The 70613-nt window shown below is 46.6% G+C and overlaps 4 protein-coding genes across 4 annotated transcripts; 2 read left to right on the forward strand and 2 right to left on the reverse strand.

Moving 5' to 3' along the window:
* Positions 1 to 25034: 25034 nt before the first annotated feature.
* GCC1 (GRIP and coiled-coil domain containing 1) lies at positions 25035 to 30172 on the reverse strand. The gene is made up of 2 exons (XM_046669842.1): positions 28755 to 30172; positions 25035 to 27886 (listed from the first exon to the last, which is right to left on the reverse strand). Exons 1-2 carry the CDS (start codon positions 29784 to 29786, stop codon positions 26591 to 26593), a joined length of 2328 nt encoding a protein of 775 aa, XP_046525798.1. The 5' UTR covers positions 29787 to 30172; the 3' UTR covers positions 25035 to 26590.
* Positions 30173 to 33009: 2837 nt separating this feature from the next.
* On the forward strand, positions 33010 to 36075 carry ARF5 (ADP ribosylation factor 5). The gene is made up of 6 exons (XM_046669737.1): positions 33010 to 33200; positions 33727 to 33807; positions 34135 to 34244; positions 34717 to 34788; positions 35364 to 35489; positions 35594 to 36075. Exons 1-6 carry the CDS (start codon positions 33134 to 33136, stop codon positions 35678 to 35680), a joined length of 543 nt encoding a protein of 180 aa, XP_046525693.1. The 5' UTR covers positions 33010 to 33133; the 3' UTR covers positions 35681 to 36075.
* A 1811-nt stretch (positions 36076 to 37886) lies between these two features.
* FSCN3 (fascin actin-bundling protein 3) lies at positions 37887 to 43186 on the forward strand. Its single transcript, XM_046669736.1, has 6 exons — positions 37887 to 38030; positions 39075 to 39771; positions 40107 to 40225; positions 41857 to 42016; positions 42500 to 42670; positions 42981 to 43186. Exons 1-6 carry the CDS (start codon positions 37887 to 37889, stop codon positions 43184 to 43186), a joined length of 1497 nt encoding a protein of 498 aa, XP_046525692.1.
* A 5362-nt stretch (positions 43187 to 48548) lies between these two features.
* PAX4 (paired box 4) lies at positions 48549 to 52757 on the reverse strand. The gene is given in 11 exon segments (XM_046668944.1): positions 48549 to 48617; positions 48619 to 48675; positions 48993 to 49151; positions 49425 to 49480; positions 49887 to 49956; positions 50302 to 50384; positions 50612 to 50737; positions 51304 to 51379; positions 51698 to 51913; positions 52212 to 52342; positions 52745 to 52757. Coding segments are annotated over 11 exon segments (1056 nt in total).
* Between the last annotated feature and the right edge of the window lie 17856 nt (positions 52758 to 70613).

Below are 70613 nucleotides of genomic sequence, written 5' to 3' on the forward strand. Positions count from 1 at the left end.
GCTCTGTGGAGTTTGCAGGCGGAAAGAGGTGGCTGTGGTCATCTTTTCTTTTGTGTAGCAGGGGGACTTACACCTGCGAGGAAATGATTTATGTTTTGCAAATTCTAGATACCTGATCGTACTGCTTTATGCAATTTTCTCCAGATGCTGGTATCACCTATGCATCCTTTCCTGCAGAGGCAATAGCTGACACCTGCCAGAAGTTCACGGAGAACAGCTCCCAACCCAGGGCAAACACCAAAGGAAGAGCTAAAACCTCAATTTCCTCCATCCCAAGTGCCCCTCTTTACCCTCAACCTAACCTGCCCATAGCTCCACAGACACAGAAGCGCCAGGACGGGCAATCGCAGCCAGAAACTGTGTTGAAACAATTACGCTTTGCCCTTGATGAAAGTGCTTAAACTGTTTTCTGCTTTACAACATCATACACAGAAAACATTTTTCGTGCCTGGGCCGTGGTGGAGCCAGTTTTTGCATTCTGCATCAGGAGGAAATTGATTAATGTGAATGTTTTAGCTGTGGTTGTTGTTTGTGTATAAACTTTTGTTAAAACAAGTACGGCAGAATAAATGACCTTTATGTAGACACCTATTAAGGCACTAAAAGGCTTGGCTACATTCATCTGAGACGCATACACATAACGAGTGGAACAATGAGGGGATCAGCAGCTGCAAGGGGTTGAATTGAATTCTTCAACAATAGAAAAGGTTTTCAGACCCAAATACCAGCAATCAAAGAGAATTTTTGCAGATAATCCGAGAGAAAGAAAATAATAAAATTTAAAAAAAAAAAATGCTAGCCAACTTTGCACCAGTTAGCATAAGGTTGCCGTCTGAAACATGTCAGCTTAAGAGCAGACCGCACCACCATTCTTTGGCCCGACTGCAGTATTCACAACTGTTTCCCAAATAATCCCAGATGGCATGCCACAAAATTTCAATTCATTTTAAAAGCTTTCTTTGCTGTTATTATGTGATTGAAAGTGCAAAAGCAAGTTGCCATTCTCATGGCACTATTTGCATTGGCTATTATCTCTAAAATCCCCTTTAAACAGCTACATTGTCAGCCCATGGGCCTCATTTAGAACTACAAAAAAGCCCAGATTAATTCGATCAAAGAAAGAGGCAAGTACAAAATGCACTTTTCAAACTGTATCAGAGTGGGTTCCCTTTACAGATCGCTTCGGGGCAAGAACCGCTGGGGAAAGAAAGCCCTGAAATAAAGCTTGGTTACGAAGCGAAATAACTAGGTTTAGCTCCTTCTCTGATTGATTTGAGCCCCTCAAGGCGAAATCTCCAATTAAAAATCCTTCGAGGGAAATATATTTAAATATAAATGCTGAAACAGACCCCCACAAATTGCAGCATCAATTCGTACCCTTGGCTTTCGGCCACCATTCTTAGGAGGCAGTCCGAAGCCTTGCCCCGGGAACCTGGTTAGTAATAGGCAATTCTGAAGTCTCCAGCACGGAATTCAGGAAAGGATTTTGCACTTGTAAACATTACTATCTGACTTTTTTCACCCCATCCCCAGAGGAAACGTTTTAAGTTACCACAAGAAGGTAAATTGCTGGAAAAGAAAGGAAAACGGTGGTGACAGCGTTTCTTTTCACCAAACAAAACATGCTAAGATTCAGGTCGAATTCCGGGATTACAAGCATGCTGCAAGCCCACCTTCCACAGGCAGGCTGACTGGGCTGTCGTCGCGGGGTTTGTTGGTTTGCTTTAGTCTCACCTGGGGGTCTGGAGGTGGGGGAGAAAGCTGGGGTGAGCCAGGCTGGAGTTTGGGTTTCTTAGGGACGCTCCATTAGTTTCCTACGCAGGGTGAGCAGCGTCCGTTTCCACTGGAGATGGTGCAGCCGCGCTGCAGATGGCAAGCTCCCTCCCACTCTGCCCGGAGCTGTTCCCTTCAGCGGCTGCTTTTGTGCGCTGAGAACATTTTACTGAGGAGGGAAGACTGCACAAAGGTAGGGCTACAGGACGTGTGCGGCAAGATGTGCAATGGCCTCTTCAGGGACCGCACGGAGCCAGGAGAGCGCTGAGAACACAGGCAGCTGCGACAAATCTGAAAGTCATTTGCAGGAGGGAGGAACCAGGGACGATTTCAGCCGGTTGTTTCAGTTCAGTCGATGAACTCAACGTCCTGGGCTGTCTGCGGTGCCTCAAACCCACCCTCGACACAAAAGAACATCATGCTGCTCTAATCACATCACATATAACGTTTAGAAAGGGCACACTTACCAAGGGGCTCCAGTCATGAAACACTGGTCCTGAACTTCTTGGTCACATGCTTCGCTAGACGTTCGTAGGGCTAATAGTTATTCAAATTGCACATAGGTGTTCACCACTCCTCAACAACCAAATCCTCGTAATCATCCTGAGAGTTGGATGAAGATGGAAGAAAACCCTGCAAATTGGAAATGTCACCCCATCTCCCACCCCTGAAGTCAGGAAGACAGAGAGAGAAGTAAAATGGTAAACACATACACAGGAAAGCGAACAGAGAATCAAATTGCTTTCAGGAAAGGAAACATTCAGTTTTCCTCCAAATCTTCCAAACTATTTTGAGTCTTTCCCTGATGGTCCTAACTTTTAACTACAGCAACACAGTACAAAGGAAAATGGTTCTGGTTTTTTGAGACCTGGATAAACTTTCTGAAATTCTGCAAACCTAAACCTGTAAAGGAAAGGAGAAAGACAACCATGTCCACTGACTTATTCTGAGACAAACTATGTCACTGTGAGAAACATACCCACAGTAATTTATTTCTAGGGCATTTCGGTAGACTCTTAACTAGTTGGAATGGGAATGCTTCCTGTGACTTTCTATGTAGGTTTCCCTGGAACCCTACATGAAAACACAATTACTTCCCTTGATGGTAAATGTTTGTTTGATGATGAGTCAAGAATATTCCAAGTCAAATAAGAAGGGAAGCTCAGCACCTTCATTGTTACCAACACTGCCAGGAGGCAGAGACCCCTGGTGATCCCACCAAGACTCACAAGGACATTGTGTAAGGCAAACCTTTGAATTTTTTAGGAGGGCAGGGGAATAAGGGGAAAGGTACCATGGTATATTGTAAAAGTCTCGACTCTCTGTTGGGAGATCTGTATTCTGGTCCTGGCTCTGCCTCTAATGAACAGAATGACGTTGGGCTAACCACTTTCCCTCTCCAGACCTTCCTTTCCTCCTCTATTAAATGAGAAGGCTGGACTAGGTGATTTCCAGGGGCCATCCCTGAAATACCTTCACAGTGGTGAGAGCATTCCTCAGGATAATAACAGACAATGTAATTTGATGGTTCTAATACAAGTTTCTTACTTGCTTTCTATGTAGTAGAATAACTATGCTGGCACAGGCTGGGCCTTGGAAGGTTTTCTTTTAGCCTCCCGGAAGCTCTGGTCATCTCTACCTACACATGTAACTTAACTTCAGTGTGGTCAATTTGAAATGTTCAGCCATGTTAGCCATGAAGTTTCTGGCAGTTAGCTGCACCAATTGATCCCAATCTGAACCCTCCCTAGGAAAGCCTACTTTGTGTATCTGGGCCCTTGGGTCCAAGGTGTCGGTCCTCTAGAAACAGCCTCTATGGGGGCTGACCCAGTGGCATGCAGTGGTTAAGTTCGTATGCTCCCCTTCCGTGGCCCGGGGTTCACCTATTCTGATCCCGGGCACTGACCTACGCACCATTCCCCAAGCCATGCTGTGGCAGGCGTTCCGCATATAAAGTGGAGGAAGATGGGCACAGATGTTAGCTCAGGGCCAGTCTCCCTCAGCAAAAAGAGGAGGATTGGCAGCTAATGTTAGCTCGGGGCTAATCTTCCAAAAAAAAGAAAAGAAAAGAAAAAGAAATGGCCTCTGTGTTTTCTTCAGTCAAAGGGGAAAACATTTTTAAAAATTATTTGACAAATATATCTCTTAGGAATTTTGTATTTATAAAGAGGAAGTCTTTTTTAGTCATATTTCTATTACAATTATCAGTATCCATGCATTCATCCAAGAAATATTTCTCGAGTGCCTACTTTGCACCAAGCACTATTCTAGGTGTGAATACAAGTGTGAAAAAGAATGACAAGTTCTCTGCTCTCAAGCAGCTCACACTTGAATGGGGGCCAGGGAGAGACAATAAACAAGCAAAACTAAAACTAGAAAGAGCACCCTCTTTGTAATGGGCAGATGCTAGGGGACTGCGCTGGCTTGAGTCGACTCTTTAGAAGAAGTGGCCATGCACAGCTCAGGGAGAAGAGCACTCTGGGCAGAGGGGACAGCTGGGGTGAAGTCCTCAAAGCTTGTGACAGAAAGAAAGCCACCGTGGCTGGAATGCAGTGGTGGAGGAAGTGAGTGGTGTGACATCAAGTCAGAGAGGTGAGTGGGAACCAGACCGTGTACTTCATTGGCTTTTATGCTAAGTACGGGAGTTTTAAGCAGAGTAGTGACATGATCTACTTTCCGTTTTTAAAAAATGACTCCTCCTGCTGTGTGAACAAAGGATTCTAGGTGGAGCAGGTATAGAAGGGAGAACTATTAGGAGGTTGTTATGATAGTACAAGTAAAGGTACAGGTGGCTTCAACTGGGGCGTCATAGTGAAGACGGAGAAAAGTGAGCAGATTCAAGACACATCTTGTCAGATGTGTTACTGGGGCAACTGGGGACAAGTCAAGGGGGAGGCTACTGGGGGAAAGAGGGGAACAAGTGTAGCTTCTAGATGTTGGAACTGAGCGACTGGGGGAGAAGCAAGTCTAGGGGAGTGGGAGGAATTAAGAGTTCTGTTTCAGTAACGTTCAGTTTGAAATGCCCTATTAAATGTGCATGTGGCACATCTGAAGGTCTGTAGGCAGTTGGACACACGAGTTTGGAGCTGCAGGGAAAGGTCAGGGCTGCGGATGAGATTTGTGAGTCATTGGGACAGGGTAAATGACAGTCATAGTTAAAATTCTGATTAAGACACTTCATCTCAGAGATAAATGGAGCAGAAGCCTGCCGATCCAATTCATCTGGGACCTTCAGTTGCTTGATAAATCAAAGACTTCTTATGTCTTGGGCCTCTTGGTCTTAATTGAATCCGGGGGTTTTGGTCACTTGTTCTGGACCCAGCTGTCACAATCCAACAGCGCCTACCTTTGTGCCCACACCCCACATCTCTCCCATCCGACCTCCAGGTTTTTCCTGAGGACATCCCTATTGAAGCAGACCTGCTCAGCTCCCACACAGGTGCAATTGGGAAGTGTAAGGAAATGAATGCCCTGTGGAATGAGCCTTTGACTGAGGCAAGATGGCAGCTGACAGATAAAATCTTCTCCCTTCTGCCTCCTTATGGACTGCTCTGAAAAAAAGATACCCGTCAGAAAATGATCTCACAAGATTGAGAAATCAGTCATTCTTAAATCCAAGTGGAGAGGCCAGCCTCGTGGCCAAGTGGTTAAGTTCATGCACTTTACTTTGGTGGCCTGGTGTTCGCGGGTTCGGATCCTGGGCACAGATCTAGCACCACTCATCAAGCCATGCTGAGGCAGCAGCCCACATAGAGCAACTAGAAGAACCTATGAGTGGGATATACCACTATGTACTGGGGGCTTTCGGGAGAAAAAAAAGAGGAAGATTGGCAACAGCTGTTAGCTCAAGGCCACTCTTCAAAAAAAAAAAAAATCCAAGGGGAGGCTGGTTGACTAATACAGGCTTATATTTCCTCATTCTCTTTTCCTGCCTCCCTCCCTTTTCCCCTTCCCTCACTCTTCTCCTGAGATTGCATTCAGAAGGCAGGAGTCCAAGCAGAGGTACAAGCTGCTCTGCCACATTTACACTCAGCAGATCTGTGGTGGATAAGAATATTGTGTGGTTGGGGCCAGCCTGGTGGCATGGTGGTTGAGTTCAGCATGCTCTGCTTTGGTGGTCTGGGTTCACAGGTTTGGTTCCTGGGCATGGACCTACACTACTCATCATGCCATGCTATGGCAGTGACCCATACACAAAATAGGGGAAAGATTAGCACAGATGTTAGCTCAGGGAAAATCTTCCTCAGCAAAAAAAAAAAAAAAAAAGAATACTCTGTGGAGTCTCTGGAAAGCCTCAATAGGAGAGTTAGTGTAAAATGCTAGGATTAAGACCACACCATCTTTGGCTAAGAACTATTTTCCACTTTACGAACAGCTCCTGGTGTACCACCACTGAGACTTAGTAGAGGTTGATTGACCTCGGGACACCAAACGACTATACAAATGACTATGAGAATTGCCCATCAAGTTGGGTATGATTAGATTCACTGAATCATGAGTTCAGGTAAGCACAGCAGCAATCCACCATATGATGGAAAATTGTGTATTCAGGATTGGAGCCAAGCAGGTCCAGAATGTATGAGTAAATTACATGAACGGGTAGTCCAGATTCCCATTCACCTAACTCTATTGCATTAACACCTCTCCCTCAACTCACTTCCATAACCTCATAGAGGATTTCTTAACACCAATCAACAGAGGAAGAAAGAACTCAGTCCTGGTTCATAGATTAGTCAATACAATATATTGGTGCAAAGACAAAATAAAATAAAACAAAACAAAATAAAATAAATATAATTAAAGGCTGCAGCTGCATTACCCAGGGGTAGAACTAAAGGACAGTGATGAAGGGAAGTTCTCTCGGCAGGCAGAGCTCTGAGGAGTGTACTTGATCATCCACTCCATATGGAGTGGCCTGAAGTACAGCTATACATAGATTCCTGAGCAGTTCCAAAAAATAGAGTAACTGTTTGGTCAAGTCCTAAAAGGAACAAGATTGGAATATTGGGAATAAGGAGGTCTGGAGAAGAGGTATGTGGATGGGTCTATGGAAGTAGACACTAAGTGTTTAGATCTTTGTGTCTCATGTTAATACCCACAGAGGGTGTCCCTCCCAGTTAAGGCTCTCACCAAACAGATGAACAGGGGGACTTGTCTTATGGACATAAGCCAGCCTTTCTTTTTTTGCAACCACTGTGCTTGTGCAATAGAGCCATGCTATATCCATAGCCTTTCTCCGTGCTACCATGCTGTGGATGGGTGAAATAGCATGAGTTACTCCTCACTAGGGTTGATGTAGCAACTACCACTGCTGAATGCCCAACCTGCGAACAGAAGAGACCGACACTGAGATGTTGACACGGCACTATTCCTCAAGGAATTATGCTTGCATTACCTTCCACCCTGGATGGAAAGCAGCTGTTCTTTCCAGATTTGACACTTGCTTTAGATAAGGTTTGCCTTTCCTCTCCACAACGCCCCCAAGAGCACCACCATCTAAGATTTACAAATGCCTATTCTATTGACATTATATCACACACAAAATATTGCCTTGGTTCAAGGTATCCATTTTACAGCAGAAAAGTGTGACAATGGACACATGACCAGACTCCACTGTCTTATCACATGCTTCATCACTTGGAAACATTCAGGCTAATAAACAGTGTAATGGCCTGTTAGGATTCATTTAAGGTGCTGGAATTATTATGCTCTATTCCAATATATGATATAGGCACTAAATCAACAAGCAGTCCATGGTTCGGTGTCTCCAACAGCTAGATTACCGGAGACCAAGAACCGATGGGTGGAAGTAGACTAACCCTTCTCACTATCACTCCCAGTGACTCGCTCACAGAATTTGTGCTTCCCATTTTTAGGCTTAGGCTCTGCTGCATTAGGAGTCCTGATCCTGGGTGAAGATACTTCCACCGGGGAACACAATAAGAATGCTACTTACCTTGAAGCTCAACTCTTGCTTGGTCACTTTCATCTCCTCATTCCAGCAGACCAACAGGCAAATACATAAGCTTCTTTCTAATTACCATGAGAAGCTAGGATTGATGCTACACAATGGGGTCAAGAAGGAGTATTTCTGAAATCCAGGGGGCTTACTGGAGTATCTCTTGGTGCTTCTATGCCCAGTGATAACAATGGATAGACAATTGAGCAACCAGTGCCTGACCAAGCTAAGGCGATCAGGGATTCAGATCCCTCGAGGATGAAGGTCTAAGTCACTCTACCAGAAAAGAAAACCAGACCAGCCAAAGTGTTGGCCAAGGGAGAGAGAAATCTAGAATAAGTAGTGGAGGAGAGAGATGTTGAATGTGTATTAAGGCCTGTAGCCTCAGCGACTACAGTCCATTTTGCTAACTCTCTTACCTTAACTCTTTTCAGAAACTATGGCTGGCCATCATCTTGTGAATTATTGAACTTGTACTTCCTTTCTCAGGGAAGACACAAAGACAGGTTCACATCACAAAAACAAAGGCCACATATTATAGTGTGAGAGCCAGATATAGAGGGAGGATGGAGCTGATTCCAGAGGTGCAAGGGGAGAAAGGCATCAGCGCCTCTTATTTCCAGTTCAGATCTTGGCCCTCCCTGCCCCTGGGGTCTTTGGACCCTTGTTCCAGATGTAGCTGCAACTGCAGTGGCCTCCTCCATGTGGACTCTGACTCACTTCAGGCAGAGAAACCCTGGTAATTCCTTGCCCCATGCCCATGCTGCTCACTCCTATCCCCTGACCCAGGGTGTCCCTACTGACACCAAATCATGATACACCCAGATCCATTTAGTGCTCATCAGGGCCAGCTGCATAATTTGCAGGGCCCAGTACAAAATGAAAGTGTGAAGTTGCTTGTTCAAAAAGCAGGGAAAAAAACTTCAAAATGAAAATGTGAGGTTACTTGTTCAAAAAGCAGGAAAAAAAGTTCAAAACGAAAATGTGAGGTTACTTGTTCAAAAAACAAGAGAAAAAGTACAAAATGAAAATGTGAGGTCACTTATTCTAAAAGCAGGAAAAAAGCCTTTCCTTTCTTCTGCAGTCTCTCTCTCTTGCTCTGTCCTGGTATATCTTACCTGCTATTTAATGTTGTGCTCCCTCGGGCACAAAGATGCTCACTGGGTGAGTGCAGACCCTTCCAAGGGTCCAAGGCTGGCCCCATGACCCAGTGCACACAGCACATGTTTCTGACCCAGCTCTCCCCATGCCCTGACTCTGGGGTCCCCAGAGGTAGGGTGGGAAGCAGGCTGCTGAGAACCCAGCCTGAGGAGGCAGGGAAAAGAAGAGAACACTTGTGAGCAGGAGCTCCAAGCCCCCCAGCACATGCTTTGTTGTCCCTCAGACTTCACTTACAAAACACACATTCAGAGAGAAAATTCCTAAGAATTTCAAGACAGCGACTGCAGAGCATCAAACCTGGAGTGGGCCCCTTTCTGAGCTTGGGGCCCTGTGTGACTGCATTGGTCACATGCCCAAGAAGCGGTCCGTGGTACTCCTACATGCCCAAATGGGAGGGTAGGGGAATTGACACTCCATGGAACAAACTTTTAACCAGTGGGAGATGGGAGCCAGTAAATTCCTCCCCCTCTTTACCCTAGACATACTGTCCTGAAAAGCAGATTGATACAGCCTCTTGGAAGATGGTCTCGTAAGATCAAAAAATCAGTCACATGTTGATTCCAAGTGCAGAGCTCCGTTTGGCATTTTCATCTTAGTTCCTCCTTCCCCGCCTCACTGCTTTTTCTTCATCCTGATTGGACGGCATTCCAGATGAAAGTAAATAGCACGTAAGCCGTTTCCATAGCCTCTGTCTTGGGCAACCCCGGCTGAGAATCAGTTAACTGAAAAAGCGAGGAAGCAGGAAACATACTTGAAATATTTTATTTTGACTTAAATATTTTTTTTAATTTAGAATGTTATGTTAATTTAAAATGTTTAAGCATGAGTTCATTTGCCAATTTTCCAAAGGCTTTTTTTTTTTTTAAGACTGGATCCACAGATTGAAGTTCTGTTTTGTCTTCATTGACTAAATCACAGCCATAACACATCATTTACAATGTATAGACTTGATTAAAGTAAAACAATAAAGATCCTTTTAAAGCAACTTGAATGCATAATTCCTCTAAATTTTTATAGATTTTTTTTTCTGATCTTTAACAGTTGCCCCACCAAACCCAACTCGGTGGCAGTATTTTAGTGAGTACCTATGTGAAGCCGTTCCAAAGCACTCAGCTTAGTTTCATAGCAACGATTCTTTTTTCAAAGGTTTATGTAATATTTAAATTACAATCACAAGTACATCACTTGTAAACAGGTTTCCATATAAACAGGTTTACATCATTACAATTACAAAGATAATCATAAGTACAATACATATGAACAGGTTTGAGGACAAACAATTGATTCCTGGGAACATTCTACTCTGCTGATAGGGACAGAACTGTGGTGTCCTTAGATCAGTGCTTCTCAACGTGTGTCCCCAGACCAGCAGCATCAGTGTCCCCTGGGAACTAGTTAGAAATGCAAAATTCTCAAGCCCCGCTCCGGACCTACTGAATCAGAAACTCTGGGAGTGGAGTCCAGTAACCTCTGTCTTAACAAGTCCTCCAGCTGATTCTGATGCACATGCAAGTTTGAGAACCACTGTCTTAGAGAATAGATTGGTAGCCAGGAGTTTTCCTGTGATGGACAACGAGTAGTACACTGTACTGAGGAAATGGAGAGTGTTCTTAATTTAACAACTAAGTTAACTGGAGGTCAGTTGAAAGAGCTGCTACTGTGTTTCAGTTAGGATCGGGTTTGACTTCATATAAGTAAAAAACTTAAAACAACAGTAGTTTATGCAAATATAGTTAAACACTACTGAATTGTATACTTAACAATGGTTAAGATGGTAAAGTTTACGTTATTTGTTTACCATGATTAAAAAATAATTAACTGATGGATTAAATTAAAATTTAAAAACCAGTGGCTTAAACAAATTGGAAATTCATTTTTTCTTTCGTCTAGAAGAAATCGAGAAATAGACGGTCCATGACTGGCATGGCACTCCACCAAGTGATCAAGGACCCAAGTGCTCATTCTCCACCATCCCCAGTGTGGGGCCCGCGTCTTCATGGTCCAAGAGGGCTGCTAGAGCTCCAGCCACTGCATCTACATCCCAGGCAGCAGAATAGAGCAGAGGAAAGTACAGGGGTTCTCCCTCCCTTAAAAAGAGCCCTCACAGAAATCACACACAACACTTCCTTTTAGCATCTCATTATCTAGTAGTTGCATGGTTTTGCGTAGCTGCAAGGGAGCTTGGCAAATGTCTTTTAACTCAAGGTACACTGAGCTCACTCAAATATTGAGATGCTATTCCTAAGGGAGAAGAGGAGAATAAATACTGGGAGACAACTAGCAGACTCTATCTCATTGCAACTGTAAAATCATACCTGCCATTACCCAGCCCTCAAATGAAGAAATCTCTTGTGTAAACATTTCCAGACTTTGCTGTAGTAAAAATACTCACGGAGCCAGCTTTCTTTTGAGAAGCTGGAATTCACATTTTTCATGAGATATTAAAAGGGAAAAGGGGGAAGAAAAATACCCTCCACTGAGGTTCATTCCGTGCCAACCATGATGCCTTCGCATCTGTCATCTCATTGATTGTCCACCACCAGGTGCGGTAGGGAGTCTAACTTTCTGTAATAGTCGGGATGGGCTTGATTTGATGTAGTTAAAAAGAAAACTCACTGGTCACTTATTGGGAGGGTGATGGGAAGTGGAGGAATCACACAAGTTTTCCTATAAGTCAAAGCAAGGGACCAAGGTGACCAAGTGCCCAGGAGAACTGGACAGCAGTGACCAAAGATCCAGGGTGAGAAAGAAGCTCCTTGAGGTCAGAAGCAGTGTCTCCCCACCTTTGCATCTAGCATCTGGCCCACATCTTCACACATCCAAGAATCCCAATAAATATTTAAGTTAAATTGTTTTCCCCATGAAAGTTTTAAAATCCCCCCAAATCTCTCACGTGAACCTCATTCACCTTTCTGGAACCACACCTCTCCTGAAAGAATTGTCTTCTGCAGCCTTTATTCCTAGAATTCATCCAGGTAGTGATAAAATAAGAACTTGCTGAAAGTTCGGTTCCACCCAACTCGGTCCACACTGCCTGCTGCCCAGGGAAAGGACTCCCAGAGACGGCGTGGGCGCCAGCCCTCTGGTGGAGGAAAGACTTATTATGGCTTTCATGCTGCAGTACAATTTGATATGTCAAAATTCTGTCTTTAATCTGCCCTTTTACAAGGCAGTAATAACAAATATTGTTATGGGAATTACATTTTTCTGATGATTAGGTTATATAGCAAACTAATCACTTTTGCTTTTATGAACAATCAAGTGCATCACACCACTGGTGTTGTTATTAGGGATTGTCAACTAAGTAATTTAAGCTGTGCTGTTTACGTAAGTCCCTAATCACTGCTGGGATTTGCACAGTAAGATAGAGTTAATGGTCTCTTCTGTCACATCTCTTCTGTAATGTGATGACTTTTGTGAGCTTCCTCCTTCTAATTGCATAAAACAACTGAAGTACTCTGTTAAAAAAAATGGATAACTAAATAATGGGGAGTCAAACCCACCTAATTAAGACGAATGCCAGAGCTGAGCCCAAAGCTGCTTAGGGGCACACTTCTAATCATTATTGCATGTCTCAAAAACAAACCGTGCGTTAATATACCAGGGAAATCGCCAGTATTACCCATCCAAGCATCTTCATCAGTACATGCCTGAGCCTCCAGTGTCAGAACTTTAACATTGTAAGCAATGAAATGCTGGAATTAGATAAATTTACACCACCTTTGGAAATAAATCTTATTCTGTGGGTTCTCATCCCACCTCTCAACTCCCCAGCCCACTTCTGGATCCATAAACATTTTAAGTTTAAAAAAACATGGCCTTGGACCTTTGCAGACTTTTATCTCTCCTATGTTTTCATGGAGATGTTTGCTGGCCTGGGCTCTGACCCAAGGCAGTTAATGCGAGCAGCAAGGGGTGGAGGTGGAACTGTGATGGCCTCAAGTCACAGGACTCAGGACTGTGGGTCACACAGGAGGTTCTAGGCTCATCAGGTTGCTGGAGGTACCAAGAGCAAGGCCAGGAGGGTGTCATTACAGAGAGGAGGGTCAGAACCTACCTGCACAGTGCAGGATGGAGACAGAAAAAGTCTACTTTTCCATCCACTTAGGAGACTTTCAAAGCGTTCAGCCTGGCCAGAGGGCAAAACAAGGTGACCAAGAAGAGTGGCCCCTATGTCAGGGCTGAGAACTGGAAAGGGGAGAGACTCAAAGAGCTGGAAGGAACTGTTAAATGCGTTATACTTTTGCCTATAAGTTCCTTAAATATATATTTTGTGTCCTAAAATCCCCTTGTATCATACTAAAAGTTGGCATGGACAAGCTTTGATAGTCTGTTGATTGGGTAATTCCTACATTGTCACCAACTGTAATTCTGCGTGTGTTGTGTATGTGAACTTCCTCCAAAGCTGCTCAATATCTATCTCCAAATCTTAATTTAAAAGTCTGCATGAATTACTTATTTTGAAAGAAGGGAGTCTATAATTCTAGCAGAGGGAAGAGATAAATCAATACAAGGCTTGAAACGGATGGAGTCTCAAGTGCCTGGTACCTCCACTAGAAGCCCTGTATTGGCTCTACGAAGCTGGAGCTTGAGGACGAGCTCTCAAATGGAACACATATTTGGGAGTTACGTGGTGGTGGCCATTAAAGCAAGAAAATTGATGGTCATCCAGAGAGTTTTAGAGAGGTAAGAGAAAATCAAACACAGGAACCAAGTGAGCAGCAACATTTTCTAGCAGGTAGAGAGAGAAGAGACAAGTCACAGAGGTAGAATAGAGAGGAAGTCGCAGGAGAAAGAAGAAAGAGGTGTTGCTCCCTAGGAGAGAAGTTTCAAGAAGGGATGGTTCATAGTGTCAGATGCCACAATGATCAAGTAGACCGAGGATCTGAAAAGAGAGGCTCTTCTGATTGGAAGTGCAGGAAAGGTCACCTCGAGAGAAGAAGAAAGAGCAGGCACATCCCAGGGAACCATGGGGCAAACTTTGGAGGAGGATTCTATACTTCAGATAATTGGACAAGGATTTCACAAAGAAATCTCAGTTAGGGGATCTTTCGCTGCGGAGAGTAAAAGGTAGGGGGTAGCCCATTTTATCACCTATACTAATTGCTAATTAATTTTTGCACCATGTCAGGGCTTACAAGTATGAGGGTCCAGCTCCAGGCCTCCAACCTTGCAGGGACCGGGAATCCCCATTGCCCCAAGCTGTCCAAGGTGCATGTGTAGCTGGGTACTGCACATCCTCCCAGCATCATCCTCACCAAAGGCACTAGTTTTCCCAGGCTGCCAAAACAAAGTACCACCAACTAGGTTGCTTAGAACAATGGAAATTTATTCTCTCACAGTTTTGGAGGCTGGAAGTCCAAAATTAAGGTGTTGGCAGGATCGTGCTCCCTCTAAAGGGTCTAGGGAAGAATCCTTCTTGCCTCTTCCTACCTTTTGGTGGCTCCCAGCAATCCTTGGTGTTCCTTGGCTTGTAGCTGCATCACTTCAACCTCTGCCTCCAACTTCGCATGGGCTTCTTTCCTCTCTGTCTGTGGGTTTCTCCTCTTCTTATAAGGACAACAGTCACTGGATTAAGGCCCACTTGAATCCAGTACAACCTCATCTTAACTAATTACATCTGCAAAGACCCTATTTCCAAATAAGTTCTTTTCTGAGGTTCCAGGTAGACATGAATTTTGCAGGACATTATTCAGCCCGTTACCTTGAATATGTAAGCACCTCTCTAGGAAAACCAGCCACAGCTTGAAGAGTAGAACAGGCTGCCAAGTCATTTCTCTTCCTTCCTCTTCAATCCATTTTTTTCTTCAACAGTGCCCCCATGGAGGGGTGGGCAGTAGTTCCAGAGGCATCTTGTTTGGTCAGGCTGTCTACCTTTAACAGTCTGTCACGAGAAGTGTGCTGCCCCATTGTGCACACAATCAGAGGCCCAGGAACCCAGGGCCCCTGAATCCACCCCTGACTGACCCAGCCGCATGGATTATATACCCTCAGCCCCTGCTCATTCTCAGACTAAACTCTCGAGTTTGGCACAACGGCTGGCTACACCTTCAGATCCTGACCTTTGGCTCCGCCCTGGATGCAAAACTTACCTCAACTCCCTTTACAGACTGACCCTTCCCTAATGGCCATTTGGACATGGCCCAGGGTTACCACAGGCTCACTCATTGTCACTCATTGTCCTTGAAGCCCTCACTCGCCCCAGGACCCAAAGGTGCGCTTGTGCTCCTGTGCTTTCACCTTCCTATCCACTCACCCAGGACTTCAAAGCTCTATCTTTTACAGGCAGGTAAATGGAACTTTTCCAGGCTGTCCTGATGGTACAGGTGGTATCCAACAACTACCATTCAAGGGAGGCATATTGGATGACACTCTTCTTTTAAAATAGTCTGGCCAGGCCAGAGCTGAATGCTCTGATGGGGGTAGGGACACCATATTTTGGGGGGAATTTAATAATGTTTTAACTTTAGAATAATTTTAGATTTACAGAAAGTTTTCAAAGACAAAACAGAGAGTTCCCACATACCCCAAACCCAGTTTTCCCTATGATGAGCATCTTACATTAGTATGGCGCATTTGTCACAATTAATGAATCAATATTGATACATTATTATTAACTAAAGTCTATACTTTATTCATATTTTCTTAGTTTTTACCTAATGTCCTTTTTCTGATCCAAGATCCCATCCTGGATACCATATTACATTTAGTCATCGTGTCTCCTTCCTCTTCTCCTGGCTGTGACAGCTGGGACACTATGTTTTACAATGGCTCTGCCATCTCCATGCAGCTCCATACTACCTAGACCCCCAGAACCCATACCATGGGGAGGAAGGTAATACAGGAAAACACGAGTAACTTAGGGTAATACATGGAGCCTGGTCCAATCTGCACTGCTGATAAAGTTCTACTAGAACAGGTGAAATAACTCTCACAGGGGTGTGAGGAGTGGTATCTCGTCCTGCAAGAAAAAGTACCTTGTTTTGTACAGCACAAGAAGAGAAATGGAAAACAAATAAAAAATACAGCCCCATGGCTGTGAAGGAGACATCAGAATGTGTGTTGATGAGGAACTGCTCCATCAGTGGAACTGGAGGGAGGGCGACTAGCCTGAAGGCACAGAGCAAGACCAGACAGGGCAACAGGGACAGACTCTGCTAGTTCACATCCCCCGTGGAAAGTAGGGACACAGGCACCTTTGAGCACTCCACCCCAAGATTCTTCATTCTCCAAACAGATTGTTAAACTGCCTGGTGGGTCACAGGGATGTATCAGGATCACGGAGCCCCTCTCGGGTGCCGTCAGGTCTGGAGACTCCCAAGGACATTTGTTTCCCAGAATCAGAGGTGCCTCTCATGTAGGACACCCTCTGGAGTCAGGGGGCATAAATTCTATTCCATTCTCTATGTCCATCAGCACATTCTCCATTTTATCTCCATAGGGACCAGAATTGCCATCTCTCTCCTTGTCTGTGGCCTGGTCAGCATCACACAGTAAACATTCTGCTGATTGTAGTAGGGGTGGGGGAGAGAAAGGAGACCTGATACATGGGAAAGAAATGGGTAATCCTTCTGAGGCCTGGAGAAGGAACTGGGGAGAGGGAAGCAAAAAACTAATAGGTGATACTTTTCCCACCTCTTCTTCATGTCCTCTAATTATTTATCACCTATTTTTGTCTCCTTGATCCTCCTAGTATTTTTTAATAACTTTATCGAGATACAAATCACATACAAAATAATTTATCCATTTAAAGCATACAATTCAATGGTTTTAGGTTTTTAGTATATTCACAAAGCTGTCTATCATCTAATTCCAGAACATTTTCTTCACCCCCAAAATAAACTCTGTAGTCATTAACAGTCACCCCCATTCTTCCCTCCCTACTCCCCTGACCCTAGCAACTACTAATCTGCTTTCTGTCTCTATGGATTTACGTGTTCTGGACATTTCATATAAATGGAATCATACAATATGTTGCCTTTTGTGTCTGGCTTCTTTCATTTAGCATGATGTTTTCCAGGTTCTTCCATGCTGTAGCATGTGTCACTACTTCATTCTGTTTTATGGTTGAATAACATTACACTGTATGGAGAGACCAGATTTTGTTTATCCATTTATCAGTTGACGGACATTTCCATTTTTTCCACTTTTTGGCTATTATGAATAATGCTATCATGAACATTTGTGTACAAGTTTTTGTATGGAAGTAGGGTTTCAATTCTCTTGGACATACACCTAGGAGTAGAGTTGCTAGGTTATATGATAACTCTACATTTAACTTTTTGAGGAACTGCCAAACTGGGGCAGCACCAATTCTTTCACAACAGCAGGAAATAAACTTCTCTGCTGTTTAAGCCAGTGTTCTTTTGGGTTTTGATGTATGTACAGCTGAGCCTAATTATAACTGGTACACTTGGCCATTAAGTCTTTAGTGTTTTGTAAGTGTGTACATATGCTTTGATGGCCAGGGTGTGGCTCGTCTGCCCAATAAAACTGGAAGCAATTTGAGGCCAAGGATCATGTTCTTTCTGCATCTATCACAGAGCCCACTATGGTGCTATGCAGAAAACAGAATTCATTTAAATACCTCTGGATGTATGCATGGATGCGGGCACTCACTCCAAGGCTAAAGAACATACAGGAGAGAGCATCACAGCCTTCCTCTGTGAGTAGTGAGAACTTCCTTTCTCCACCATCGGTCACCAAGCTGCACCTTCTATTCTACCTTTTTAATTACAAGACATTTGATGTTTTCTGTTGAAATTTATTTGGAGAGACACTAGGTGTTGCTGGTTTCCCGTGAAAAAGAATGTTGCTAGGAATTATCCAGTAGCACCAGGAGCCTTTATTACCAAGAAGTTATGAAGAATTTTGATTTTCCATTTTTGTTTTTGCCAAAGTTCTTTCCACATAGAATATTTACGAAATATATAGTGTGGTCGGCAGAATAATATCACCCCACAGATGTTCATATCCTAATCTCCACGACCTGTTAGGTTACACGGCAAAGGGGAATTAAAGTTGCTAATTGGCTGACCTTAAAATAGGGAGATTATCCTGGATTAGCTGGGCGGGCCTAATGTAATCACAGGGGTCCTTACGATTGGAAAGGTCCCAAGAGTGGAAGAGAGTTAGAGGAAGATGTGACTACAGAAGAAAAGCACAGAGAGCTGTAACATCACTGGCTTTGAGGATGGAGGAAGGAGCCATGAGAAAAGGAACACAGGCAGTCTGGGAAGAGGCAAGGAAACCAATTCTCCCCCTGAGCCTCCAGCAGGAGCATAGCCCTGTGGACACCTGGATTTTAGCCCAGTGAGACCCCTTTCAGACTTATGACCTCCAGAACTGTAAATTTGTGTTGTTTTAAAGTCACTAAGTTTGTGGTAGTTTATTGTGAGAGCAATAGAAAATCAACACATATCCTAAAAACGTTTTTCCCCACTTTATTTTGAAAGTAGGAACCTACTTCTTAGGAAGGCAGTGGGATGGGGGAGCCAGGGTAGGGGTTAGGTGACAGTTCACCAACAGTTAATTTGTCATTGTATTGTTATCTAGTATATATGATGTCAGGCATTTGTAATAATTACATTTGATAGTACTTTGCACTTGTCCAAGAGCTCTCAGTACACTCTTTGATTTGATCATCACAATAACTTTGAGAAGCTAGGTAAAAGTATTGCTTCCTTTTTTGACAGATAAAAAACAATGAGTCACCAAGAAGGTCCCAGGGACAGGTAATGACAGAATCAACAGCTTGTTTTTATCTCTTTCAGGAGTAGTCCTCAGCCTGTTATACCTTACTCTTTCAAAGAACTTGGGTCCCAGGGTGCTAGAAACAAAAAGCCCACTTTCCTAAAGACATTTGTATATTTTCAGGCATTCTGCCACCATATCTATCACTTATGGAAAGAGTTCAAAGACAACTGAAAGTTTCCACCATCAGGCTTATGGACAGGGACCTGAAGTCTGGTAGGCAGGCAGGTCTGGACACAGCTCCCAGGGCAGAAGGGAACTCTCAGATGCCACAGGCTCTATCCTTCAAGGCTTTGCTCCTCACTTGGTCTCGCCTCCTACCCAGCCCCCACCATCCTCTGAACCCTGGCAGCAGCCCTGTAGGTGAAGGGTTCACTCATTGACTGACACTAAGAATCTCTGGCATCAACTCATCCCTCTGGCATGTCCTATTCTAGATGCTGGAAGTAGAAAACCCCATCCTGTTTGTGGTCCCTCAAAGCCCAACTCCCCACACAAGTCAAACAGACGCATTCTACAATTTATCTCACCCACCTTCCCAGTCTCCAATCGAAGCCCCACCTTCCACCTTCTTCCCTCCCTTCCTTCCTTATTCCTTTCAATAAACAGTGAGGGCATATCTATTCTGCTCGCTGTACAGGGTACTATGGACGTAGCAGTGAAGAGCAGGCCCACTCCTTAGCCTCCCAGCCCTGACATCTGTTGGGGCATGAACACATACATTAAATAATAAATTCTAAAAAGGAGGAAACACCAGGCACTCACACTCGCTTAGCAGGGAGACTGGCTCCAGGTGCCTCAATAACCTTGGATTTGGTTATTTTAATCTTAGTGATGCCGTTCTACAGAGGCATCATAGGCAGCGTCATGATTAAGAACCTGGGCTCCAAAGCCAGACGTCTTGGGCCCAAATCCTGCACCTACAGCTTGCTAAGGTGATCTTAGGCAAGCTATTTAAACTTTATTGGCCTCAGTTTCCTCAGATGTGATGATGATGATGATAATAATACCTCATAGGGGTGTTTTGATGATTAAATGATTAATGATGATTAAATTAATAGCTTAGAGAAGCTCTTAAATCAGGTCTTTTAATACATGTAAATACAGTACCTAGCATACATTAGATTGAAACGATATGAAATTGCTGTTGTTATGGGTTGAACATTAGCAAGTTTACACGCTTTAATCTTAAATCTTAGCAAACATTGTGTAAGTGTTGTCACTGTCTTTTCAGCAGAGTCGGGGGGATTGAGCAGATGAAGGGGCAAAGAAGTGGGTGTCCCCATAAGAACAAGGAAGCCAGAAGAAAGGAGCCTCCTCCCTCTTTAATCAGTACAGCCACGTAATCATGGTGGGATGAAGGGGAGGAGGACTCATGGAAAATGAACACGTGTGACAAGATAGTCTCAAGCAAAAAGCAAAAGACCAAATTATAATGCATAATGTTACAACTGGGCAGCATGAAGGAAAGTATTCCTGTGGACAGATTCCGAAAGGGAGCACCAAAATGAAAACAGTCCCTGAGTTACACAGCAGGGATATGTGTGAATGTTTAAAAGCTCTTTAAAACTTTGCATCCTGTTGTAAAGTGGTTTAAAATTTGACGGGACTGAGCACTCTCTCCATGACGAAACTCATTTCTCCCTTGAATTCTTGGACACCTCCTCCGCTGGTTTCCCCCTCCTTTTCTGGTTGTTCCTGTCTGTCGCTGTGTACTGTTTCACTCAGCCTACTTTTTAAATGTTAGTGAAACATTTAATATTAATGAAACACTAAAGGGCTCCATCTTAGAGTTCTGCTGTAGAAGAAAGAAAATACAGATATGGAATGGGGCATGGCAAGGCAAAACTGTGTGGAAATGGATTGGAATTGGAGATGTTGGTGTGAAATCATGATTTTTTTAAAGTGTGTATATGTGTGTGTATAGCTATGTAGGTATGTGTGTGAGTGTGTATATAGATATATATACATATACATAAATACAATATGTGCATATATTCCCTAAGCCTGTCTGCTTAAAGGACATAGAAGCAAAGACACCCCAGTAACAATGAGCTCACACAGCTCCCAGATATTGGTTTCTAATACCAGTCTCCACCAAAAGAAACCAGAGATCCCCAGAGAAATAGTTGATTCCAGGACTCGGGTATAGAAGCTGTAGGATGAGCCAGAAACATGTTTTTATGCCAGAAAGTAAGGAAGTACTCCAAGAAATGATGGAGGCATGTCATAAGAACACAGGAGTTTGATGGCGCTCTTACCAAATCTGGGAAAATTTGGATCAAGATAATTAAGTAAAATAGTGAATTATAAACCACTGAAAAATAGGAATCCATCAGTTCATACCTATAATAAATTACTAAATAAATTATGGAGAAGGCAGGGCTCTTGCTTAGAGTGCTGAGGACCAAAAGACAAATGATGCAGCAGTGCTAGTTGAAGAATCATCATTTTGCAACTATCACAGTAAAGATCGAATTATCATCAGTTGATGCTAAATTTAGGGGAGAAATTCTGACGAAGAGCAGATACCCATATGGACTTAAAGTGTCTCCCCTTGGATTGCTAATTGGATTATTAATGTAGCAAGGCAGAAAATACTAACTACACAGTGAAGAAATCAGACACCTTGTCCAAGTATCAAAATTAACATCAACAACAAGGGGCAGATGGATATGAGTCACCTCTGGATGTGCTACCCTGAGAAGATCACAACATCTCTTATATAGTATTCTGGCAGGGTATGCATAACCTGAATCGAATAATGAAGAAACCTCAGACAAACTCAAAATGAGAAAACTTCTATTAAAAGGGGGAGGAAGGTTGTATTCTTTAAAAAAAGTCATTGCCATAAAAGACAATGAAAAGGTGAAGAACTGTTCCAGATTAAAGGAGACTAAAGAGACATGACAATTAAATGCAATACTTGATCTCAGACAGGACACCATACTAGAAAGAGAAAAATCCTATAAAGGATATTACTGGGGTAATTGACAAATTGGAATGCTGATGGTGGATTACAGAATTGTACAAGATTGGTATTTTTAGTCTCTCTCATTCATTCAGCTATTTATTGAGCACTTAGTATGTGCCAGGTTATGAAAAGTCCTGATGGCACAAAGATGAGCGGGGCATGGGGCGTGACCTTGAGGGATTTATAGGGTAGTCAAGGAGACAGAGAAGTAAATTTGAAACAAAAGTACAAGAAATCACTGTGCCCAAGGTCAGTATGGAAAAAGTGCTGAAGGACCTCAGAAAAGGAAGTAACTGAGCATCCCTGGGTATCAGATAGGACTATACTGCAGAGGATAGGGATGGGTGGGAGGACGGACTTTGAAGGTAGAAGGACAGAGTGCCTAAGGATCCTCAGTTCGGAAAATGTAAACTGACCATGTGACATAATGCAAGCATTCAAAACCAACACAAACTTGCTTGGCCTCCAGACTCTTTCAAATCTCATCTCAGCTGGCTAAGGTTCCAAGTTGGCACACATGCCAGTGGAGTACACAGGATGCCAGGGCAGGATGCCCCCTAAAGGGCCTGTGAAATTCCCGTGAAATGTGAATCTACATTTAAAAACTCATGTTTTATGTTAAGTGGTATCAGTCTTCAGATTCATTCTCTCAGATACGAAAGAGATTGTTTGGTCCCTCGGTAGTAGCCCAGAGGGATGGAGGAACTTACACTGGACCAGAGATGGTCTCCTTACTAAAGTCAAGGGCCAGGGTTTGCCCTCTTATGAGGGTCATTGGCCTCCAAGTGGCCTCTGCTTTTCTGTGTTTGTTAGAACTTTTGATACTGAGGTTATGCAGGAGTTCTGGATCCCAGGAAAAACAGGCTGTCACTGCTCAAACTCACATAAAACTGACTTGTAATGAAAGAGTCCATTTCATAATTTTCGGTGTGAAAGAGCTCTGCTGCTAGGAAAGAGTGAGGCTTCCAAGAAATCATAAGGCAGTCAGTTGCCACTGAAAAGAGGACTACCTGGACAAGAATCCCTTCTTCCCCAGCCCATGCCAGTAACAGCCCCCTAAATTTTGTTTTCAGTATTCCACGTTGCCCTCTGCTGGGAGACGGCATGGACAGCAGAAAGCCCCTGGCCACTTGGTTCAGATAAATGTGCTTGAATCCTGGTTCTGCCATTACCGACTGTGGGTCTTGGGCAATTCATTTCATCTTGCCAAACCTCCATTTCCTCACTTGCAAAATGGATATGCTTCACAAGAGTGTTGTGAGAATTAAGTAAAATGATGTAGGAAAAATGCTAGCAGTCTACTTCACAGCAGGCACTTGACAAAAGACAGTCATTATTTCTCCTTTTGTTTACAGCAACATTTGTAGCTAAGAAACACTGGACTTAAATCCAGAGGAGCTCGGTCTAACTTCCAATTCTGCCACCTAACATTCTTGGAAAAAAGGACACTAACACAGTTTAGCACCTACTTTGTTTCAGGTACTGTGCTGGTTCCTTATGTACTTAATTTTTCTTTAATCTGAGGATATAACCCTGAACTAAGTAGTAGTATCCTCAACATAAGAAAATGAAGTTTTGAGAGATTAGGTAATCTATCAAGGTCACACAGATGGCAGGAGATTTCAACCCAGAAGGTCTGAATCTAGTTTTTCAAAAACCATCAATCTGAGATAACTAGGCTGCCTGGGGGAGGCAGAGGAAGAGAGTGGTGGGGATGGAGTAAAGGTTGAAGATTGGGTAAAGTGACCCATTCCTTAGGGTTCTGTTTCCAATTCCCACAGCTGTTTCCCCAGATTGACTAGAAGTTATAGTTGGACCACACTATAGCAATGGCTGACACCCAGCCCTCCTTTTATTTTGTTAGAATGATCCAAGTTCTAAAGCTGGCAGTCACCTGGAACCTGGGAGACAGAGCAGCTTTAGGGTTCTTATGAAGAACCAACGTTGCCTATTCAACTCTACAGTGTAGCAACTTTGCTTGGCTGCAATTTATAGCTGGAGACTTTCTGTGCATTTGAACCAGCCCAGTTCAGTCCAGAAATCAGTCTTTCCATCTCTAGAAATCATCTATGGAGACAAGCCCTGACCCTCCCAGGTCTTGAGAAGACAGGAACACACCCAGATTAAGCAGGCTTTGGGGTTAATCAGACCTGGTTCAGGTTATCTACTAGTTACATGATCTTGGGCAAATTTAACATCTCAGCCTCTGTTTCCTCATCTGTAAAATGGGGGATAAAAACACCTGTGAGGAGTAAATGATCATAAGGGGTGTAAATGGCTCAACATGTTGCTGGCACGCGCAAACAAGAGTTAGCAAAAACAACCCTGTAGGAGCAGCTTCTCAAGATAAGGCTGAGAGCCTGAGTTCTGGGTAACGGATGAGAACTTACAACATCAAGAGCATGAAATACGGACATTTATTCCCTTGATCAAAGGTACCAACAGGAGAGGGGAAAAAAAAGAAAAGCAGAAACCCTTTACAGTCGTCAACTTGCCTTCTCTGCACTTTCTCCTTCCATCTCTTCTCAGCAATCCTCTGATTTGCACACAGGTAAGAGTGAAATGAGTAAGGTTCAGTCTCATTACCTTATTGACTCACCTCATGCACTGTCTGATATAACGGGACCAGGGCCCAAGGAAATTTTCTCTCTGTCTGATCTCAATTCTTCCACTCTCCCCCGCTTTCCTTTCTTAGAGTACTTAGCACAGGCAAACCAGTCAAATAACTGGAACACTTATTTGGGGGGGAGCAGTGGGGAGACCAGGAACCTGTGTCCTTAAAGGTAGGAAGAGCCCCAGTCTTTCTGTTTCAGTTGTGAGCATTCACAGCCTCAGGTCTGTTGATACTGAAAATTATCAGAAACTGATTTGCTTCTTTATGCATTTGGTATCTTCTCAAAAGTCAAAAGCACAGGATGTATTAGTCCTAGGAAAGCAACTTTAACCGTGGATCTTTCTATTCTCTCCAAAACCACTTACAGATAACAACAATATAACCTACATGTAGGGTATCAGGTAAGAAAACTAAGAATAATGATCATGATGATGAAGACAATGATGATTTAGTGTAGCTTGATGTCCTGAGAAACTTTTCCAGGATACCATGAATCCTGATTTGAAGCACAATAAAGCATTCATAAATAGATCACTTATGAAGTTTAAAGCAATAATTATGGAAGTTTCAAGCCCACCCACTAACCCCAACAGAAAGCTTTTTCCAGTGTAGCTGCCTACACACACAAGTCCAGGCTAAAAACTTTGTGTTGTACTGAGGCAGTTAGGGCACTGAGGTATTCCTCCTGAGATTCAAGCTCACGGATAAATATAATACTATTTCCATTCTTTTCACTTACCATTTCCATTCACACCCTATTTGTGTCCAGACATATATATACCATTAAGGAAGCACACAGGTCAAGTTGTTCAGGTTTAATGACTCCGTGGTTCACGTTATTATCACTTGAACACATCATCTCTGTTCCATTAAGTCTGCTCACTGTTTGTAGATAGTCTAGGTCACCCAGCCTCCCAATCAGAACATTTAAGCAAAGGCTTCTGCACCCCAAACCCTCAAAAAACAGATCTCTATGATGCAATAACAGAAAGATACATATTAGTCCAATCAGTGGCAAAGCATTGGTCTTTAGGGTCCAAAGATCTCCCAAACCATTAAGAGCAGAGGGGGAAAGGAAAGATCTGGGGAGTTGATACTGTTTGAATCCAGCTGAGTCCCTTACTTTCCAGACTGCCTGAGTGCAAAATGAATCTACTTACGTAAGACCAAACATAAGAAATGCCAGGGAAGGAAGAAAATTTAGAGTAACATGTGGAGAAGATGAGGATTGTGGACTGAAACTATTACCTCCCTAAGGGAGTAGGCAAAACACCAGAGACAGGAACCCATGAGCACCTGGGCTGCAAGGACATGGAGATTTAGCCAGAATGCTATCCATGGAGCAGCAACTACCCCGGCCCAGCCCCGGCTGAACTTCCACCACTTTCCTGTGAGGGTCACAGAGATCTTCTGGAATCCTCCACAGCAAATCTTCCTCCTCTTCCCTGTCCCTACCAAGGCAGAAACCGCTTGGGGAGTTGCTGAGGGAGAAGTAAATCTCTGAGCTAATTCCTTGTATCCAGGCAGGATCAGAGCTTCCCAATCAGAACCCTTTCTGTAAGAAGCTCAGACTTTTTTCTTAATGGAAGTTTAACACTGAGGAAAAGATAGCAAAGTCATTCACTCACAATCTCAGGCCAGCCTTAGGCAGACAGGTCAGGGCACGGACAAGTGCCAGAAGTCTATTATAACCCCATCTAGACCAAAGGGAGGTCACTCAGGAAATCTCTAAGATCGAGCTGGTGCTCAGGGCCCACTCATCACACCCAGGCCCTAACCAGACCAAGCTCCCCAGTTGCAGGATGAACTTACTATTCTTTGGCCCTTTGGACTAGTGGACAATATGTCTCTATTTCAAACTTCCTGGTCCCTCTCCAAGCCTGGATTTACGTCCCCAGAGAATTGGGGTAGCAGTGGACCAGACTCAGATTGTGATGAGATGGAGTAAAGAGCTGGTCCTGTGTGTATTCAGCAATTAACTGAACTCCCTTTGGAGTCACATTTACTCCCAGCTTTGCACTAGGAGTATAATATTAGAATCAGTATCTTATTTTAAAAGATTCTCACCACGTCCCCGACTTCTGCACCTCTCAATCCTAACCTCTCCCCCTGCCTCCCCTCACACACACATACCACCAGAAGAAGCTGTCCCAACACTTCCAGTATCTCTAGGGCCCCCTAGGATAAAGTGGCATTAATGGCATTTGGCAGAAAACCCCATCCCACATTGAAAACTCCTCCCAGATCAACACAGTGAAGAAATAAATGATAACGTAAGAGAAGAGGCAGTAGAAACCAGAGCCTGTCCCTTCCCACATAAGAGGCACAGAAATTCCAGGAATTAGTGAAAATGACATCATCTCTTGCCAGAAGGCCACCAGCTACCACTGGTTGGAAGCCGCATTATCACTTGTTTTTCCTCTGGACTGAAATGCAAGATAGTCAGGATGGCTGTGAGTGTCTGCTGGCGGCCCAGGGTGTCAGGCAAAGTCAGGAAGCGGTAGATGATGTTTTTGAGGTACTCCAGGTTGGCTCCCTCCCTACTCTGGTCCCTGATGTTCTTTTCAATGTGGCTCTGCAGGGCACCAACCTCCTCGCGATGCTGCTCTCCCTCCTCCAGCAGCCGATCCTGCAGCTGGTGCACCTCTACCTCAAGCCTGTGCTTCTGCTTCCTCAGTGATGTAATCTCCACCTCCTTGCGGGCCAACTGCTCGGCGTACAGGAAGAAAGTAGGCTCGCTGGCCGCAGCTAGTTGCAGTGCTTGGGTCAGGCTATCTGAAGAAGATGTGTCAGCCGGGTCCCCAGGACCCCCGCCACCCACAGGGCTTCTGTGTCCTGGCAGCCCGGAGGACAAGGCTACAGAACGCAGTTGCTCCAGCTCCAAGTCCTTCTCGGCCAGCACAGCCAGGGCACGGTCCCGCTGCTTGTGCAGCTCCTCCTCCAATTTCAGCGTGCGGTCCCTGAAGTCCAGCTGGCTCCGCTCCAGCTCCTGACGGTGGAGATGCTGCAGCCGGGCCAGCTCCTGCTTCCAGTCCTCAGCCTCCTGCTGGTGCTGGCGCTCAAGCTCCTCACAGGACAGCCGCAGGGAGATATACTTCTCCTTCAGCTCTGCAAGCTGTTCCTGGGCTTCCTCCAGCTCCTTAGCCAGGTTACCGTCTTTGGTGTTCTTGCTCTTGAGGACAACCTGGGCCCTCATCTTGTACCTCTCAAACTCTTCCTTCAGCTGTTTCAGCTCCTGTTGGTAGTAGAGCGCAGAAGCCTTCTCCCCATCAGCAGCCTCTGAGCTGGGCATTATCTCCAGGTCGCAGAGCTTCTCCACATCCAAGGTCACCTGGCTTTTCCTGGCTGCAACCTGCAGCAGCCTCTTCAGCTTCTCCATCTTATCTTTTAGGACATTGACATCCAGACTGGACTCCTCTCCATGGCTGTCCAGAGGGGACCGGCTGGAGGCGGCGAGAGCCAGTGTCTTGTTCTCAAGATCCAGCTGCAAAATGCGCTCCTTCAGCTTCTGGATGGCTAGCTGGTCCTTCTGCTTGGCTTTCTCATATGTGCCAAGCAGTTCCGACACCTCAGATATTTGATTCTCCAGGGCTGCCACCCTCTGCTCTTCCACCTGAGACTGCTGGCGGAGTAGATCCTCCACAAGGGCTGTCTGTAAAACAAGGGAACAGATGGAAATGCATCCAGAAAAGCCACAAAGCCCTGTGGCAAACTTTGAGAAAGCAAGAGAGGGGAGCAAAAGGGTCACAGGATTGGGATGGCCTAGCAAGAATGGGAACTGGGGATTTTTCTGTTGATTTGGGAGCTAACAAGAGTTCCTGTAACCTGCTTGGGTTCTGCTCCCAGACACACATTACACCAAGCAATATTAAGAACCTTTGTATATCTGCTATTGTCCTGCTTTAGCGCTTCCACTTTCTCCTATCATACACTGAGCTAACATACAAAGTGTGTTATCTTTATCACGTGCTTCCCCAAATCCTATTAAGAAATCATGGCATTCTTTTCACCTGCCAATATTCCTGGACGTTCAAAACTGAGTTGGGTCTCTCTCACAATGTAAAATAGCATACCTTTCTAGAACAGACAAATCTTGACTGAAAGCAATTACAAGAAGTTATTTCTTCTGAGAAAATTCTCTTTACCTCATTCAGCCACCCTACCTATAGGCATATGTCTATCTATATATAGGTATACACCTATAAGCATACACACTACCTTTCACTGCACAGCTGCCACTACACTGTTTCACAGAGCACAGTTGGTAAGATGCCAACGCCCAGAAACTCACAGCTGTCTGGCTCCGACCCAACCTACACTCAGAAACTCCACATCCTGTTGGAAGCACACTCTGGATACAGCACAGAATAGAATTTCCCAGGACTCACCAGTGGAACTGTCTGAATAACATCAAAAATGACAGTGCAGCCACTTAGTTCTAACTACCAAAGGAGAAAAAGCCCTAATATTTCCCACTTTGGGCTAAAGGACTAATATTAGAAAGAGATGAAGATAATTACCTTCCTCATTTCCTGCTGCAACTGAGCCTGGAAATGGCTCTTAAGGCTGGCAGCCTCTTCCTGAAGCTCCTGCAGCCGAGGGTCTGGCCGATTCTTCTCTTCCCGAAGAGCCTGCAGCTCACCTTTCAGCTCCTCCACCTCACGGCTCAGCTGCTTGGTCTGCAGTTCAAACCCTTCCATCTGACCAGCTGCATATGCCCGCCCTGCCAGGGCTTCTCGGGTCTCTTCCAACCGTAGCTCCAAGTCCTGGCGCTGGGTCCTCTCCTCTTGCAGCAGTTTCTGGAGCTCCCGCAGCATCAAGGCATGGTTACTCTGCTCTTGGGCCCGATCGTGCTGTTGCGTGATAAGTCTCGCTTTGGTTTCAGCTATCTGCTCCTGTAGCCCTTTCAGTTCTCCCTCCAGACGGCCCCTCTCCTCCTCTGCCTTTTTACTGGCATCCTCTAAATCCTGTTTCATCTTCTTTTTGTCAGCCAGGTAAGAAGCTTCCATGCGAGACTTCTCCTGGGTGACTGTAGCCAAAGAGCTGGTCAAAGTAGCCAACTGAGTCTTCAGCTGCTGCAACCGTTTGTCCACCTCCCCACCCCCATATGGTCCATCCCCACTGCTACTGCTGACCCCACTCTCCGACCCGCTGGCCTCTTCGGACTTCGGAGGTGGTGGTCCACGGGCCAGTCTGTCATCTTCCACCCCAAACTCACCCTTGGTGCTGGTGAGACTGGCCGCAGTGTCCAAGCTGGTGGCGGTCCCAGTGCTATCCTCGCTGTGAGTGGAGCATCGGTCATCCACAGAGTCAGGAAAGGTGAGGCCTGGAGACTGGACACCTCCAAGGCCCACATCCGCCTCGTGGGATACCGACAGCACTTTAATGCTGGCCTCTAGCGCCTCTTTCTCTTTCATTAGGCTTTTATAGGCACGGACCACATCCTTGAGACGTGCCTGGTACTGGAGGAGCTGCTTCTTCTGCGTCTCAATGGTCTCCAGCAGGTCCTTCTTGCTCGGGCCGCTCCCGAAATTCATCCCAAACTTCTCCATGAGGATTCAGAACAGGTTGCTCCACGTCAGCGTTAGGGCAGCCCGGAAGAAGGTCACGAAGACGCTCGCGGGGACTGTAAACGACGGGGAGAGTTGCCCCCGCGGCCGTGCACCCACTCCACCCAACCGTCCGAGCCCGGATGCCGGTCGGCGGGACAGCCCAGCAGAAGCACCCGCCGGCCCCCAGGCCCGGAGGGCGGAGGCGGGTCCTATCCTAGAGGCGGGGCGACGTCAGGACGCGACGAGCACACTGCCAGGGCTCGCCCGCACTGCCCCAGAAGCCGCTCGCGCTCCCTGCTCGCCCAGGCCTCAGCAGCCCCAGCGGGTCCTCGGCCCACGGTCGGCCAAGAGTTGAAGCTGAGCGCAGCCCCAGCACGACTTCTTAACTACAGAGGCTTGAGAAGGCCGCTTCCGGGTCCGCTGGAAGTGACGGCAGCACGGCGCCACAGGCTCCTCCCCCAATGGGCGCGGGGTGGGCGGGGTTACTTCGGCCGGCTGGTTGGGGGCGACCTGTCGAGAACCCAGCTAGGCTGAGAGCTGACCGCTTTTTGGAAGAGCGGAGCAGGCAAAGTCGAGGACACGCGGGTGATGTTGGTTTGTTAAGGGCTCCTGAGCTTGCTCTCGGGCTATGATCCGCGAGCCACAGGGGGCGACGTCGCAATGAGTCCCAAACACCCAGGTGAGCGACGCATCCCCACTATTTGGGGGCTCAGTACCTTTGTCCCTAAAGAGCAACAATTAATACTCCCATTTAAACTACTTTCTAAGACAGTGTTTGCACCTAGTAGGCGTATAGTATCATAATTATTAGCACCCTTCCTGAGTTCTGCTGAGTTGATTCAACAAATATATGTAGAGGGCACCCGATAGCCATGACGTCCATCCTAAGGGCCAACTATATTCCGGGAGCTTCACAAGAGTTTTGCTATTTAGTCTTTACAAAAATTCTGCTCAGTGGGTCTTATTAGTACTGTTTTACAGATATGGAAACATAAGGCACGGAGATGATAAGTCACATGCCCAAGATCACTTAACTAGTAAGTTTAGGAATCCTCTCCAGGTCAGTCCAACTCCCGCAGCATATCAACTGCTGTTCCAGGTGATCACTATGAAGAGCCAAGGTCCTGTCCTCAAGGAGCTCACATCTAGTGAGAAACCAGACATGCAAACACAAGTCCTGTGATCATACCAGTATGCATGAGTATATTCAAAGTGGTATGGAAGTTAAGAGGAGGGAGGGGAAGCAGAGAAGGCTCCCAGGGAAAATAGTTTGGGATCTGAAGGATGAGTAGAGATTGCCCATCTAACTAGAGATGAGGGGAACAAGCATTCCAGGCAAAGGGGAAAGATTACAAGGACTCCTGGGGCATCAGAGAGCCTGGTTCACCCGGGGCAACATTGAGAATCATCTCAAGGCAGTAGCTTAGCATATGTGAAGGAGGTGGCAACAGATGGGGCTGGCACAATAGCTGGGGACCCAAATGAAGGCATTTAGATTTTATCTTGGGTCATAAGAAGACCTTAAAGGATTTTAATCTCAAGAGTAGCATCGTCAAGACTTGTATCACGTGGGGATACCAAAGGGCAGGAGACCTGTTAGGAGTCTATATCAGTCATGGGGAAGAGATGGTAGTGAAATAGGGCAGTGACAACAGGGATAGAAAGAAAGAGGCTAATTAAAAGGGCTAAAGATATAGAACTGACCTGACTTGATCACCAATAGTTGTGTTATATTGGAACTCTTTTAAATGTACTCTTCAACCTTGTAAAAGCCTTCTTATGAATGCAAGTCTGTGACTGAAGAGTAAAGGAAAGTCATGTACTCACTCATACCTGGTGCCCAAAGTCTGTTCTCGTTACAGACTTTGAGGGTCAGGATGAGGCTGGAGGTCTGTTCAGACCCAATTTCTTAGTGGCCCAGATAACATCCAGCTGCATTATACAAAACACTCAGGTACATTATCTCATCATTTTAATCTTCACCATAACCTCGTGAGATAGGGTAGATAATAGTCTCCTTTTATAGATGAGAAAATGACAGGTTGTAAGGATTGTCCAAGCCAAACAACAACAACAAAAAAGGCAGAACTGAGATTTGAACTAAGGCCTGGAGCAATGGCATATAATGGACACTTAATAAACATTTGTCGAATGAGTGAATGAATGTATGAAGGTTCTCTCATTCCCAGCTCACCTCACCATGTCCAATCCATAGGCAATTGATCCTAGAAATCCACTGGGAATCCAGAATAGGCAAAACGCCTGCCCTTGCTCCACTGAGCAACCTATTAGTTCATTCAACCTAGCGAGCATTTGTTAAGCATATATTAGATGCCTGGCATTGACTCAGTCTCCTCCATAGAAGAAATTTAAATTAATTCGTATCTTGCTATTTCCCCTCAGATGCTAAGATGAGTGGGGAAATTACTTGCGAAGCTCTTTGAGTTTAGCGCCGCATGAGCCTCATAAAATCGTGGATAGATGTGCATTAAAAATCCAGGTACCCAGGTCTGTGGCAAAGTGAGGAAGGAGCTGCAGAAAGGCTGCCTGGGTCAACTGAAAAGCATTGTTTCCAATGCTTTCCAGGGCCATCAAGGAGAAGGCAGAGTTCTCCATTATGCAGGAAGTAGGGTCTGCGACCGCCCGCCCAGAGTTGGGAATCTTCCACTGGTTCTGCTGATTGGGCATCTATGAAGCAGGAGTTTTAACGGGCCTTAAAGGCCAGCTAGCGCTCGGGCATCTTCTTCCCCCACCTCCGGCGCACTCCTCTCGAGATTCTACGGTCACTCGCGGGTTGCTGAGGGGGCAAAAGGGAGCCCTCAATCGCTTGCACAGAGCTTCTGCTCTCCTAGAAGGGTAGTGTACACAGTCGATGCTGCTAGTTATCATAGGCTAAACCGGAGCCCAGAGTATGCTGGACGCAACAAACCAAAGCCCAGCGGCCGGCCGCTGAAGATGGAACTGGGGGGCCGCTGTGGAGCGTTGTAGGCTTTCCTCGGCCCCGCTCGGGCTGCGGGTTCAGCAGCCACAGACCTGACAGGCGCGCTAGAAACAAGGGGAGACCGAGACCCTTTCCGTCTTTAAAGCCGGGGCGGGACCCCGGGTGGCCGTGGAAACTCACCCTGCTTAGGTTTCTCCCGGAGCCACAGCCTGGGGGCGGGCCTAGGGGCGGGCCTAGGGGCGGAGCTAGGGCGGGGGCGGGCCCGCGGTGACGTAGGGCGGGCCGGGACGCGCGGAGGCGGCAGCGGAGCCTCCTCCTTCTGCTGCTGCTCCCCATCCCCCCGCGGCCGGCCGGTTCCAGCCCGCACCCCGTGTCCGTGCCCGCGCCCCCTCCCCCGGGCCCCGCCATGGGCCTCACCGTGTCCGCGCTCTTTTCGCGGATCTTCGGCAAGAAGCAGATGCGGATCCTCATGGGTGAGGCAGATCAAGCGCGCGGCCCGGACCGGAGCGCCGGCCCCCGCGCAGCCCTCCCGCCCCCGCGTCCCTCCAGCCCAGCTCACCTGTGTCTCTGACCCCGAGTCAGCCACCTCCTAACCCCCCGGGGTCACTGCTCTCAGGCGGGTAGTGGTCTGCAGCGCCAACCCCCAGGGCCTGAGGCCGGGAGCTGCGGGCCTGGGTGGGGTGAAGCTCCCTTCTACTCCAGCCCGGCTGGTAAGAAGGGTGGATTCCGCCCTTGGAGACGACTTTTAAAAACAGTGCGGCTCTCCTCCTGTGCCCGTACTCCCCAGTCCTCTCCTGCCCCTCGCCCACTTTGGGGGCAGGAGTTGGCATTCACCACCCAGACTACCCTCAAGGCCCCTAAGGTAGAGAACAGCGCGCACCTGCAGGCGCTCGGGCTCTCCGCCCCCGTCACCATCAGCTGTCCCGGCCTCTCCCCTTCCCTGGTCTCTAGGGGGCTCCCTCGCTCCCATCTCCATCCCTATGTCCCTCTTCGTTGCAGTTGGCTTGGATGCAGCTGGCAAGACCACAATCCTGTACAAACTGAAGTTGGGGGAGATTGTCACCACCATCCCCACCATAGGTGAGTCTGGAGGCGAGGCCGGGAGGAGCGGGAGCGCGGCGGCGGGCCTTCTCAGAGTCTACTCCCCATTCTGCCCGAGGCCCTTATCTGCAGGGAGCGGACCCTGATACCAGATACGCTACCTGAGAAGTGGGTCAGGGTATCTTTACGTGCGGGATGGATGTGACCTAGCCCCGCCCCGTCTGTGGACCGCCGGTCCTCTGGGGGTTCTGTTCTGTTGGGCCTTCGTCATTGCCTTCTGGTTTTGTGTCCCTGCTGAATCCACCTAGTTTTAGTGAGTTCCTTCCTCTCGGGACTTTTTCCTCATATTTTTCCAATTATCTTCAGGCTTCAATGTGGAAACAGTGGAATACAAGAACATCTGTTTCACAGTCTGGGACGTGGGAGGCCAGGATAAGATTCGGCCTCTCTGGCGGCACTACTTCCAGAACACTCAGGTGGGGCACTCCCCAACCCCAGGGGAAGAAATGTTAGGGTTAGGAACACTGAGATGTTGGCCTAAGCTGGGCCCCCAGGCCAGGAAAAACCCTTACCGCCTCTACCCTCCTTTTGTAGGCTAGCCTCTACTCATCCTTCAGAACTGGCCTTAGTCTTCTGAGACTTAGCCACCTTAGGCTTCTCCTGAGAAGCAGGGTTCTGGGTCCACGATGCCTGATTTAGCTCTCATCACGTGTCTTTCCCTGTTCCCTTGCATGTCTTTTAGCTAGACTGCTTGCCTGAGGGCAGAGGCTGTATCCTTTCAGGGTGTCTCCAGTTTGTGCCAGGACATCTGCAGAACCTTAGTGGAAGTTTACTAGATGAGAAGGGTTTAGATGCAGTCAGAGGTGGGAAGAAGAGAGAAAGGCCAAGACTAGGGTATGTCCCAGGCCAGAGAGATTGCTCTTCTTTCCTTTCTTCCTTCCCACCCAGGGCCTCATCTTCGTGGTGGACAGTAATGACCGAGAGCGGGTGCAGGAATCTGCTGATGAGCTCCAGAAGATGGTGAGCACCCAGGGCCCTGGGGACTGAGCCCTCCGTTTGGAGAGAAAGAGATCTCTGTGCTGGGGTGAAAGGCAGGAAGTGCCTCCCAGGCCTTGAATGTGCATTTCTCCTTGTGGATGCGGACGCAGGGAGTATCTCACCTTGTTTTGAATTCGGGTCAGGTAAAAAGTATAGGACTGACTTTTTTCCTTGAATTCTCATGTCTTCAGATCTGAGTCTGAGAAGTTGGTGGGGAGAGGGGAATTATACGTGGTAGAGAGAAACATCATCTTACATTCTTGTTTTTCCGTTGGGAAATTTTGTTATTTTGACTAAGGCAAGTACTCAAATTAGAAAAAGGCCCTATGTTAATGCAATTAAAAAAAAAAAAAAAGCCCTTTCTGGATTTAAGGTCCAACATGGCCACATGCTGATTTATAACTCTATGTTTTGTGTTCAGTAGTAGACTACACAATATTATATTTTTCCCACAAATATGCTAGAAGGCAGAAAGGGGAGCTCCGCTACACAGCAGGAAAGAGGGGGCTAGAGGACCCCGCTGGGACCCCAGATCCCACCCCCTTCACCTCTTTCAGCTGCAAGAGGACGAGCTGCGGGATGCGGTGCTGCTGGTGTTTGCCAACAAGCAGGACATGCCCAACGCCATGCCCGTGAGCGAGCTGACCGACAAGCTGGGGCTGCAGCACTTGCGCAGCCGTACGGTGAGGGTCCTTCCTCTCCCAGGGGAGTCACAGGCTGGGGCAGGAAGTAAAGGCATCCCGTTTTCCTCCCTGCTACTGACCTCTTTCTTTCCTTCTCCCCACAGTGGTACGTCCAGGCCACCTGTGCCACCCAAGGCACAGGCCTGTACGATGGGCTGGACTGGCTGTCTCATGAGCTGTCGAAGCGCTAGCCAACCAGGGGCCGGCCCCTGCTGCCCAGAAGCTCCCGCGTGCATCCCCGGGATGACCAGACTCCCGGACTCCTCAGGCAGTGCCCTTCCCTCCCACTCCTCCTCCCCCGCAGACACAGGCCTCTGCTCCTGCCTGCATGTTCTCTCTCTTGTTGGGGCCTGGAGCCTTGCTCTCTGGGCACGGAGGGATCCACTCTCCTGCCTGCTAGGACCTGTGGAAGGGGCTTCCAGGGCCAAGTCCCCTTCTTCCAGAGGAGGAGCAGGAATCTGGGTTTACTTGTGTTTTTTCCATTTCGGGTGTACCCTTGGGGCCAGGTAGGGAGGGAAGGTGAGGGCTCCGGGTGGTGCTATGATGTGGCACTGGATATTGAGTAATAAATTTGCTGTGGTTTGTACACTGTGTTGTCTGTAGCCTACAAGTCGGGGGCTGGGTTGCTGGGTGCAAAGAGACGATATGGGGAAGGTTCAAAGCAGCTAAGGCTGTAGGGCCGACCCCTCTCCCTCGAGCATCCACACACTTTGCTGCCTTCATCTAGCTCAGCTTCTCCCTCCTTATTCTTGAGGCTGGAAGTACTTTCGGGGTTCCAGTGGGGGAAATCCCATTCCTTCCCCAATTCCAAGGGGCCTTTGCCCAGGGTAACAGGCTCTCCCTTCATGGCTCTGTAAACCACATAACTCTGATCTCCTATCCATCTCTTAGCTACTTAGAGCAGCAGTTCTTAATGGTTACTATGCACGTTAAAATTTGACGGGGAGGGGGGCTGGCCCCGTGGCCGAGTGGTTAAGTTCGCGCGCTCCGCTGCAGGTGGCCCAGTGCTTCATCGGTTCGAATCCTGGGTGCGGACATGGCACTGCTCGTCGAGCCACGCTGAGGCAGCGTCCCACATGCCACAACTAGAAGGACCCACAACAAAGAATATACAACTATGTACCGGGGGGCTTTGGGGAGAAAAAGGAAAAAAAATAAAATCTTTAAAAAAAAAAAAAAATTTGAGGGGGAGGAAATGTTCCTTAAAAATATGGGTTCTGAGGCACACTTCAGAAAATGTGACTCACCAGGATTGGTCTGAAGCCCAAGAATATGCGTCTTTAAAATTACCCAGGTGATTCTGTCACTAGTAGTCTATTAGCCTTGGTTTGTAAAACACTAGTCGGGCCTTGGGGATTACAGTTCCTCATTGTGCACTGGGACTCCTTCTACCTGAGACGACCCCACCTATGGGGACTAAAGGGAGTGTTGGAACCAGGGCTGTGGGCTGTTCTCCAAGTGTGGTTTACTCGGCCCATTTTGTTTTGCATCCCAGCAAACTTAAACAAAACCCACTATCAGCACCATTATTTCTTTTTGCCTTTCTCCCTTCTTTCATGTTGTCAATGTCTCCAGGTTCTGGGCTGGTTTTCTCCATGAGCTTTGTAGGAAATGAGTCCCGGAGGCTACTGGCCAACAGAGACGCTGTGGACAGACAGGGCTGGTGTCCTTAGAGGCAGCACTGGTTGGCTGGCCAGCAGCAGGGCAGCGGTGGGGTTAGGAGGAGGGTGCCCACTGCTCACCCCACCTAGGCCATTCTCCTTACCCTATTCCTGAGCCAGCCCTTCCGGATTCATATGAGTAATTCAGTCCTTGCTGGTTAACTCTCTAGGGTTTCCTCACACTCTGAAAAGTACCTTCTGAGACATTTTGGCCTCATCCTCCCAAGGGCCATGAAAGCTAATGGATTTTTCTTGGATATCTTGAACTCCAAAAATGCTCGAGCCCCAAGGGAGCCAGGCGTAACTCACTTCCTAGGGAGGAAAGAGGTTGATTTCTAGCCTGTGATTAAAATAAGGAACAGATGTGAGGACTTGCCTGAGGTCACAGGTGGTCACTGGCACAGGCTGAAAGTCGGATTCTGTCAGAACTCAGCCTACCTCGGTGCCTGGAATGGTGTGGGGAGGCACCGGACTGACTTCCTCCAGGCCGTGGACTGACATGACTGGGCCAGTGCCCTTTCCTCACTATGGTGGGATAAGAGGCAGCCCTCACAGTCACAATGCTCCCGGGTCACAGAGGTGCTGGGCCCTAGGCCAGCCTCTGCCTGGGAAGTTCCCTCCGGGAACATCTTCTGGTGGGTACTGCGGGCCAGATTCCAGGCCCTATGGCCTGTGGAACCTCACCACTGGGGGGAAGGCTGGGCCGGACAGAGTCATCACCTGTGGTGCCGGCCCCATGGATGAGGTAGAGTGGACACGAAGACGACCCAAGCCTGAGGACCTAAGGGTTGGGCTCATCAGCTGGGCAGGGTCCTACCTCACTTATGAGACATATAAGAGTACAGTCACTGCTACTGCAAAGGGTTTGGGCCGGAGACAGGTAACAGCAAATCTATATTGGAACCAGTTTTCTCAGTGGCCAAGCTCGTGTGTGTGTGTGTGTGTGTGTGGTGGCTGCAGGGGTACGCTCTCAACCTAACTAATTTCCTAGCCTCTGCCACCGCCAGGACAAGACCCTTCTACCCCAGGCTTTTGCTCACAGTCTCCATTGCTCCATCTCCCCTTCTCTAAACCTCTTCCACGAAGTGAAGCCTCAGCCCTGGCCTTGCTGCCTTGTCTTGCTCTGACTGCTCCGTACCCTCCTCCATCCCACACAGAGTGGTTGTGTCATCACAAAGAGGAGGGTTGGAGAGCCCAGGCTGGAAGGCAGAACTGTGGAAATCCAGGGGAAGCTGGACCAATGAAATTCCTGCAACGTCTATGTTTCTGTTCTGGTTGTAGTCTGAGAATAGGGCACTCTAGAAGCCCGGGAGCATTGGTTTTCATCTTAGAGAGGGATGTAGGCACCTCTGGGATGGTACTACGGAGTGAAGCAGGAGTTAGGTCCTCTTGCTTCTAACAGGGTAGATCATGGCCAAACTAGACAATTGCATCTTGACTGTCTGTGCTCCCATCCTCATCCCTGGAGCTCAGGCATGCCTGTAAGAGGTTTTGCTTTTCTCCTGCCATGTCGGGGAAGGGGCCTTTTTGGATGGAAGTGCTGGCTGAGTGTGCTATCCAGGGGCAACAGTGAGGAAGGGAGAAGTAAGACTTAAACAAAAGCATCTCTTGGAAAATTAGGTATTGAAGGAAGCAGTCAAGGAAAAGAGAGGGAGGTTTACCTTCTGTTAGCTGGAGGAAATGGGCATCTAGAACTTCTCTTGGGGTCTTGAGAAACCCAATGGTTCCAGTGGTGGAGGTGCCCTGAGATCTTTTGATTTTGTTAGATGAGAGAGTTGAAGAGCTGACAGCAGGGAGGCTGATGTGGAGGGGAAGGTGGTTAGTCTCAATGAAGGTGCTGTGGTGATGCCAGGGGTGATGGGTGTAGGGCTCCTCAGTCTAGGCATTCAGCAATGTGTACTGATTTCCCTCCCAATACCTCCAGACCTGGGAGATCCTGGTGAGCAATGAGCATGACACACAGGCTCTGGTACGACTAAGGAGCTTGCAGGGCCTCTACCTTCTGTGTGAGGCTGATGGCAGTCTGTGCTATGGCCGGCCAAGGACAAGCCACCACGGATGCTTCCTCCTCCGTTTCCACCGCAATGGCAAGTGGACCCTGCAGTGCATAATCAGTGGTCGTTATCTGGAGTCTGATGGTGAGGACGTGTTCTGCAACTCCCGAGTCCTCTCAGCTTACCACATGTGGACCCCCCGGCCAGCCCTGCATGTCCATGTGATCCTCTACAGCCCTGTCAACCACTGCTACGCCCGGGCTGACCCTGGTGTGGGCCGTGTCTGGGTGGATGCACCAGTTCCCTGCCTGAAGGAATGTGGCTTTCTGTTGCATTTCCAAGATGGATGCTACCACCTGGAGACCTCTACACACTCCTTCTTGTCCCACTTAGACCGGCTGGTCTCCCAACCCTCAACACAGACAGCTTTTCATATGCAAGTACGGCCTGGCGGACTCGTAGCACTGAGCGATGGAGAAGGAGGCATGTTGTATCCACAAGGCACACGTCTGCTCCTGGGCTTGGGCTCCAGTCCGCACAGGGGAGAGGAGTGGTTCATCCTACAGCGCTGCCCAACCTGGGTCAGCCTCAGGTCAAAGGCCCACAAGTTCCTCTCTGTCATCTATGGCAAGTACTGGGTCCAACAAAGCCATGGAAGGAGGGAGGGCTGGCTGCAGGAAAGAGGAAAATGTGTTTGGGATCAGCAAGGATTTTTGAACCTGCTAAGCCAGATCCTGGGGTTCAAAGAGAATCTCTTGTGCCATGGAGAAGGGTGATAAAGCAACAGCATGGTCTTTAGGGGAAAGTGGCCTGGGCCTTCTCCAAGCTACTCTGTCCCACAGAAGGTGATGAAGACTGAAGAGGGAAAGCAGAGGGAACCTCAGCCATAAGGCGTGGAGGAGGGGCTGAGACTGAGGATGGGGCCAGACTTGGGCTTCTTCTGACATGTTCTTCCTCTGCAGATGTTGAGTTGTGCGCTGCGTCTGAACGCTTAACCCAGATGTCCTTGTTCCAGTTTGAATGTGACAAGGACAGCCCCAACTTGCAGCTTCGTTCAGCCAATGGCTGCTACCTAGCCCAGGTAAGACCTTGGCTTTCTGAGCAAGAGAACCCTTAAGCCCTGAGCTCTCCCTCCCTAGAAACACTTGTCTCCTTCTTCAAGGCAGACGACCAGATGGTGAGGTGAACTAGGGAGACCCTTGTCAATAAACATTCATTTTCATCCAATAAGCCCATTTTCAACCAAAAAGATCCTCTTTTAAAAAAAACTTTATTGAGGCATAATTTACATACAATAAAATATACTCATTTCAAGTATGCAATAAGGTTTGACAAATGTATACACCTGTGCAATCATACCACACCATATCACAAGTTAGAGAATATTTCCATCACCACAGAAATTCCCTCTTGACCCTTTGCAGTCAGTTCCCCTCCATCCTTGCCCTCCCCACTACCACTGATGTGTATTCTGTCACTATAGATTACATTTGCCTACCCTAGAATTTCATATAAGTGGAATCATATGGCATTACAATATGTATGCGTCTTTCACTCAGCATAAGGTTTTTGAGATTCATCCATGGTGTTGCGTGTATCAGTAGTTCATTCCTTGTTTTGCTGAGTAGTAGTCCATATTGCTACTCATAAAAAACGTAATTGTTTATCACTTGCTGTTCATCACTTGCTGATGAACGCTTGAGTTGTTTCCAGTTTGGGCTATTATGAACAAAGTTGTTATAAACATTCTTGTACAAGTCTTTTTGTGGGCCTGTATTTTCACTTATCTTGGACAAATACCTAGGAGTGGAATTACTGGGTCATCTGATAAATGTGTGTTTAACTTTTTAAGAAAATGCCAAACAGTGTTCTAAAGTGACTGTGTTATTTTACATCCTTGCCGGTAACGTATGAGAGTTCTGTTTGCTCCACATCCTCACCAATACTTGTCTTTTTAATCTTTAAAATTTTTTTTAACCATTCTAAGGGGTGTGTAGTGGAATCTTGTCATGGCTTTAATTTGCATTTCCCTTATAATTAATCATTTTGAGCATCTTCTCATGTGCTTGTTGGCTATATATCTTCTCTGTGAGGTATTTGTTCGAATCTTTTGCCCATTTGTTACTGGGTAGTTTGTCTTATTATTGAGTTGTAAAAGTTCTTTGCATGTTCTAAAGTCAAATGTTTTGCCAAATATATGTATTGTAAATGATTTCTCCCAATCTGTGGCTTGCCTTTTCATTTACTTCCTAGTGTCTTTTGAACAGCAAGTTTTTAATTTTGGTGAAGTCCAATTTTCCCATTTTATAAATGGTTAGTTTTTTTGTCCCAAGAAATCATTGCCTACTCCAAAGTTGCAAAGAATTTCTCCTACGTTTTATTCTAGTTGTTTTATAGTTTAGCTTTCACTTTTATGTCTATGATCCATTTCATAGATTTTAGAATCTAGGCTGAGATTCATATCTCTCTGTATGGATATCCAGGCCCCTTTTGGACAGTGGGCTCTGAGATATGGCACAGACTGGGGAAATGCGCGAGCTGAGGCCACAACATGTTTTCCAAAAAGGATCTGAAAGCATAAAGCATACCCTGGGAGAATGAAGAAGGCTAGTGGATGGAAGCGGGAAAGAAGGTTTAGGAATAAAAACAATGAGAATAAAGCTGATATTTTTGGTCCTTGCTTCCCTTCTCTGTTCCCAATATTCTCTCCAGAGACGTCACAAGAGAGTGATGGCCGATGGGCAGCCACTGGAGTCTGACACCTTCTTCCGTATGCACTGGAATTGTGGCAAGATCTTCCTGCAGTCTCCCAATGGACGCTTCTTGGGTATAGTAGCCAATGGCCTGCTCATGGCCAATGCCACCGTTCCAGGTGAGCCAAGCAGCCGTCCTGCCTGCTTATTCCAAGTCTCAGATAATTTTAGAGGGAGCTGGGGTGTGATAGAAAGAGCACTCGTGTTGGGGTCAGAAGATTTGGGTCTGTATGCTTGCTGAGCCACTGAATTTTTGTCATCACTTGGGCAAACATCTTTGGGCCTCAGTTTCATTGTCTCCATTATAAATGGAGGTAATATCCAACCAGCCTGCCTCACAGGATTATTGTGAGGATTAAATAGATTCAAACATCTCAAAGGAAGGAAAAATATTAAAATTTCTTGGGCTCCTGTACTAAGTGCTTCACAAGCTCCTAGCATAAGACCTGGCATATAGTACGTGTTCACTAAATAGTAAAATATTGACAACACAAATATTGGCAACACTGACAATATCATGTGATTAGTGTTCCCCTTCCTACTCCCATCCGGGAAAGCACTTAGAGGCAGCCTATCCAATAACTCTTTCCTATTTCTTTCAGGCCCAAATGAGGAATTTGGGGTTCTGTTAGCCAACCGTCCCTTCATCGCATTGCGTGGTCGATATGGGTATGTGGGCACCTCGTCAGAATGTGACCTCATGCAGTGCAATATGGATCAACCTGACTGCATTCACCTGCTGCCCTGCCGCCAGGGCATCTACCACTTCCAGGGTGAGTAGTTCCTCTTCCTCACCCCTGGATTCACAGTCTAGCCCCGCTGTAGCCCTAACTCAGACTTCAGGGCCTGCTCATCATAAAAGGAAAAACAGAATTTCTGTTTGTTTTCGTACTTCAAGGCCCCCAGAGTGGGTTGGCAGAACAGAAACCAGCCCTCCTGCATTTCCATAGAGAGACCTGGCAACATAGGCAGGGTGGGCAGTCAGGGAGTGTTGGCATGCCTCCTGGGAGCCTCCTCAGAGGCTGCACTGCAGGAGGACTGCCCTTCCAAATGGCCCACTGACCTGAGTTCTTCCTTCCCCAGCACAGGGCGGATCGTTCTGGTCAATAACATCCTTCGGCACCTTTCGCCCTTGGGGAAAGTTCGCCCTCAACTTCTGTATAGAGCTTCAGGGTAGCAACTTGCTCACGGTGCTGGCACCCAATGGCTTCTACATGCGATCTGACCGAAGCGGCACCCTGTTGGCAGACAGCGAAGACATTACCAAAGAGTGTATTTGGGAATTTTAGGTAAGGTAAAGTGGGTAAGGACCTGAGGGTAGGGGAGCAGGAGCTGAGAGGCAAGAGAAGAAGGGAGGCATGTGAGAGTAAGACCAGAATGCACCCCCAGGCTGACTTCTGTCCCACAATTTGATCAACTCCAGACATTTATTCCAAATCTATGCCTTTCCTGTCAGGGCTTCTAAACCTAGACTTGCCAGAGAGAGGAGGGGAAATCATATCTAGATTTCTCACTACTATGCTGACACTGACCCATGTACTTGCAAGCAAGCCTGCAGGGGACAGGATGAGGTGTGTTCACATATCTCTCTTCATTAAGAGCAGAGTTTTGCCCCATTTTTAAGGACGACGGGTATGAGGATATGCTTTCTACCCTGTGCACTTTCTATCCCTACAGCCCTGGATCCCTGGAGTGTTGATGGCTCCCAGATATTTATCTGCAGCCCTCACCCTTCTCCTGAACTCTAACCTCAACTCTTTCCAACTTCTCAGTTGACAGTTGACTTGGCTTTGTCCTGCCATCCCCTCAAAATCAGCCTCCTCACCCTGCCCTCCAAAGGTGCTTCTTCTTGCCCTCCTCAGGACCATCTAGGGCATTGCCATCCTCTCAAACGCTCAGGCTCAAGACCTCAGCACCGTCTCTTCTTCCTCCCATTTGTTCCCTTCACCAAACCCTGAAAATTCTTGGGTACTTCCTTAACAATGCCCTTTGAATACTTGCTCCTTCTTAATTACCATTGCCACCACGTGGTTCCAGGCTTTTCACCAAAAGCCTGAACTGCAACAAGGGCTCCCCAGCAGCACTTCCTGCTGCCAGATCCATCCCCACCAAATCTCCTCTCCATGCCAAGTTCCATGTTCGCTTTCCTAAAATGCTGCCTCCATTCCATCGTTTCCTGGTCACAACTCTTTATGGTACATCACTACTCTTAGCCCTGTCCTTTCACAATCCACCTCGCTTTCCTGGCTTGTAAAGTCACAGTATGTTGTAGAAAGAGCTTCAGTTTGATATTATGCAGACCTGGAACCAAGAGCTATTAAGGCTTGGTCCTTACCAGCTCTGGAACCTTGGGGAAATTGCTTTAATGTTTCTCGACCTTGGTTTCTTTATCTGTAAAATGGGAATAATATCTACCTCATAGGGTGATGTGAAGGTTAAATGACAATATGAATCTAGATATAGACCCCCAACATATGTTCACTCCTTTCCTCCATTTTCTACCAGTTTTCTACACAAACCCTTTACTATGGCCAAACTGAGAAAAAATAAAATGAAATTCCCATTGGGATCTGTTTTCTTAGCTATTACCTGAAGAGTTTTGGATTGAACTAGATTTCATAGCTCCTTCCAGGCCTGACATTCTAGTAGACAGTGTATCATAGTGGTTAAGAGCTCATTTCTGGACTCAGCACTGGGTTCTAGTTAGATTTTTATCAGTTAAACTTGTTGTTTGACCCTGGGAAAATTAACCTCTCAAAGCCCATTTCTCATGGGTGAAATGAGACTATAGTCTTTGTCTCATGGAATTGTTGCGTTCCATGAGATAATGATTGTAAAATGCTTAGTGAACAGCCTGGTACCTAGCACTCGCTCACTCTATCAGAAGTCCTCCTCAATCCAGTTCGAATTCTTAGTATATCTTACCTGTTCACTTCAGTCTCCCTATGAACTCTGATGGTATTTTTTGCACCATTAATTTAATTTTTAAAAAGAATTTCTACTGCCTTTTCCTATAAATTAACTTCACATATGTCTATGTGATCTTTCACCAAGAATGGGACAAATCGCTTTATTCTCTCTTTTCCCACAGGATCTTACCAGCTTTTTTCCTAAAAGCCAGAGTTCAGGAAATGACTGACTGAAGGTTTCTATTTCCCCTTCCCTCCCCAGGCCAATGGGATGCCACCTACAAAAATCCAAATTCTCCAGGAGAAACTACTACACTAAACAGAACAGGAACCCCAGAGTCAAGATCCGTGAGAAGAATATCTGTTACACAACTTTTCCTCCCCAGTTTAGCAAAACACCTGTTTTGAGCAACAATACATCACAAAAGGCCACCCCCAAAATCCTGGTGTGTGTCTGACTCAGTACAGAGTAGGGGTCTGGACGTGGGTGGAGGCCCCAGGCCACTCCAAGTTCTCTCCAGAAGAGGAGAGACCAAATGGTAACCACTTCTTCCAATGATCCTCCCCGTCCCTACCAGAACCACTAGACTTTTCCCGTAAGGAGCCAGCCTTGCCCTGAAGGACTCAGAATGCAGGTGTGACTAGACGTCCTCTAGGTTTAGAAAGAATGAAGCATTATTAATCCTATGGGCAGAGGGTAATGGTGATAATAACACCTTATGCCTATATAGCCCGCCCCTTCACCACCACACCCCCAAAGTTTCCCAGTCATCCCACCTTATCGTTATCTTTGATCCAGTCAGTTGAGCATGACAGGTACTTTCCCCATCCCTGCCCACCTTTTACAGGGAGCTGAGATAATTTGCCCAAGGTCCCATGCCTGGGACCTCTGACTCAATTCTTCAGTTAGAGTGGGCTTTATTGTCCACTACTCTTTCCATCAAAACAGAGCTTCCAAAATGACTGTCATTCTTGCACTATCTTCATGAGTTTGACCTTTATCTACCCTCTGCCCTATTAACGTTTTTATTGACATAGACTCCTAAGTATATTTACTTAGAAAGGAATATTTTAATCACTATCATAAGTTGGAAGACCAGAATCACTTGCCATAAATAGAAAATGACCATAAAAATAAATACAATAAAAACAAAGTGATGTTATCAAATCCAACTTAGATTTCCCTTGCCTGCCCAAGGATCAGATCCGGAGGCTCCCTTTCCCTGTGTTACAAAGAAGGTTAACAACTGTTACAGAGGCACTAAAGACTAGGACCAAAATGAAAACTTTCTCTTTGATGCAATCAGCATTGAAAGGGAGTTGAAAAGAGAATAATTTTCTCATTTCTGACTAAATATTATTTAAAGCAGCATCCACATGCCTCCTTAAATGTTCTCAAATACCAACAGTGATTCCTGATCTCCCCTTTGGGAAAATTGCAGCGTCCGTAACGAGTGCCTGGTTTTTAAGTCCATTGAGAAGAGAAGCTGAAACCAGAACATGAGAAAGATTCTGTCCGGATAGAGGAAAATGACTTCAAGTTTTTGTAAATATGTTTCTCCTCAAGAGATATAAAAGAATTTAATAAAAATTTTAATCTAATAATTAAAGATTGAGAACGCTAGAGACCAGGGCATCTCTTTTTCTAAAGAACACTAAGAACAAGCCGAAGATGTGGAGTGGAATATATTCTTCAGAAAGATAGGACCTTGGAGGTCATTTAATGCAGAATCTCCTCTCAGCATTTCATAAACATGTATACACCCTCAGATACATGGGCATGCATGTGCCCAGAAACACACACACATGCACACACACACATGCACACACACACACTCTTATGCCTCGTTCCCCACAAATGGCCATCCATCCTCCACTTGAATATGCTCAGCCATGGAGCCTCAGCTGACAGCTCCTTCTGTTGCTGACGTCAGTCCTGCTGCTGAAGTGAACGGCTTATTCTCACACTGTGCTGTGCAGATTGTCACCCCACAAACCTCACCCGTTTCTCTGGGCAGTGTGTCCAGCGTGGCCTCCAGCTTGAGGGTAGAGAAGGCAGAGAAGTGGTAGAGTGTGCTCTGTTACCCTTGGAATTTCATTCTAGAGCTGTGCTGTCCCATAGAACTTTTTGTGCTAATGTTTAATGTCCAATACAGTAGCCGTAGGCCACAAGGAACTGTTGGGCATTTGATATGTGGCTTAATTGCTCATTTTAATTTCAGCAAAGAGCTTAATTATTCATTTTAATTACATTTAAATAACCAAATGTGGTTGGTGGCCACTTATTGAACAGCACAGCTGTGGAGTATTTGATGATAAAGAGACCTCTTGAAGGACAACTTCTGGACCAGTGCCTGTCCCAGATGGGAGTAAACAAACATGGCCCCACTCCCCCCTACCCTGCTCTGTTTCACCATCATCATTCCATCCTCTGCCATTCAAAAGGGGAAGAATTTGAGCCAGCACTGATGGGCTAGGGGTTAAAAAGTTTGGCATGCTCTGCTTTGGCAACCCGAGTTTGGTTTCTGGGCACAGAACCACACCACTGGTCTATCAGTAGCCTTGCTGTGGTGGCAGCTCACAGAGAAGAACCAGAAGAACTTACGATTATACACAACTATGTACTGGGACTTTGGGGAGGAAAAAAAGGAGGAAGCTTGGCAACAGATGTTAACTTAGGGTGAATCTTTCCCTGCAAAAAAACAAAGAAAAAAAAAGGAAAAAGGAAAACAAGACCCCTCAGTGAGGGGAGAAAACATTTTTCAAAAAAAAAAAAAGAGAGAATTTGGAGGGAGAAGCCCACCCTCCATCCCAAATATCCCCTTCTCCACCCCCTTTCCTCATGTTCCTCTCTTTCCCTACATCCCAAGGCTTCCCAGGAGGAGCCTAGAGATTTCTCTGCAGAGAGACAACATTGAGAGGGTTTGGAACTTAATGCCAAGGAGCAGCAAGCAGACATGCCCAGGAGCATGTATAAAGGGACAAGCAGAATGTGAAAGATGGCATTTCCACTCTGTTTGCTGCTATGCAAAAAGTACATATGCAATTAAGGAACTAAAGTCTGTTTTCTTACATGAAAGAATTATTGTAAATTTTCTCAGATGTGATAATGGTGTTGTCATTATGTAAGAAAAGATCCTTATTTTTTGGAGATCCATGCTGGAAGACTTAGGGGTGACATGCCATGACATACTGTCAGTGTGAGTGTATGTGTGCACCTGTGTGGGGATATGAGCAGCCAAATACCAAGATAGATACATAAATACATACATTCATATGTAGAAACATACATACATAGATGCATAAATTAGATAGATGGGATACTTACATATATAGTTACAGACACATAAATAGATACATTAAATAGATAAATGATGGATATATACATGCATAGTTCCATAGATAAATAGACTAAATAGGGCAAATTGTATATAATTACTAAATGTAGAGATGGGAGTATGAGTGCTCATGGGAAAAACATGATGTACAACAGGAACTACTGCTAGTTAAAAAAATGTTTTTATTACTGACAAGTGGAGGCCTTTTAAGAAAAGTGTAAGAAGGTGGGCATGGCTTCTCCAGTGCCTCCTGTCAGGAGGCTTAGGAGGGGCAACAGGGCAGGGCCAAGCAAGGTCCACAGATGAGGAAGAGATGCAGGAAAGAGGAGGAGCAATGATCTGCTCAAGCAGGACGGTATCAGATCCTTCCTGCCCCATCTCCTTTCCACTCTGGGCCTCCTCCCTCATTCCAGGCCTTGCAGTTGTGGGGAGCCAGGCCAGAGCAAGGCCTGATGGGCACCAAGACCGGCGACGAGGGCAGTGGCAGGAGGGGCAAGGATGGCAAGGTAGTGCTGAATCCAGGCAGCTCGGCTGTAGGGGGCAGGTAGCCTGCAGGGACGAAGAGAAGGTGAGCTTGTTGCTGCAACTCCACCCCTCAAAGTCACTGATGGAGAGAGGGGCAGACTTCAGTCCTCTACCGTAGATATATATACTCAAATTCCAATCGCACCCCCTTTTCCTGCTACACTATCAGTGGTACTATAGACTCAGGGGATACTAGTCTCCCCAACTTTGTGGGAATGAGGAAAGCTATATCAAGTTTCTTTGGATGACCCTGGCCAGAGATCCATGCCCTGCTGTGGGTCAAGGAATCAGTTAGCCCTCCCCACACCCTGCAGGAATGAGGCCTGGCCTGGATTCTTACCCCAGCAGGGCTTGAGACAGGCTTGGGGTGGGGTGTCACTCAGATGCCTCTCTGATGCTGTCCCCCAGCACAGCTGACAGCAGGAGGGACCCAAGGATTCCAGGGCAGGCAGGGCTGCTGTGGGCATACTGCCAGGGGACTGCTAGAAAAAGCAAGAAGAGACCCCCCAGCTGCCAGTGATACTTCCTGTTTAGCAGGACTGGGACCCCAGGGCTGCCCGCCCGCCAGGCTGTATCCTATACAACTCCAGAGGGCACCATTTACATGGTAGACTGTGAGGATGGCACTTTCTGGAAGTGTGCACTATGGGGGCCCAGGGGAGTCGTGAACTCCAGCTGAGCCTTCACTGCAAATGGGAGAAGCAGTGAGCCCTTCAGTCCTCCCAGTTCACAGACTTTTCTCTCTTCCTGGATACCTGTGCAGAGACGATCCCTGGGGAAGCACTTGCTAACGTCAGACCCTGGGAAGCACCTACAAGGGGAGGGTGGATCCACTCAAAGGGAAGAACAGGGGTCCAGGGAGCGGGAAGTGGCAATGAATGGCAAGGGGGTTCTAGGAAAGGCAGCAACTTCGGTGGGTGGGAGTGAGAGAAGATGGATGCTACAACCTTAAACTGCCCTCCTCCCCAAGGTAGGACCTTGGGAGCCTGGGAAAGAAGGATTAAATCCCAGGGAGGGTAAATCTGGGACAGTGCAGCCCTTAAGAGTAGGGACTGTGTGTGCCCAGCATCTAATACAGGGTCTGGCACACGGGAGGTGCCAAGCAATTGTTTGGGGATGGATGGATGGAGAGGTGGATGGATGGATGGGTGGATGGATAGGTGGGTGGGTGACTGGGAAGGTAGATGAGTGGCTGGATGGATGTGCAGAGAAATCACCTGAGAGTTGCATTTCCCACTTGAGCTTCTGTTGTCGGCGCCATTTGGCTCTTCGGTTGGAAAACCAGACCTGAGGGAGGGCAGAAAGACCTGGCTGTGCTCTCTGCTGCGTGGCACCTGCTACTCTCACCATGAGTTCCTGGCCTGGACTCAGAGCACAGACCCTTCCTGAGACCTGACGTTCTCCCTCCATAGTCTGGCCTCTGCTGTCTTCCTCAACTCAAAGGCTTGGAGTGCGGAGGAGAGAAGAGCTATCAGCAAAAGGGGAACAAGGAGGGTCTTGTCTCTGATTTCTGCTCCAAACAAATCTCTTTCTACCTCTTGCCCCCTTCTCTACCTCACTGGAACCCAAAGCCCTAGAAGCAGACTCTTTCTCCTTGTAGTTTGTACATACCATGTGGCAGGGCTCACTCACCCTCACTGTGTCCTCAGGCAGAGAGGTGGCAGCAGCCAGCTTTCCACGGGCCACTGAATCAGGATACTGCCCACGCTGGAACTCTGCAGAGATCAAGGTTCACATGGCAAGGGCGTTGGGAGAGGAGCAGGGCATGTCTCTTGCCTTCTGGCTCCACTCCCCACCTGCTACGACCCTAATCTACCCTCCTCCCCAAGGCAGGGCCACCCACAGCCTCCACCTCTCAGCCTTTGCCACCCGGCCTCAGGGTGCTGCCTCCATGTGTCACGTTGAGCACCCTCTGACCCACTGTCCACTCTAGCCCTGGCACCTTTCTCCAGAGCCTCAGCTTGGCCTGGGGAGAAGATAGTCCGATTCCGGTGGCCAGTCCCTGGGTGGAGACCCCGGGGAGCCTCAGAGCCACCGTGGGGAGTACGAGGAACTGGAGCCAAAACAGCTGCAAAGGGGGACAAAGGATTGTGAGAGGTTTGTGATGGTGATTCCTCTGGTCAGATGGGGTCTCTGAGTCCCTGGGGCTGTGGCCTGGGGACAGCATGGGTGTAAGAGCAGAGCTGACCTGGTGGGGCATTCATAGTTCCTTGGAGGTCGCTACAGGGGCACTTGGTGGGAAGTGTGCTCAATACAATCTTGGGGGAAACAGCAGCAAGGCTAGTCCAAGTTTGCATGACCCCATAGAGCATGAAGGATGTCCTGCAAAGCTGTGTATGAGGCAGAGGGAGGGGGTGGAAGACCCAGTCCTGCCTCTTCCTCCACAGATCCTGTGAACCTAGGGGCTAGGGGACCTGGGTTCTGTTCCAGGACCTGCCAACAATTAGCTGGTATAAGTCACTTCCCTTGACTGAGTCTCAATTTTCTTCCTCCAGGAGAGGGAAGACTCCCTGACAGGCCCTCCTTATTGTCTTGTTGTGAGAGTGATCCAAGAAAGAACAAGAATGGGCTTTGAGAACTGTAAAATGCTTTGGTTTGGCTCTGATTATCCCTGAGGGCAGCTCCAAGACCTACCTGGCGACCTGAGCTGTGCCCAAGGCAGTCTCTGGTCCTCCTGTAGTGCCCGCAGGACCCGATTGATGGAGGAGACCTGGGGGTGTCGGGATGTTGAGTGGGGAGATGGTGCACAGACCCAGGGATACATCCTGAGGATATTTCCCCAATATCTTTTCTCTCCTTCCGTCCCCGCCGGCACACGTTCCCAAGGGCAGCCTCATCTGTGTCCCCATGCTTTCTTCTCCTGACCTGTCCCACCACCACCATTTCTCAGAAGAGAAACTTATGTGTCAGAAGAGAGTCCGGGAGCCCCGCCACCCAGCCTGGGATGTCCTCATTGCCGAGTAAGAAGGGATCTTCTCCCTAGACAGCCTGTTTGCCAGTCTCGGTGCAGGGAGGGGAGGGCACTTACACTAGGAGTCTTGTCCTGGGTACAAAGCCCCTCAGCACAGAGCTGGCGTTGGATCTCCCAGGCAAAGAGGGCCGGGCACTCACCCTTCAGCTGGGCAATTCGAGCCACCACAGCGGGTGTGGCCAGACGTGGCTTGCTTCCCCCAATCCCCTTGGGCTCCAAGATACCTGTGCGGTAGTAACGCCCTAGGATCTTGCTCACACAGCCATTGGATACCTGGGTCAAGTGAGAAGCAGGGACAGGTAAGGCATGATGGGCAGAGGGTTAGTGTCCCTGGGACAGAGGGAGGCTACAAGGCGAAGTGAGACTTACTGGACCAGGCTACAGAGTCGAGGGTCCAGCCTTACCTTTAGGTGCCTGAAGCTCCCCATCCCAGCCCCCAAGAGGATCTTCTAGGGAGTAGCTCAAGTCCAAAGGCCCTCCAAGTCTGCAACAGTCCCAGACTCTTGCCTTAAGAGGGGCCCCTTCTCCCTGCTCCTTTCTCCCTCACTGGGTGAAAGTCCCAGAACACTACCTTAAGGCTCCGTGAGATGTCGCAGGGCCGCATCCCGCTGACAGCTAGCCGCACAATCTGCTGCCGAGTGTCCAGGGGCAGGGGCCGACCATTCACAAAGAGCCCCCCCAGCTGATTGACACTGCTGATCCCTGGGCATGAAAAGGAGGTATCTACACACCACATCTCTCCTTTCCTCAGCCGACCTGTGGCATGGAGGACCCTTCTGGGAGAGGGTTATTCAGTCCCCTCAAGCTTGGTTTCCCACCATAGAGAAAGACCTCCCCCCAGTGGACTGCTGCCCTTCTGCTCCAAGGGTCACTTTCTTTGGGAGCTGGCTCATGGGTGAGTCTTTACTCTATGGCCATAATGGCCATATGCTCTCACCCTCCTGATCTAAGGGAAGCAGGGTGGAGCAGGGAAGGAGTGACTGGACAAAGCTCCCACAGAACTCTGGCCAAGGGCAGATGGAACCATGCTGATAGAAGCAGAGCCCTGAAATATTCTCTCCCTTCATGCCACCCTGTTCTTCCTACTTCCCCCATTCATCTCACCATCATGCGGCATGCTCCTGGCTGAGCCTCCTCACAGAAGGGCAGAAACTGGACAGACTGGGGAGGGTAGCTCCTCCTAGGAGCTCCTTCTTTGGTCTTGGAGCTGGGCCTGCAATAATCGGGGATTATTTGGATGAAATCTCTTGTTTGGAATGGTCCTGGGAGGTAGTGTTTTGTGATAAAGGGTCAGGTTTCTAAAGTTTGCCAGTAGGTTTGCTGAGAAAATTCAAATTTCTTTACTTAAGCCCTTCTGTGATAAACTAAAACATCATATGGCCAGCAGAGGACTGAATCTTTCTGGACGTCCTGTAAGAGCCTGGGAGGGTGGCAGGGCTCTCCTCTCTCACGCGTCTGTTCCAAGAGGTCAGGGAGGTGGAAAGAGATGATGCCTCCAGATGCTGAGGCTTTCCCTTTTCCGAATGGACAACGGTCATCTCTGGCCCCTCAAAAGCCTTCTCAGCCCTGGGGGATGCATGTGGGCCGGGGCTCCTGCCTCCTAAGTTCAGACTCAATAGGGTCCACACCCAAAACTTAGGATGTTCTTCCCAGCCAGGGGAGGCATCAGTGACCAAGGATCCCAATTGCCCTGGTGGGAGGCTGGAGACCCTGAGGTCCCCAAGTTCAAGGCTCTGGCTTCACTATTATCAGGGAACTCCTGAGGTTAGGTTCTCCAAAGCACCAGTCAGAAAGCTTCCTTCAGAGAACTTCAGGGGAGGGCCTTGCTTCTGTTTTTTATACTCTCTAGGAAGCTCTGGGGAAACATGGGGACTCAGTTCCACCCACAGGCATTGAGGTTCTGGTCCCACACCTTGGAACTAGAGATGAACAAGCCTGAAGTTCTGGCTTCTCGTGAAAGACACATCTGTTGGCAGCTTCTAACCTGCTGGGTTTGTTGGTTCCTCTTAACTCTGGAGAGTTCTAGATCTCGAAGCGAAGCTTCACTCTCAAAGACCAGTTCTCTGGGATCAGACTCTCATTCATCAAGCTAACATTTATCAAAGGCATGTTGAAAGGAAGGGAGTATGAAGCAGGAGAGAGCTGTCTGATGACCGACATAGAAGCCATTGTGAGCACGAGAGAGTCTCTGAGCAGCAAGGGACACAGGTCATGGGCCACCATGTCTTTCTTGCTTTCATCAGCAAGTAACGGGAATTTAACCCACCTCCTTTCATGCCTGGAAGCCTGGCAGGGCTAGAGGTCACCCCAGAGAATAGCTTACGCATAGAACTTTCCTGTAATAACCATGCCATGTTGCCTCAATTAACTAATCTGCAATTATTTACTGAATAAGGTATTAATCGTGAGCACTTTGCTGATAGTTCTGGATGAAAGGAGTATAAAGAAAAGGGACAAGGTTTTTTCCCTCCAAGAGATTACCATGCAACTGGGGAGAGGAGACTAGAGCAGGTGAAACAATAATGGACTCACAACGAGTGTGGGATCCAGAGCTACTTTTTAAATTCAGCAGCTAAATTGGCTTTTACTCACTCCTCTCTAGGCAGTTAGAGACACGTTCCCTTTCAAGTCTCATCTTTCCAGAAAGTCAGGAAGGAAGGCAGAGGTTTTTCCGAAAAGAAAACTGAGGCACAGATTGGGGTTCCCATAAATCAGGGGCCACCCAGGGAGTAAAACTCAAGGAGGTTTAGAAGCCAGTCCCTCACCAGAAGCTGAAATGTCCAGCTCCTAATCCTGGGGCTCTCTTTCTCTGCCCCCAGCCCTGCTTCATGGTTTGTGCAATTGCCACCAAAGCAATGGAGAGAGGAGAGTGAAGCTGGGAATGTAAAGGGTTCTGCCCAGACCAAGGGGTGAGAGCTCAGAATATCATCCAAACTGTGAATCCTTGATAGGACTGTGTCCCCCTAAGTAACCAGAGCTCATAGGAGCTGTGGAGACTCAAACGTAAATCATCTCCAAACCTAAAATCGTCATGCCCCATCTCACAAACAGAAACCCCATTCCCAATAGCCACACCACACGTTACCAACATTCACATTAACTTGTCTGATAAAAGAACTGGTGCTACCGAAATGGGAAAGCAGGATAAGGGATTGAAGGGGCAGGAGAACGGGTAGTGGCAAAGACAGAGGAGGAGAGAAGTTGGCTTGGCCACACAAAGACATGGAGCAGCCTAGGAGGCAGAGCAGACAATGAGCCTGCACGTAAGCTACCTGTGTGGAGGCAATAAGGTGGGAGCTTCAGTGGAGGGTCTCAGTCTCCTATGCTGGGCTCCTGAGACCTCTGCAGGCTCCAGGGGTGGTGGTGGTCTGGTCCTTGTAACAGCCTCCCCTTTGTTCCTGCTTCAGTCCTGCCAGGGGGTCCAGAGCTACAGAAAGCCCGTGCTCAGGAGCAGAGGGCAGCCTTCTGGGAACAGCCAATGATGTCACAGGCCATGAGCAGAGGAGAGAGGAGGAGGGAAGTGTACATGGGGCTGACTGACACAGCCCTGAGGCAGGGCAAACCACAGCCAATGACCCACTGTGTCCTTCCACAGGAAGTCCTCAGAGCCCACCTTGTGTCTACCTGCCACCCTGAAGCAAGTACAGAGCCACTCTCACGCAGGCTCCCTGGACCCTGAGTGCACCTACTCAGGGCCAGTACTCCTGAAGGGAATGGGGAATATGGAAGACGGGGAATTTCAGACTCTGTCTCCAAGGGTTTGAAAGCACAGAAGCCCAAAGGTGATTTCCGGAACCACAGACACAGCTTCCCATTCAGAATGCACAAGCCTGGGTCTTTGGGTCAACTCCTGGGTTCCACGTATATTACTATAAATGGATATATAGACTGATGCCTAAATACTGGCCAACTTGGCCCCTAGATCTCTGAGAGAATGAGAGTGCACATAGAAAAGTGTGTGTCACATAACACCAGTTCTCTCCACAGAGTGTCCTCATCAATTCTCCAATTGGCTCCTTGACTGGGGTGACACCAACAGTGAGTTTTTGCCTGAAAATAGGGGAATTCTGGACTTCAGAACACTAGCACCAGTGGTGAGAGTGGGAATGAACCTCTGAGGGTAGTTAGGATGCAGGTGGGTTGTTTATGAGGAGATGCGCAGTTTGGCTTTCATTCTTTCCATCTCTGGATGTTATCAGACTCCATTCCACTAGGGATCTGGCAATTTAGACTCTAAGTTATGAATGACACTCCTGTTCCCACAGAGGATACCACGGGTTTTCTGGATCATTGTTGGGGTGGGAGGCACCAATAGCTAGACTGGCGGTTCTTGAGGACTGGAATGCTGGAAGTGAAGCATAGCCCCCCAACACATGGAAGCTTTGTTGCCACCGCGGTCTTGGGCAGCCCTCTTGTGAAGGAGCCAATGTGGAAATCTCTTTGGTCCACTCAATACCTTGGATTCTCTGAAACCCTCTCAGAAGTCAGGATGAAAGTAAGCAGGATGTGGGGCAATAAGACTAGACACAGAGCAGGGGAGAATGGATTTCATTGATAAATGCTTTGGTTTGAGGGGGATGGGCGTGGGTATTGTATGTTCAGCTTGATCCTTGGGTTGGGAACTCTTGTTCTCAAGGAAGAGCCGAATGTATCACAGAAGTGGGTTTTCTACCTTACCCCTCCATGTACTCCTCTCCTCTTCCAGCCTCCTCCAGCATCCTCAGGCCACCCAAGCACTGGGGCAGGGGGGAGTCTGCAGCAGGTGGATTCAGCACCATGGGCAGGACAGCACATGCCCTAGTGCCTGTAGAGACCATTCAATCCCAGGGCAGCTGGGACTACTTACTGGTCGCTCTCCTTAGCTATGCCTGGGTGAGAGGAGGTCCCTAGGAAGGCATGTGGTAGCCCTGCTCTTAGCCCTCCTTTCCTGCCTCGTCCCTTCCCCCCTAGATCTGCCCCTGCATCTAGGGGCGCAAGGCTCTGTGTCCTGACCCGCTATTGCCATAGACAGCTGTATGAGAGGGGAGATAGGGGTGTCAGGGGGAGAAGGGACAAGCCCTGGCAGATGGCGGTGGCAGCGATTTCCCCCATAAACTACCCTCTCCCCCCGCCTTTACAATGCGCTCTTGGGTCTGAACAAACAGAGGCTTTCGACCCAGAGGTGATGGGGGGAGGGAAAAGAGAGAAAGGGCCCTGGCAGGGGGGCCCAGCCAGCCCAAAGGCTCAGCCACTCAGCCCTCTGCCCAGCGCGCCAGACTGTTTGAGGAGCAAATATCTACCTTCAGTGTCTGACTCTCTCAACTGCCCCCACCAGGTTTGGGGCTAATTGTCCCTCATTAGCTGGGCCTAGGCCCCAGGCTGCCGCCAGCCCCCGCCATCTGCTCACAATTATACATTAACTCAGAGGTCTTGCCACCAGCCAGCCAGGCTGTGCGCCCCTCTCCAGGCTGGCCATGGCCATTCCAGCCTGTCCCTCGCCCTGATGTAGAGCCCTGACCTCTGGCTTCTTCTGCCCTTGGGAGCCCCTAGCATAAAGCCCCGTGGCTGTGGGAAAAGGTCTGTCCTCAGGAGAGGCAGCTGGAGTTCCCCTGCCGTCCTCAGAGAGCCAGGAGACAAGACAAGCCCATGCGTAAAGCTGGAGAGAGCTGGGCGCAGCCAGCGCAGAGACCCGGCGGCTTTGGTCTGACACCTCACCTTGGGCTTTTGGCACTCACTGGGGGAGGTGACACCAGTTCCAGGCTGTTTCCACCTCTCCCTGTGGCACCTTTTAGTAGGCTGTGGGGTTCTGGCTCCCATCGTCCCTCTCTCCGGAGAGCCCCCATCTCCTGCCAGCTCTGAGCTTTCCAGGGCGCACTGCGCCACCTCTCCAAAAACACTTTCTGGCAGCACGTGCCTCCTGGTTTAAAGTCTTAGTAGTTTCCTCACTACAAAAACAGGGGAATCTTCAAGTTTCTTGGATATTCCTAAGCTTGGCGCTGGAGTTACAAGCCCCCCACCCCTAAAGCTTTCTGCAGTCACTCTCCTTTCCCACCCCAGACTCTGCTCTAACACTTGCAAATTCCTGCGCTTTTCTCCTCAGCTTCTAGAAAGCCAGCTCCCTCCCTCTGGACGCGCCAGGGAGGGAGTGAAGAGCACATCCTCCAAACTGTGGCTTTGAACTGGGGGCACAGTAACACCCCCCTCTCCCAGCCTTTTCACCACAAGCCCCAAACTCTGAGCTCAACCCTGCCCCACATTTCTCCCAGGACTGGGCTTTACTGCGTGGGGTGATGAGTCTGCACTTGGCTAGACAACTCCCAGCAGAGCTGGCGAGTTCAGGGGCTAGAGCCAAGGACCCAAGGAGGCCAGGCGAGGAAACCCATGGGGATGTGAAGGGCAGGCTTGGAAGATCCCAGCCCGGAAGCGCCGTGACCAGTACCATGCGCCTCAGACCACAGTGGACCAGAGCAGTCAGAGGATGCTCTGCAAGCCACCTGTGGTGAGTGCCTCCTTGGATCCGCATGCGCACCAGCCCTGCCAGTGTGGGGAAGGTGCTGCATCCTGGCTGGGGCTTTCAGACCCATCCGGTAACAGGAAAACTGAAGTTCAATCTGTTCCCTGGGGACTGCCAGCTCTGTGTGCTCCACTTTGCATGGGGTGGAGGATCTGGGGAGGCAGATAGCAGTATTTTTTCTTTTTCAATGTACTTTATTTTAGTAAGCCTTATCTTTTAGGACCATCTTTAGTTTACAGAGAAATTTTGAAGATACTACAGAGGGTTCGCATATACCCCCACCCAGTTTCCCATATTATTAACATCTTACATGAGCATGGTACATTTGTGTGTACCATATATATATACACATATATACATATATGTATATATATATTCACACACTATGTATACATATAGGTACATATATAATGTGCAATTAGTAAACCAGTATTGATATGTTATTATTAAGTGAAGCCCATACTTTATTCAGATTTCTTCAGTTTTTCCCTAATGTCCTCTTTCTGTTCCAGGATCCCATCCAGAACACGACTTTACATTTAGTCATCATGACTCCTTAGGCTCCTCTTGGCTGTGACAATTTCTCAGGTTTTTCTTGTTTTGGTAACTTTGACATTTTTGAGAAGTCAGATATTTTGTAGAACATCCTTCAACTGGGATTTGTCTGATGTTTTTCTCATGATTAGACTGGGCTTATGGGTTTTGGGAAAGAAGACCAGAAAAGGTAAAGTGCCATTCTCATCACATCATATTAAGGCTACATATTGTATATGAATATGGCTTATCTGTTGATGTTGACCTTGATCTCCTGGTTGAGGTCGTGTTTTTTAGTTGTCTCCAGTGAAGTTAGTCTCCCCTGCCCCCTTCCCATACAGCACTTTTCTGAAGGAAGTCATCACACACAACTCTACAGGCAAGGGGTGGGAAGTTAAGCTTCACCCATTCGAAGGTGGAGTAGCTACATAAATCATTTGGATTTCTTCTACCCAGGGGCATTCTCTCTTCTATCTCATTTACTTATTCAATCATTTATTTACAACAATATTGATTTATGGATACTTAATTTATTATTTGGATTATAATCCAGTATATTGCTCTATTTTATTGCTCAATTGTTCCAGCTTTGGCCATTGGGAGTTCTTTCAGTTGATTCCTATGTCCCTTTGTCATACTCCCATTATTGTGAGGCCTGGTTTTGGCGGGGGGGGGGGGGGGGGGGGTGTGTGTGTGTGTGTGTGTGTGTGTGTTTCTTTCTTACTTCCTAGCACTACAAGGCACTCCATGCTTATCTTGTATATTTTCTGCCCTGGTCCTAGAATCACCCATTTTTCCAAGGAGCTCTGGTACCTTTTGTTGGAGAATGGTATGAGAAATGAAGATCTGAGCACTAGGTGTGCTTGTTGCTACTGGGGTGTCAGTGCTTGGAGGTTCCCTCAGCTGACAGAACCAAGAAATATATATGTGTGTACTAACCTTGCATAAAGATGCGTCTATAAATAGTTCTATATGTAACCATTTGTATCTATATTAAACTAAACATGAATTCATGTTTCCAACTCTAATTCATCGTTACATAAATCATTCTAGTTTCCTGCCTTGCTTATCTGTAAACTCCCACTCTGACACTGAGAACCCCGGCTCCCATAATCCTCTACCCACTTACTTAATTGTTCAGTTCCAGGATACGTGCAGAGCAGTATGGGACTTGTTAACACATACCTCTATGGGAAGCAACTTTATCAACTAGGGTACAATACTTGTGTGCAATTTACTTTATCTTTAGTCTTATAGACTCCACTCATTTCTGAAGTTACTTACATCAGCGCCTTTTCCCCTATTCCCTTCAGTGAGATTGTTTCATACATTTGTAATACAGATAGATTATTTTGTCACGTTCTGCATTTTTTCTTAGAATCCCTGACATCCTACATAATTTTTAAAAATTTTCTTGCATTAACGTTCACTTTTTGTGCTGCAAAGTTCTATAGGTTTTGATAAATGCATAACGTTAGGCATCCACAAGCACGGTGTTATACAGCATAGTTTCACGGCCCTAAGAAACCCCCAGTGCTTCACCTGTGCGACCCTCCTCCTTCCCCCGAAACCCCTACAAACCACTATCTTTTTACCATTGTTATAGTTTGCCTTTTCCAGAATGTCATATAACGGAATCATACAGTATATAGCCTTTTCAGACTGGCTTCTTTCACTTAGTAATATACGTTTCAGTTTCCTCCATGTCTTTCCATGGCTTGATAGCTCACATCTTTTCAGCACTGAATAATATTTCACTGTACAGATGTACCGTAGTTTATCCACTCACCTACTGAAGGACATTTAAACACATCTGGTTGCTTCCAAGTTTTGGCAATTATAAATAAAGCTATTATAAACATTGGTGTGCAGGTTTTTGTGCAGACGTAAGTTTTCCCCTCATTTGGGTAAATACCTGGGAGCACAATTGTCAGATCTTATAGTAAGAGCATGTTTAGTTTTGTAGGAAACCACCAAACTGTCTCCCAAAGTGGCTATATCATTTTGCATTCCCACCAACAATGGATAAGAGCTTCTGTTGCTTCATAGCCTCTTCAGCATTTGGTGTTGTCAGTGTTCCAGATTTTAGCCATTCTCATACATGTGTAGTGGTATCTTGTTGTTTTAATTTGCATTACCCTGATGATGTATGACGTGGAGCATCTTGTCATATGCTTATTTGCCGTCTGAATATCTTCTCTGGTGGGGTGTCTGTTAAGGTTTCTGGCCCATTTTTTAATCAAGTTGTTTGTTTTCTTATTGTTGAGTGTTAAGAGTTTTTTGTATACTTTGGATAACAGTCCTTTATCAGATGTGTCTTTTGCAAATATTTTCTCCCAATCTGTGGTTTATCTTCTAATTCTCTTCACATTGTCTTTCAAAGAGCAAAAGGTTTTGATTATAATGGAGTCCAGCTTTTCAATTATCTCTTTCATGAATCATCTCATAGGTGTTGTATCTAAAAAGGCATCACTATTCCCACGGACTTTATTTTTTAGAGCAGTCTAAGGGTCACAGAAAAATTAAGAGAAATGTACAGAGACTTTCCATATACCCCTGCATTAAACACATGTAGCCTCCCTCCTTTTCAATATCCCTCATTTGTTCCAGCCAATGAACCTAAGCTGTAGATTTTCTTAAATGTTTTTTCTGCATCAATTTATATGATTTTCTTCTTCCTTAGCCTGTTGATGTGATGGATTATATTGGTTGATTTTTAAATGTTGAGCCAGCTTTGCATTATTGGAGTAAATTTGCTCACATTTTGTTGAGGATTTTTCCATCAATGTTCATGAGATATATTGGTCCTTAGTTTTCCTTTCTTGTGTTGTCTCCATCTCTTTCGGTATTAAGATAATTCATGTTGGACTCAAAAAGTGAGTTAGGAAAATGCTCTTCAGATAGCCAGCTTTGAGTGTGAGGGCCGGGTTTATCAAGCAGATGTAACTCAAGCTGAGAGACACACAAAGTTCACCTCCTGTAATTGCATCCAGGACAGTGTGACTCGGTAATTCACAGCAGTCATCAAAGCTCAGTTCCTCTCTCAGCCCTGCCATGCCATCTGCATGACCTTGGACAGTTAACTGTTAACTTGACCAATAATTATTGAACACTTACTATGTGCCAGGCCCTGGGATAACAGCAGTGAATAAAGAGGAAAAATTCCGGCCCTCTTGGAGCTAACTTTCTTTTTTTTAGGTTTACATTTTTAAACTTTCTATGCTTCAGTTTTCCACATCTACAAAATGGGACTATAATACCACATACCTCATAGGATTGTTGTGAGCATTATATCAGTTAACATATATAAAGAACATTCTACGTAACTATTACATTATTGTTACTATTACTACTATTACATGCCCACAGGTAAATAATCTATTGACTGAGGTCAGTGGTTCCAGGCTAGGGGATTCCCAGCCCCACCCTTGCTGCCCTAACTCTGCACTCCTGTCATTTCCATCTCTGCTTCTTCAATTCACCTTCTTGATCTCTGGGTTCATCAAGCCTATTATATGAAATTCCTTTTCTCACCTAGAGTTACCTTACCTGGGAGATAGTTGGGTGGCTATCTTTCTGCTGCCTTTGAAATATACCAAATATACCAAAGTTTGCATTTTTGAAAGAGAAAGGGATGAGGAGCATAAGTCATGGATGACCCAAGGTCTTTGCCTTTATGTTTTCTGAAGGTTGTGCATCTTGGCCTGGCTTAGGTTAGAGTGAGAAGAGACTGTATTAATTTAATCCAGCCATCACTGAAACTAAGTCTGTAACAGATCCTGCATAGGAAAGCTCAGTGCTCCAGCAGAGGTAACTTTCCACTGCTTAGCAAGACCCAAAGATAATTGGGAAGAAAACTCCCTCCCTAAGGATAAGGACCCTACCTCTGTCCCAGGAATCCAGAGCTCTTCATCTTCACTGTGCCCAAATGGGCCCTCAAAAGCAACACCTGCTCGGCCCAACAGAAGGCACTACAATACCCGCAGAACAATCCATGCCATCATCACTATCCATTTCCAGGACTTTTTTTATCATCTAAAACTCTGTATCCAGTAAAGAATAACTCCCCATTCCCCCATCCTCCCAGCCCTTAGTAACCTCTGTGTTACTTTCTATCTCTATAAATTTTCCTATTCTAAGCATCACATATAAGTGAAATCATACAATATTTGTCCTTTTGTGTCTGGCTTATTTCACTTAGCATGATATATAAAGTTAGGTAGTTATAAATAAAGTCTCATTACTGTCTCTGGCTTGGCACCATCAAACACAATAACCGGACTCTGAATGGTCCACTGTTCCAGGTTTCATTATCAGCCCAGCTGGCATCCTCTTCGCCACCAGTCCTCAGCTCACCTGATTCCTCTCACCGGTCCTCAGGTCCACTTCTTGGTTCTATATCAAGCTGCTCTTACTCTCTAACGTGTCTACTACCTGAAATCAATGATTTTAGCTTTCCCTGGACTGCTCCACATTTCTCTTTTTTTCTGAAAGACAGCACAACACTAAAGTTTAGAAGAAATCTCTGTTGATTTTCTGATGCTCTTTTCTCCTCTCCAACATTTGGACCGTTCCCCACAGCCCGGACTTTCTCCACCCGGTATGCCGGTTTCTCTTCAATCTCCTGGTACTTTGAGTTCTTTCTCTTAGTTCTCTTTACATTTCTATTAATTTAATGTGTAATAATATTATTCCAACCAAACGGTGTTTGGAAAGAAAGCTGGCTAGAGCTGCTTGACCTCACTCAGCCACCGGGATCAGTCACTTGGGAGCCTGGCACATCAAGGTGGCCCGCTGGGTCTGCACGCGGGCTCCCCCTGCAGACTGCCCAGGGCTCTGCGTTTGGTAGGGACGCTGAGCATGATAGAAATTGTGGGAAACCCAGGCTCCCTTCACCACCTCTCCTCTGAGAGCGGTGTGACTGGAAGGGGAGACAGCACCAGCTCAGAAGGGGCAAAGGAGATGCAGGCTTGGGAAAGACACGGCAGCTGCGAGTGTTCTGATGCGCCAGTTCCCCTTCTAATCCCTATCCTCAACACCCGCTCCCCGCACCACATGTCTGGCTTCCTCCAAGGGTGGAATTGAAAAGATAGGCTCTGCAACCAAAAGAGCAAAATCTTTTGTGTTATTGCCACTGTTAGAGGAAGCTGGGTTTGAGAACGGAATTCTTCTTTTTTTTTTCAGGAGAAAACAAAGAATTTATTTTAAAACAAGCAGTGAAAATACCAAATTATCTAACATAATTGCCCAGAGGTACTAATCTTAGTAACCCAGAAAGAATTTTAATTATGTTGGATTAGTAGTAAAGAATGCTGATTCTACCTCTGATATTTTTTCTTTTTTCATTGTGAGAAAATATCGTAATGTAAAGCTTACCATTTTAACCATTTTTCCCCTTTTTTGCTGAGGAAGATTGGCCCTGAGCTAACATCTGTGCCAATCTTCCTCTATTTTATATACGGGATGCCACCACAGCGTGGCTGATGAGTGGTGTAAGTCTGCGCCCAGGATCTGAACCTGGGAACCCAGGCCACTGAAGCGGAGCGCACTGAAGTTAACCATTAGGCCATGGGGCCAGCCCCCATTTAACCATTTTTAAGTGTACAGTTCGGTGGCATTAAGTACATTCACAATGTTGTACAGCCATCATCACTATCCATTGCCAGGACTTTTTTTTTTATCATCTAAAACTCTGTTTCCATTAAACAATAACTCCCCAATCCCTCATCCTTCCAGTCCTTAGTAACCTCTATGTTACTTTCTATCTCTATAAATTTGCCTATTCTAGGTATCACATATAAGTGAAATCGTACAATATTAGTCCTTTTGTGTCTGGCTTATTTCACTTAGCATGAGAAGGAAGTCCTTATGCATGCTTCCACTTACCTCCTCTTTATCACCTTGGTCTCAAAAAATTAAAGCTCTTTTTGGAGCTATCGGTGGAGCCATAGGGAGGAAGGGAGGTATCAGTGTATGAGCCTTGGGCAATAATAGAGATATTGGTCTATGAAGATGAAAAGGAGAAGCAAAGCAAGTAAAAACATCAGTTTATGAAAAGAGCAGACTCCCTTAGAGTTCAGAGTTCACATTCCTTGAGTACTAGGAGAGCCCTAGATGAGAGAGAAGACAAGAGAATTTCATTGCACAGCACAGAGATATACCAAACAATTCAAATAGGAAAATGGTAGCTTGCCTCTCTCCCCAGATGCTGGAGTTTTTCTGCCCTGGAGGGTGAGCCCCCTGAGCTCTGGTCTGGTTGGAGAAACAACAGGAGGTAGAGGCAAAATGGAGGAATTAAGATGCCCAAGTGAGTCCAGCCTCCTAGCTTCTAAATTCTTCTCCCAATCCATTCCCATGTTTTAAAAATTCATGGAGTAAAAGACAAAAGGGGAAAATTTGAAGTAGGAGGAAGTAGCAAATGGGAGGGGAATAAGAAAGAGAAGACAAGGGAAACTTCACCCTCCTGATGCCCTGGCTGCTTCTGTCTTGCCCTGTTAGGAGAGAGTGGGAGGACACCATTGGCAGGTGTGTGGAGGGGAGCACAGTGCCTAGAACAGTTGAGATTTAGGCCAAACTCTGCCACTTACTTGCTGTGAGACCTCAGCTTTCTAATGAAAAAAGTAACCCTAGCTCACCTTTTTCTTTCCGTCATGTGGAGGTACATTAGTTTGATACGACCACTGTAACAAAATACCACAAACTGAGTGGCTTAAACAATAGGCATTTATCCTCATAGTTCTGGAGGTTACAAGTCTGACATTAAGGTGTTGGCAGGGCCATGCTCCCTCTGAAGGCTCTAGGGGAGGGTCTGTTCCAGGTCTTTCTCCTAGCTTCTGGTAGTTCATTGGCTTGTGGCTAACTCCAGTCTTCACATGGTGTTCTTCCTGTGTGTGTCTGTCTATTCACAAGGCATTCTTTTCATATTGGATTAGGGGACCCACCCTACTCCACTATGACCTAATTTTAACCTAATTAATTACTTCTACAATGACCTTATCTCCAAATACAATTACATTATAAGGTACTGTGGGTGAGGACTTCAGCTTATTGGGGGAACACAATTCAACTCACATCAGGAATGATTCCATCATTTTCATTAGCACCTTTCCTACGGTAACCTTTTAGCGCTGAGGCCTGGAGAGAGATAACCAGGTTCCTTTCAAGCCACATACCAAGAAGGGAGAGTCTTCTTCTCTATCCTGTTCTGTATGATCCAAAAGATGAGTTCCTACTTGCTTCTTGGGCAGGGACTCTAGAGCTGGTGCCCAGGAAGGCAGTAATTCTCCTGGCTTTCACCAGCATGCCATTTCTTCTTTCACCCTCATGGCAACTTCTTCTTTGTGGACCACTCCACGGGGCCGACACCACTTTGTGCTGGTTGTGATGTTCTTGTCAGTGCTTTTAGATCTCATTTTAGGTTCATCTGTCTCTCCCTGGAAGTTCTAGGTCCCAGGGTAAGAAGGAGATCAGGAGCTGTCCAGGGTCCATCCGACAAATACAGTCTTCAAGTTAACTGGTTGCCTCCTGAAAACACCTTGACCAACCTATAACATCCAGGAGGCGGGAGTTGGGGTGGAGGAAGAGGCTATGGGCCAAGCACTGGGCATGCCTGCCAACAAGGCCTCTGCTGGACAGCCAGAGGGTAGCACTTGACCCCCAAGTACCTGGAAGGAAGGCATCCCTAAGAGGAGCAAAGGTCCTGGAAATGGGGGTGGGGCTGGGACAAGCAAGGCCTATTAATGCAAATCCCCTCCTTAAAAATCACTCCCAGAACTTCTAAACCTTCTCACATATTGTCAGCTCTGTCTTAACCCAAGAAGGAACTTGGAGGAGAATCCCTCTAACCTCTCCATGTAGGGACAGAAATTTTCTCAGCAGAGAAAGGACAATAAAAGTTGGGTAAAAGGGAAAAAATTACCCAAGGTGCTAGATAATAGTTTCTGTAGGAGGAGCACAGAAAATGGCCACAGTGGCTTGAAACAATGACTCATCCAGCCCAGCATTTTGTTTCTAGGACTGAAAGAAAAAGATCATTTGATGGGGAAAGTAAAAGATGGTGGGCAAGAGGTCTTGTTGACATAAGAAAAAATAGGCTGACAATGTGAATGTACTAAATGGAGGAAGTCTTTGACAATGACCTCAGCCTTTGAGCCTGTGAGGTAGGATGGTCTCCAAGAAGCTTCCAAAACAATGCCTCCTGAATAAATTAACTGATAGAAGGACTAAAAGCTTGAATTTAGGAGTCAAATAGACCTAGGTTAGAATCCTGTCCTCCTGAGCCTCAGTTTTATTGTCTTTGTAATGGAAGCAACATTTCCCCCATAGGATCATTATAGCAATTTCATGAGATAATATGATAATATACGTAAGATATCTAGTACTGTCCCCATTGTAGAGACTGAACAAAAGGTGGTGTTTTTAATTTGCTTAAGCACCAATGGAAGGCAACATGAGGCTTCTTAGTTATCAAAAATGATGAGTATGTGGATTATGCAGGCATACTGAAGTAGTACACAGCAAAACCAGGCTAAGCAAAAAACTCGAGTAAGAAATATTCTTTTGCTATTTTTCAAGGCTGTTGGTTTATGATCACATGGGACTCACTTCTATTCATTCTTTCTCATCTGGATGAATTCTGATCTGGAGGCTAGAAAGGTATAACTATCAATCATGCCATCACTGGAGAGAAGCAATTTGCTTTCTTTGCAGGGTACACTCTGGGTTGTGTTGGCAAGTAGGCAGGGCAGGTGGGACCAAGTCTTACAGAGTAGCCACAACACTATTCCCTGAATGAGTGATTAGAGCTGAACTTCTGGGCTCTTCTTTAGCATTATACCACCAGCACCTCCACTGGGAAACTGACCCTGAGAAGTGCTCTCCCTATGGAGGTGGGGCTGGGAGGGAAGTAAAGGCCTCTATGATCACCCTAGCACTTCAGGGCTGCCTTGTGGGGGAAAAGATCATCAGTACCACCTACCTCCTAACCAACTACAACGCTATTGTGTGAGCATTTCTTATGCTCTCAATATGTTCTGACTCCTTTTCTCTCTCTTGCATTTCCTGGTCTGAAAAAGCTTTTACGCTGATATTAGATGGAAGTTAAAAGTCTTAAGGAAAGTAGTGCAAGGGGGCAGAATTTTTATACTAAGAGTGTTAAACTGTAATGTGTTTGTTTTTAGTTTGGGGGAAGAGACAAAGTTATTTAGGAGTATGGAAAAGTCATAAGCAAGAAAGAAGATAAATGGGAGAAGAAAAGAAAGAAGGAGAAGGGAAATGAATGACTAGTGGAGTCTGTGTAAAGTAGACATTAGGGTAACTGGACATATTTTCCCATACGTCTGTGTTGGCCAGGAAGAAAAAGTTGGTCTCACAGTTTAGAGAAGAGCCGGCTGGAAATCTGACTTTGTTGTAATTCCATGGGTAGTAACTCCTGGAAGGAAAAGCCATCCTACTCCTTCCAGGGGAACTCAAACACTGAGATGGAAAGGTCTAAAATTGCATTAAAATGCATGAACAGCCTCATATTTGCCCCTAAATCTGGAAATCCAGAATTTAGAAGACATTCCTCTTAATCACCTTGTCCTGGCCACAAGGGCCAGATGGGAGTGGAAGAGTTGACGCTCGTTTGGCCAGCACAATGAGAAAGGAGGAGAGCCATAGCTTAGGCTAGAATGTGGTTTAGAGGAGAGGCCTGAGATGGGGAGAACAGAGTGAGTGGGAAACCTCTTCTGCCGAGGTTGGGTCCCAAATGATTTAGTTGGATTTGGCTGATTGAAGAATAAAGAGTTTTAGTCTTCTAGGGCTGTAGGATTTTGATTTTAACACTTGGTTTACAATTAAAAACTTCAAAGCTGTGGGAGCAGGATAATATTCCCAGGTTAGATCCTCACTCACTCTTCTACCTCATTTTGGATTAAGATATCATGTAAATGGCTACAATCCCAGGAGACGACTTGAGGGAAGACAAACAAAATGACATCATGGTACCTTCTGGAATTGTTGCTATTAATGTGAAAGGCAAAATAATAAAGCTCTTAGATAATATAGAAGAATATCTTTATGACCAAATGCCAGATACATATGTTTTAAAAAGCTCAACCTTATTAGAAATCAGAGAAATGCAAATTAAGACAACAATAAGATACTACCACACATCCACCAAAATGGCTGACATTTAAAAAGACTGACAATATCAAATATTAGTGAGGTTGTGAAACAACTGGAATTCTCCTGTACCGCTCAAGGAAGGCTAAACTGGTACACCCACTTTGGAAAAAGTTTGGCATTATCTGCCAAAGTTAAAGATATTTGTAACCTATGACCCCTACATATTCCCAAAAGAAGTGTATGTGGGATGTCAGCATCATGGTGAAGTGAGTTGTTTCCTTTGTCTCCCATCTAAGTTACAACTAAATGGACACTCATTAACAAGCAGAGGATTCCCTGCACAGTACAACAGGACATCTTAGAGATCCACACAGCCATGCAACTGAAGGTGGGTGGACTGGATCTCCAGGAGGCAGTGGAACTAGGTGAGCCCAACCCTCCCACTCCCCAGCAGCAGCAATCTAGGTTGCAGGTCTCATACAGTGGCCGGCATGACTCTAAGAGGAAGCGAGGACAGGCCAGCACATGTGACCACTTTCGGAATTGTAGCCTGGCTTGTGGTAGCACCCATGGTGCTGAGAAGGCCCTGCCTGTGGGGACACTCCCCACTGAGTGGTGCAGCTCAGCCCCAAACAAGGAGTCCCGACCAAGCACAGCGGCTCAGCTGAGCCACCCACGAGCACAGAACCAGCCTATGTGTGAAAGAAGGCACCCCTCCCCTCCCAACTAGTGCAGCAGCTTGGCAGGTATCCTGCCAAGCGCAGTGGTCCTGAGCCAGAGTGACCCACTGGTGGAGCACAAGACCCCACCTGCACATGCATGCATGACCTGACAAACAGCTACGGCCGGCACACAAATGCAGAGAAGTCCTATCGGCACAACGTCCAGCAGATGTGGTGGGATCAGAAAACACAGCTCCTGCCTTGCCCCCCGTGGTGGCAGGTGTAATCTGTGACCTGATACTACCACAAATGTGCTGGCAAAGGGTCAGTTCATCAAACACCATGAAGAAGTACACTAACACTTCAGAGCAGAAGGAAAATGACAAGTCTCCAGAAACCAACCCTGAAGTCACAGAAATTTACAATCTAAATGACAGAGAAATCAAAATAATTGTCATAAAGACTCAATGAGTTACAAAAAAACTCAGAAAGACAGTTTAATGAGTTTAGGAATAAAATTAATGAGCAGAAGGAATATTTCACCAAAGAGATGGAAAGTCTAAAAAAAACTAAACAGAAATTCTTGATATGAAGAACACAATTAATTAGATTTTAAAAATCTAGAATCCATAAAAAATAGAGCTAACATTATGGAGGACAGAATTGGTGATTTAGAGGATAGAAATATAGAAAAGCTTCAGGTGAAGGAGGAGAGAGAACTAATGTTTTTCAAAAATGAAGAAATTCTTCGAGAAATATCTGACTCAATTAGGAAAAGCAACAAAAGGTATCCCAGAGGGAGAAGAAAGGGAGAAAGGATCAAAGAGCTTGTTCAAAGAACGAATAGCAAAGAATTTCCCAAACCTGGGGAAAAAACTGGATGTACAAGTACATGAAGCCAATAGAATGCCTAATTACATCAATGCGAAAAAGATCTTCTCCAAAGCATATAATAGTAAAACTGGCAAAAGTCAATGACAAAAAAAAAATATTAAGGGCAGCAAGGCAGAAGAAAATAACCTACAAAGGAACTATTATCAGGCTTTCAGCAGGTTTTTCAGCAGAAACCTTACAGGCTAGGAGAGAATGGAATGATATATTCAAAACACTGAAAGACAAAAACCTTCAGCCAAGAATATTCTATCCAGCAAAACCATCCTTCAGATATGATGGAGAC

The sequence above is a fragment of the Equus quagga genome, chromosome 8 (assembly GCF_021613505.1).
Source record: "Equus quagga isolate Etosha38 chromosome 8, UCLA_HA_Equagga_1.0, whole genome shotgun sequence".
NCBI lineage: Eukaryota > Metazoa > Chordata > Mammalia > Perissodactyla > Equidae > Equus > Equus quagga.

Excerpts from the sequence above, each read along its gene's own strand:
- GCC1 (XM_046669842.1), bottom strand. The coding sequence starts at position 29,786 with ATGGAGAAGTTTGGGATGAATTTCGGGAGCGGCCCGAGCAAGAAGGAC. Across the intron at positions 27,887-28,754 it reads TGCAGCAGGAAATGAGGAAG|ACAGCCCTTGTGGAGGATCT; the intron begins GTAATTATCTTC and ends CTTGTTTTACAG.
- ARF5 (XM_046669737.1), top strand. The coding sequence starts at position 33,134 with ATGGGCCTCACCGTGTCCGCGCTCTTTTCGCGGATCTTCGGCAAGAAG. Across the intron at positions 34,245-34,716 it reads ACTACTTCCAGAACACTCAG|GGCCTCATCTTCGTGGTGGA; the intron begins GTGGGGCACTCC and ends CTTCCCACCCAG. Across the intron at positions 34,789-35,363 it reads CTGATGAGCTCCAGAAGATG|CTGCAAGAGGACGAGCTGCG; the intron begins GTGAGCACCCAG and ends CACCTCTTTCAG.
- FSCN3 (XM_046669736.1), top strand. The coding sequence starts at position 37,887 with ATGGATGAGGTAGAGTGGACACGAAGACGACCCAAGCCTGAGGACCTA. Across the intron at positions 39,772-40,106 it reads GTTCCTCTCTGTCATCTATG|ATGTTGAGTTGTGCGCTGCG; the intron begins GCAAGTACTGGG and ends CTTCCTCTGCAG. Across the intron at positions 40,226-41,856 it reads ATGGCTGCTACCTAGCCCAG|AGACGTCACAAGAGAGTGAT; the intron begins GTAAGACCTTGG and ends TATTCTCTCCAG.